This window comes from Schistocerca nitens, chromosome 7, assembly GCF_023898315.1.
Source record: "Schistocerca nitens isolate TAMUIC-IGC-003100 chromosome 7, iqSchNite1.1, whole genome shotgun sequence".
In the NCBI taxonomy this organism is placed as follows: domain Eukaryota; kingdom Metazoa; phylum Arthropoda; class Insecta; order Orthoptera; family Acrididae; genus Schistocerca; species Schistocerca nitens.
Genome location: NC_064620.1, coordinates 248,487,312 through 248,559,400, shown reverse-complemented (window position 1 = coordinate 248,559,400; position 72,089 = coordinate 248,487,312). Strand labels below are relative to the sequence as shown.

The window sequence follows — 72,089 nt, the reverse complement described above, 5'->3', positions numbered from 1 at the left end:
TTTTCGTTCGTAAGTGGAACCGGCATTGTATTCGCTACTTGTAGTAAATGTTTCTCGCCTCATTTCTCCGATTTATCCACTATCTTCTTCCATCATCAAGAGTCTTGACATGTTTCTGAGGTGATTTTACTGTAACAACAGTTTTTGGGTCCTAAGCGAATATTCAGTCTTCTGATATTATGATATTAAATAGCTCCATATTTACTACTGATAACAAATCAGATGCCATACAAGAATAGTGGTGACGCAGATTTTCCAGTTTCTGTTATTATTTGACGTCGGTACATCGCTACAGCTGAAGAAAGATGTCTTGCTCAAACAAATCTACTCTAATATTTTCGTTTCTTCGACCATTCTCTGAAATGTTGCCTAAGAGGTCCTACGTCATATCTCAACTGTTGTGAGTTTGCTAATTAAGTGTTTAGAAAGTCAATATTCTTTTCCGATAATCGTTGCCTTCGTGTTACGTTGCTTAACATTAAGCCTCTGAATGTATAATGCATTTCACACCTTTTGCAAAGACTGGCAAGGGTATAAGTCTGCACGCTTCGTAGCGGTTGTCGCTGATGATAACATCTGAGTTACCAGGCAGTGCCGTAATCCACTTCAAACCCTACCAAAAGCTGACGTCTCAGCCCATCTCTTGGGATCACCTTCAGGAGACATCTGGTGTCTCCGGGAGCTGAACACTGTCGAAACTCAGTGCTGCAACGATTTTTTTATACGGCTGTTTTCCTGCAGTCTCTTAGAGAAGTGGAGTTACTAGATAAAAATGTTGAGGATGTCAATCGTGGGGCCTTGTCAGTGTTTATACAGGGTGGTCAGAAACAGTGTGAAATGCATATAAGGGTGTTACAGGGTAGTTGTGCTGAGCAAAAACTGTTAAGGAAAAAACACGATATGTTGCACCGTTTACGAGTTATTTATCAATGAAATTAGTTAATCAGGCCGTTGCGCACAAGTTCATGCGGTCCGCGAGAGAGGTGTTGCCAAACGTGTTTCATTTGATTTTCTAATCCCGAGTAAGACACAAGTAATAGTGAATACTCTGTTCAGGAATTACTAAAGGAGAAGGTATACTTGGAAAAGGGTGGGTGATGCGGTAAGATCTCATTAGATTACATCATGGTCAGACAGGGATTCCGAAATAAGATACTAGATTGTAAGACGTCCCCAGGGCAGATATAAACTCAGATCAGTAGTGGCGATGAATGGTTTGTAGTTTAAGAGATTAGTCAGAAAGAATCAATATACAAAGAAGTGGGATATGGATGTACTAAGGAATGACGAGGTGCGCTGAAGTTCTCTAAGTCTATACTCAGCATATAGGAAAGTCAAAGCAACCTTCTGCGAAATTAAAAGCAAGGGTGGTAACATTAAGAGCGGAGAGGGAATTCCACTGTTGAATGCAGAGGAGAGAGCGGGTAGGTGTATAGAGTGTATTGAAGGCCTGAATCAGGGGGTAGATTTGTCTCATGTGATAGAAGAAGAAACAGAAGTCGATTTAGGAGAGATAGGGGATCCAGTATTAGAATCAGAATTTAAGAGAGCTTTGGAGGACTTAAGATCAAATAAGGCCCAAGGGATAGAAAACATTCCCTCAGAATTTCTAAAATAGTCTGGCGACGTACCATCTCACTTTCGGAAAAATATCATCCACACAATTCCGAAGACTGTAAGTGCTGACAAGTGCGAGAATTATCGCAGAATCAGCTTAACAGCTTATGCATTCAAGTTGCTTACAGGAATAATATATAGAGGAATGGAGAAGAAAATTGAGGAGGTGTTAGATGACGATCACTTTGGCTTTAGGAAAGGTACAGGCACCAGAGAAGCAATTTTGACGTTGCGCTTGATAATGGAAGCAAGACTAAAGAAAAATCAAGACACATTCATGGGATTTGTCGACCTGGAGAAAGCTTTCGACAATGTAAAATGGTGCAAAGTGTTAGAAATTCAGAGAAAAATAGAGGTAAGCTATAGGAAGAGACCGGTAGTATAGAATATGTACAAGAGCCAAGAGGGAATAATAAAAGTACGCAGCGCTCGGATTAAAAAGGGTGTAAGACAGGCATGTAGTCTTTCGTCCCTACTGTTCAGTCTGTACATCGAAGAAGCAATGATGGAATTAAAAGAAAGGTTCAGATGTGCAATTAAAATTCAAGGCCAAAAGCTATCAATGATACGATTCGCTAATGACATTCCCGAGTGAAAGTGAAGAAGAATTACGTGATCTGCTGAACGGAATGGACAGTCTAATGAGCACAGAATATGCACTGGGAGTAAATCGAAGAAAGACGAAAGCAATGAGAGGTAGCAGAAATGAGAACAGCTAGAAGCTTAACATCAGGACTGGTGGTCACGATGTGGATCAAGTTAAGGAAATCTGCTACCTAGGCAGCAAAATAATCAATGACGGACGGAGCAAGGAGGACATCAAAAGCAGCCTAGCACTGGCATAAGGGGCATTCCTGGCCGAGAGAAGTCTACTAGTACCAAAAATAGGCCTTACTTTGAGGAAGAAATTTCTGAGGATGTACTTTTGGAGTACAGCATTGTACTCGTATGGTAGTGCGACATGGACTATGGGAAAACTGGAACAGAAAAGAATCGAAGCTTTTGAGACGTGGTGCTACAGGCGAATGTTGAAAATTGGGTGGAATGGTAAGTAAGGAATGAGGAGGCTCTGCGCAGAATCTGAGAGCAAAGGAATATGTGGAAAACACTGACAAGGAGAAGGGATAGGATGATAGGACATCTGTTAAGAGACCAGGGAATAACTTCCATAGTACTAGAGACAGCTGTAGAGGGCAGAAACAATACATCCAGCAGATAACTGAGGACGTAGGTAGCAAGTGCTACTCTGAGATGAAGAGGTTGGCACAGGTACGAATACGTGGCGAGTCACATCAAACCAGTCAGAAGACTGATGACTCAAAAAAGAAAAAAAAAGGCGAATAAAAAAATTTACGATCGAATCCAGCCAATTCTTGAGATGTCTCGAGCGCTGTCATCTACGCTATGAAAACGACTGACATTGATTGTATCTGGCGGTCTGCTTGAATTTGGACGCTCTTGATTGGCTAACTTCAGTGCTAATTAATTAGAAAATGGTGCAATGTATCGAATTTTTTTCTTAACCACTATTTCTGAGCGTAACCTACCCTACAACACAATCATAAGCGTTTCAGACTGTTTCCGACCACGCTGTGCATTGATAGTGGATAGTTAAAGACAGGGCGAACATTACCGAAGTATTACTTTTGGCGTACCGCCTGGACAGACATGATCGACCCAAATCGTTGGGAGAGGTGTGCAATTGTGACTAAGGACATACAGAGTCATCCGGAACTCCACCGCCATAATGTCGAATATTTTCTGAGTAATTTCGGGTGAGGGAGCCGTGGTCTTCGGTTGCTCGCTACAGCGGAATTGCATTTCGCCTATTCCTTGCCTCCATTTTTTTAAAAATTCGTGTTGTACGAAAAAATTCTGCACAAGAGTACGAGTGTGGTTGGTATGGGCCTTGAGGCTTGTTTGTACTTCAAAAAAAAATAAGAGAGAGAAAAAAAAACCTTGTTCCATTGACTCATGGTACTTGCCGTACACACTAGTAAGAACCACTTGATCTTCGCCTTCAAGCTTGCAACGAGTCTTGCTCTGTTATGTCTTGGGTTTGTTCTTCCTGCAGCATTCATAACGAATACACAGCATTACGGATAGGTTGCCAATATCCAATTCGTATATGAGTTCAGTGAACAAAAAGGAAAGAGCGGCACGCACATCGACGCTATAGTAAACTATTTTTCAGAGACGGAAACTACATCACAATAATTTAGCATCGCCTGAGCATTATTGTCTTAAACTCTTCCTTTTGTATATCGTGGCGATTGCATATTATGGAATTTTTCAATGCTGTGAACTTTCTTTGCGTAGTAGAGGTAATTCGGATAACAAATCGAATACATCGTATTATAAGCCACTGGAGCTCAAAGGACACTTAAATCGAAGTGCTCAGAAAATATCCCTAAATACTTCTCGAAATTTTGTCGACGGAGTCGGGTTTTCGGTGTGTAGGTGAAACTAGGAGGGCAATAACAGAAGACAGTGAAGCGTACCAACGCCACAGATACTAAAAACAGTGCTAACATCTGTTGCAGCAGGTAACGAAGAAGACTGTGGCCAGGATACATATGAGCATTTACAACGTAAATGCTTGTCAAAACGCTAAACTTTAAAGAATGAAAGTTCGAAAAGCAGTTGAAATCTCTAAAAATGAAGGCAATTTGAGTAGTGCTGTCAGCTACAAGTTTGTGGCGTAGCGGCTATCCACCGTCAAGGAAGGAAACATCCAGCCACGGTGCTCAAAGGAGATAAACAACTACTACGAACAGATCAGTGGCAAAACAACAATAATATTTTGACAAAAATTTCCCCTTCTACCACAGTATCTGCTATCAGAATGAAGACCGCCACCAAGAATTACCCAGTAACTCCATTTCTTCCAAGAATGGGTGAAAAAACGGGCCTTTTTACAAGCGGAAACTGTAAAACACGTCTGCTTTTTGTCTCGACACGTTTCAGTGATACATTATCGTAACGCTATGCTCTCTTTTCTGAGAGGCACACGTAGACCCGTTGATATCAATGATGTATTTCTTCGTTTATTATACAGGGCTTCTGTGGAAGGTCCTTTCGTTTTCAGAGCTCTATATTTTCCAAAGTATGTTTGATGGATGAATAGAACCGTAAACTCAACAAGTTTGAATTTTGCACCCTGCAGGTATTCTATGTCTCCCCTCTGGTCACACGACATAAATCCAAGTGGTAGTCAAATATGTTCCATACGTTATGGAAAAACATCCCGTCAATGGTTATCGCAGCGCCATTGAGGTCGTCAATAGCTATTTCAATGTTCTTGGCAGTGGAGGTTTCGAAGGAAAAAATCACAAGCCTCTAGATGAGGAAACTTCGGGGGCCAAGGGAATGCAGACACATCAACTTCATCGCTCCACCCAATCCAGCCGTGCGGGAGTTCGACGTTTATGTAGCGGCGATCATCTATGCTCGAATAAGGAGGTGCATCATCTTATTGGAAGAAGATATTCCCATAATCACCTGACAGTACTGGAAAGAACCACAATTGGAAGATATGAAGGTAAGTATTACCCGTCACAGACTTCTCAGAGTACAAAACCGGCACATACAGCTTTGTCTGTGACAAAGTGCAGAAAACTTTAAACTTCGGTGAATCTCGAGCCTAAATTTCATTAGGATTTTCGGTGCCACAGTCTCACATTGTGGCGATTAACATTTTTATGTAATGTAAGCTTGACTCGTTGCTTAATGTCAACTTGGAAGGGGAATGTTCATCCTTAAGTGATTCCTATGTTGTGATGTAAAATCAAAGGCGTGGGCGTCATCTTCCCGTTTTAATTGTAGCACCAGCTGCAGGCTGTACGGTGCACATGGAGCATCGTCTGTACTACCTACACTGCCTTTATTATGCTACTATGTTCCCACACCCACTACCATATTCTACGAACTACATCTGCATCTCCACACTGGACTCGCATTCAGAAGGACGACGGTTCAATCCCGCGTCCGGCCATCCCGATTTAGGTTTTCCGTCATTTCCCTAAATTGCTCCAGGCAAATGCCGGGATGGTTCCTTTGAAAGGGCACGGCCGAATTCCTTCCCCATCCTTCCCTAATCCAATGAGACCGATGACCTCGCTCTTTGGTCTCTTCCCCCAAACAACCAACCAACCAACATCTTCATCTCCACCAGAGCTTACATTTCCCACAGCATTTAACAGCTGGTAATTAAATGTCATCAGCAAGGCCGCAGCTTATCCGTGTGGAGACGTGTCTGTGCTCCAAGTCCGTGGTGCAGTGAACAATGCGTAAAATGTGGCCAGCCGGTGCCGCTGCGGATCATTTGCCAGCACTGATGTTGTGTCTTGTGTAGCCCTTTGGCTCAGCCAGATGCGTGATATGTCTCAGGGGAGGTTCGCTGGTTTGTAGCCTGCCGTGATAGTTTTTTCTGTCCTGGGCTTGGTGGTCTTGTCTTGGTTGTGCTCGGCCGTGCAATCGTCGGTTGTTTTTCGCTTCATGTCGTAGAAAATCTCGTGGTGAGATCATTATGTGCTATTGCCTTAAGCAATGCATTGCAAATGCAGTGCGTCACGGGTATACCTGGAGGTAATTCTGTTGGTGACCGAGGGCGCTGTACAGAACAACATTATATAATTATTTATGTCATATGCAGACTAATAATTACAGCTGCTACAAGTTGTGTGTTTCTGGACGGGTTAGTACCAGCAAGTACATGTGCCAAGAGCAAGACATCAAAGGTTCCTTTCCCATGGGCAGATGGTCAGGTGTTGTAGTGCGAACGTAAAACGATACGACTATACTCATAGCCGTAGTCCACTTAGTGGTGAAGTATGACAGTGCAGGAAACATTAGGTCGTAAAGGTTGTGTTGTGTTTGTGGGAAGACCTTTGCTGTGAAAAAACCAGCTCACTGATGTGGGTAATGTTAAGGTACCACATACAAAACTATCTGAACTTATGGCCGTTACAACGAGTATAGTCGGTTGCATTCATGTAGGACGAAATTTTTTTTTTTCACTGTTGTGCTTACACACAGTGGACCTTCTACTTTTACTTTTACTTGGCGTTCCGATTAAAAACCGAACTTAAATCTTCGTGGACAGATTTGAGCCACTTGTCTACATAGGCTGGAATATAGTCTACATAGGCTGGAATATTCAAATATTCTATAGCCATCTATGTTCACACTAGAAACTGACCCCCAACCCTTCTCATTCAATAACTTCGATTTTTGACACTATTAATTTAGGTATCTTGTGAATTGATCTCTTCCTTTTCCGCTGCGGTTGAATTTTCAATAATGGTTAATGAGCTATCATAATTCTACCAATTCTGTAAAAGAAGTAGTTTCTTAACAGAGCAAGTTATTAACAAATTCACTGCCTATGTGCCCGTTTTTCCTAGCTATCTTTTGATTCTTCGCACAACCACGTGCTTATGTAAGCTTATAGAGTGTAACAGGCCACACTACACCATGGCTACACCATGTTTCATTGTTCCGTTCAAAAAATGGCTCTGAGCACTATGGGACTCAACTGCTGACGTCATAAGTCCCCTAGAACTTAGAACTACTTAAACCTAACTAACCTAAGGACAACACACACATCCATGCCCGAGGCAGGATTCGAACCTGCGACCGTAGCGGTCGTGCGGTTCCAGACTGTAGCGCCAGAACCGCTCGGCCACCAGCGGCCGTCATTCACAAATATCATCCACATTTCCCAACGTCACGAGTGTTGTTATACCTTAAATAATTAAACAGCAGTCTTAGGTAAATAGGTCTATTTGTGCTGCAGATGGATAGTAACTGCAACAATGTAGTCAGTAATATGCTACAGTTCTGCTCTCATAAAATGCTCGTAGGATAACTCTTACCTTTTCATAGCTTAGTGTTTTACATTTAAGCACGGTTCACAGCTGTTCCTGATTAGACAAACTGAATAACTAATCATTTTCGTCTCAGATGTGTGAGTGTGATTATCATTACACTTGAGACCGTTAACTTGAACGTCAGATAAATTATAGTCAGATGAGTCTTCATTGGGTCTTCCCGGAAGACCGGGTGTTATTAGTTACAAGTACCTCATATTTCTGACTTGAGTTGTTGAATAAATAATGGAAAGGACAATTAGCTTTCAACAGTACTGATTTTCGGCCATCCATAAGCACCCCATCCGCCTTACACACTAAAATACCGTGGACTGATAGCCGACCGAAAACTATCATGGCAACGCCACTTTCTAATCATCCAGCAAAAAGGACAAAATAGACTAAAAGTGATAAATTCAATACAAGCCGTACATGGGTATCACATGCACATACATAATACATCTACAAAATCATTATCTGACACATCCTTAAATATGCCAACGTGGCCTAGAGCTCCGTATCCCGAAAACTTATCCACACCCATAATGCATAATACAGCGCTTGACGTTAAATATCCACCTTCAGTCTCCTATACGTATCCTCCATCAGTTAGTAAGATTCTCTCCCTCTTCTCAGATTCCTCAAATATCCGTGTATATCTTAAACAGCCCACAAACTCCGATTTGACTATAGCGAGTCTATACAAACACGTGCTACCCTCCATCCACCTCCACACCCTCAATATGATATCCCAAGGCTCCTTCTTCCAGTCCCAGAAATTCCCTCAGAATAATGGCGAGAACCTACTCATTAAATGAAGGCTTCAGCTTCTCTCCTGCACTCCCTTCTTCATGCTCCCTCCATATATCTTTCTTCTCAGCATATCGTTTCCCGTCCCAGAAACAGAGCTGTTCATGTGGCTATTTACATCTCGTGTCTGAATTCTTGTACATAAATTTTCGACTTCTCACTGTCGTGATTAATGGGATCTGAAGAAGGAAATTACATGTTCGAAACTAGTAATTATTTGCGATAATTTTTAACTAAAATTGTTAAAGTATTTATTTTTAAAAATACACAATTTCAGCATCTCTCATGACAGTATGTCGTCTTCCACAATTTACCTGTATTTCCTGCATCATCCTATGGTTCCTTCCTTCCTACCTGTGCATTATTTACTGATGAAACGTCCCCTTTTATCAATTTTACTAGACTGTGCTTAACCTGACGCACAATATTTTTAGCGCAACGCAATCTGACGTTCAAGATTCCCTACAAAAGAATGGCCCTGACTAACATTAAACTATACCTTTCACAAATCACTTACCTCACAAAAATCTTCGCTGCTCAAGCTACTGCAATACAGCGAGCGCCACTACTGCCAGCTAAATAAAAGATACAAACTATGGAAGGCACTAACTACTGATAGGGATAGTTAGCAAATGAAAGATATTAATAGAGAACAAACAATGTATTTACCTTGATATCATCATATATATAGCAGTTCATGACAAATTACAAAACTCCGCCATCTCTCTCCCCACATCCACCACTGCTGGCGGCTCACCTCCAACTGCGCAACGCTACGCGCTGTTCACAGCCAGCTGCCTAACACTACAATGGTTGAGTATTACAACAATGCAAAGCAGCCACAGACTGCACACAGCACAGCCAGTGATTTTCATACAGAGGTGGCGTTACCAATAAAAAAACCTAAACAGCCTACTTACATAGCCCCCATGCTCCCCACAAAAAAATTTTACAAATTGGTTGGGGCAGTGGCCAAAACATATTTGTTAAAATTTTTCATAATCGTAATTACAATAACAAAGAAATCAAATGCACACACTTATTGATACAATGTTGGTCAAAAGCTAAAATTTTCTCACAGTCCATAAAGACAGTCCTGATCATTCATCACATTGCAAAGTCTGAGCAGTAAAAGAAAATGCACACGGAAGTAGTGGATTTCCATGCAATCTTGAAGAAGTAGCGTTGTCCTTCCAACGGAAAGACAGTACTGACTCTCGACATGCAGACAGGTCATGGGCCACAACAGAGCAAACCCACAGCGGAGTCAGTCGACGTTTTGAAGAATATTGGTAGTTAGGTCATCATAGAGCAGACCCACTGTAGTCCTGGTAGAGATTACGGTATTGGTGGGCCACCAGAGGTGCAGACTCACTGCAGTCCTTGTAGAAATAATGGTATTGATGGATCATCAAAGATGCAGACCCACTGTAGTCCTTGTAGAGATGGCCAGCAGCCATCCGTTGTGACTGTGCAGGTGCACAATCACCATTGAAGAGTCTTGCAAATAATAGAGCAAGTCCATAACCACCACTTGTGCACTCACAAAGTTTTTTTAATTGTCCTTAGAACCAGCTATGCTGTTATCCAGTCCCTTGCTGAATTATTAACACACGTGCAAACACTAACAGTCCCTACTTCTCACATATTGTCCATATGCTATGACCAACAGAAACGTGTGCAGTGAAATGTAACTTACAAGTTACTTAATTTGATGAACTGGTGTCAATTACAATTTTATAACATAAGAATACAATTACAAAGGTAAAAAATACATCATTAAAGAACATAACAATACAGATAACATTTGTAGTACAGGTTTTACAACAGAATAGAAATAAACATATACATCAGTGTTACAGGAATTATGAGATAAGTAAACACATAAAGATCAGAAGAACTTTTGAAACATCAACTTCACACATAAGCATTAAAACAGAACAGAATAAATAATGTCTAAACATCTTTACAAAGAAAATAACATATTATTAATGCCAATTATATTTGAGGATAACAGTATTCCTCATCATAGTGAATGTAGCTTAGTATTAGAAGAAGAAAAAATTCTATGAAACTACACAGAGACAGGAAGAAAACAAATACACAAGGTTACACAAACACATAGCGGAATAATACAAGGAAAGGACAGGGTTTGTTTTACTGCAGTATTTTGCAAACAAAACTTTCTTTACTTCTTGGAGATCTCCCTTCATTCATCATCATTGCCAAAAAGTCCTATCTAAACCTCCTTCCTGTATTCTATTCATATTTCTTTCAAAATAATTATTTCTCATTGTACAATACTCATTTTGGCCCAAATCTTTTTTATATACCTTGTCAATGCATTGCTTCCAATTCATCATAGTTAGTTTCTTATATAGTCTACCCCCTCTTAAGCTAACTTAAATCTACTGAGCTCAGATGCTAAACTAAGGAACGAGGCAATGCAGCAGCAGAAAACAATTAACACAAACAGCAATGATAAAAAATACAAAAGGCAAAGCAAGTAGCATAAATTACAACCAATATAAGGCAATGAGCAGCAAACAAGAAAAATAAATCTGGCTTAGCAGAGTAACACAAATTAAAATTCAGTAGCACTATGCCTGGCAAACAGCATAACTTATACCTAAACATGACAAAGTTGAAGCAGATAAAGTATTACACTAAAAATGGCCATGTCTAATACCTATGTCACATCTTAACACTAGAGTGATGCATCACGATAACTTACTCTACCAAAAAAATTACCAAGTAGTTGAAAAGAAAATTATGTATGCAGTTCCTGTTACTAGTCCCTTCTTATTGTTCTTTCCATTTCAAGAGCTCCTTTTTCGAAGAATGTGGATCATAAAGTAATTATTTAATAGATCTGTTGACAGAAAGTGTTCACATTAGCAAATGCATTTAATTTTATTTTATGAAACCAATGCTGCAAGAGAGCTGTAAACCAGATATCAAATGAAATAAGCAACTATGTACGAAGTAAAGCATAAAATAATCATTGAGTAGTCATGAGGCATTTCATAAGTTAGTAGAAATTCTCTCAATTCTCGTAGATAGACACTTGTCCTAATCAGGTGTGCAGAAGTAAGAATGTTTCCAAGTTATTATTAGCGTGTCGTATTTACGATGCTTTCTACAAAGGAATGTCAATAGCGAGGATAATCGCCTCCCCCTTTTTTTTTTCTACCACCTAATGGCTTTTTCTCAAGGTGGCTGGCACACCTGGCCGCTCACAACGAATTACGTCACGGTCACTTACCTTTCATACCGAAATATTTACGACAGCAGTTTTCGCTACAGTGACAGTCTCATATAAAAAAAATTCACAGGTTGAGAATTTGGTTACAAATGTGTAGAAACAAAATCCTATTGATATAACAGTGTCCAAGAAATTTTCGCCGTCATTGTGATACATTCACGCATTTACACACATTTCATAACTCTTAAAGTACGATTCTTGGTTTCCAGCATCCTTTTTCACAAGTCAAGAGTCCCTAACTTCTATCCATTATTCATATACATATAAACACGTAATCACATTCCTTATATAGCATCAGCTTATTGATCATAAACATACCTCAACAGCATAATACACATCGTCGTCGTAAAAATAACATCATAACACCTCAGTCAAATCTCAAAAACGTCGTAGCTTCCTCCAATAATTTCAAAACCTAAAAAAATTCTCTACTCATGTCAAAAGTGTCATCTACCTCAAACGTACTTTAAAATCATGCTCCCTTACCAAATATATCATTCAAAGCTCTCATAGTATCACAATGGTTCTGAAAAAATATGAACAGTTCACAAAGTACAAACAACATACAATTTCGTAAGTGTGAAGTTATCCAACTGTGTAATTGCGTAAACATCTGTCACTAATATAGTAAAAAAATGTTTGTTTCTCTCAGGTAAATAATCAGATAGCTGTGTAATTTGTGTGTTAGAGAAATATGGTACCGATGTGTAAAGTTGTATAAGCAAATACCACATTAGCTAGGGTTCCTTGTGCTTGCCAAACACATAGTACACAAAGTAAGCGTGTACCCTTCTGAGGATTAATGTAATTATACCCTCAGGTGTTACAGATTACAGCAATGGAATGAAATGTATCATGGAAAACTTTCTTTGTAATTCAAAAATCTTGAAAAATAAATGGCATAAGTACAAAATTAATCTCTCAAATGCGTGTCCTGTAGCGCTAAATGTGCGTCTTGCTGTAAGATAATTCTGTGGAAATGTCGTAGTTATCGTCCTCCGAAAGCTAAGTTCTGCAGAAGTCAATGTACTTACCTCATGATAAACAAAAGTGAAATGTTTTGCGTATAGATATCGTAGTTATTACGCTTATTGTTGTGATGAAGAAAGTACTGTACTGTAACGTATTGTTGTGCTACGGAAAAGGCTGCCTCATTGTTGCTATACCACAAAAGTTACTACTAAAATATGTTTTACTTTCCAGAAGAATTCAGAAAGCTGTACAGATATAAAACAGATACACCGCAAAAGCAACATTGTAAATTGTCACTCATTAGTAGCGTCATGATAAAATCGTGTAGCTGTCACATAAACTAACCTCTGTATCATCTGGCACTTTAATTTCAGAATGTATTTTCAAATAAACCAAAATATCGTATTAAAATCTCATTAACAGTACTGGTAAATGTTCTAAGTATGTGAGCCTTATAGTCGTAATCGTGCAACAAACAAGCAAGAATGCACACACACAATAACACTGTGTCGTCTGTTCACAACAACAATGCATTCGTAATTTCTGTTTAAATAAGTTCTCTTGGTTCTTGATTGGGTATTTAACTTCAAACATTGTTGCATGTTAACAGTTTCTTAAGTCTGACAAAGCATACTAGAAATGTGAAGTGAAAAATTTTATGGCAAAGACTAAGTTAAAAAACAGATTATCTTTCAATAAGCGGCTTTATATGTGAAGTGTGGTGTAATCCTTTACTCTTCATACTACTCAGAGTTCGAACTTGAATGCAATTGTCATGCGGTATATGTCGGTAAAGAATACTGGAATTTTTCTCAAGGTTAGCGTCTATGTTATTTTTCTTGGAGCCAGCCGGCGCACCTGGCTGCCTGCGGAGAGAGTCATTGTCTGTTCCTTTGTTGGCGCGCGTCGTTATTGGGGTTTGGAGACCTAACTTCTACAAATTCACCGTGACGAGAGGGCCCTGCCCTGTTTAAATCCCGCCAGTTCTGATGCAATTCAGGTCTGTCGTTACGATCATATCGTCTGTCGTCATGTCGGTGGTTCCTGTAGTTTCTTTCTTCTCGGTTAAGTGGTGGAGAATTTCTCCCTGAATTATCACTGCACGGTGGACCGTTGCGTCTAAAGTTATTCTGTCTCCCGTAATAATAACTGTTTTGGTTTCCATATTGTCTGTTCCTCTGATTGTCTCTGTGATAGTCATTACCGCGGAGAGGTGATCTTTCCCTGTAATTATTACTACTCTGCCAACGGTTGTCGTACAGATGGTGTCTGTTTCGGTCACGATTTGTGTTGTGAGAATAGCCTTGTCGCGTCCAGTTATTATTTCTTTCATCGCGGAATTGCGACGGATGTGATCTGTAATTGTTGTGCTCGTGCGTTCCGCGATTGTCAGTGTCAATTTCCAGTTCTTGTAAGAGTCCTTGAAATGCTTCAATGTCGTCTTTGCAACGTCCTGCCAAAATAATATGTCGTAAATGTTCAGGCAGTTTGATTAAGCAAATGCGGATGAGTTCTGAGGGGCTGTATGGGTTTGAATGATACTGATTCTTATGCAACATGTCTTCAAAATATTTCATAATACTGGAAAATTCAGATTGTTCGAAACGTTTCATCATTATGATGCTATGTTTTACTCGGTCTTGTGTGGCTTGAGACCAATATGCTGAGAGGAAGGCATGGTAAAATTCTCCTTCACTGTGGCAATCGTGAATGACCGATCGCATTCTCACAGCTGGTTCATTCTCTAAGTAGCCACACATAAATTCTAATCTGTGTTCTAATGACCAGTTGGGAGGAAAACAATGAGAGAATTGATGGAGCCACGCTTGTGGATGAATGTCGTTGCCAGAATTCTTAAACGTTTTGAATTTACGTGTAGTAATGAACAGCTTATAGTCAAAATCATCGTGTCGGCGAGTCGCATGTCGGTCATTGTTACGTCGTGTCGGCGGTTCTATCTCAAAATTCGGTGCACCTTGCCAATTTCTTTCATAATTTCCGAAGTGTCCTGTGTTATTATTTTGTGGTTGATCCGTATTTCTATGTCACTCTTCCCGTATTGGGGCGCGAGTGTCCTCTGAAATACGTAATTCTTGTATTACCTGTGTCAGCTGATCTTGTACTTCGCGGATTTCTCTTTGGTGTTGCGTATTAATTTGATTCAGATTTTGTTTCAGTTTCCTAATTTGTTCGCTCTCTTCTGTGTCATTAAAGACTACCGGTTTTGTGTCGTTCAGATTATCATCTACCTTCGTAGATAAGTTAGTGAACTGATCCGAAAGTTCGGCTACTTTCTCCGATAGTGAACACATTTCCTCAGTGTGTTTTTCTGAACCAAGTTTGAGGTTGTCCATTTGTGTTGAAATTGAATCTACTGTGTCCTTCAAGTTTTCCTGAGTTTTTGCAAGTTGCGTAACCGAATCGGTAGATGCAACTGAGTCAAATTTAGCTTGTAAGGTCTCATGATTTTCATGAACAGTAGTTTGCAGTTCTTTTATGGCTGCTTCGTGATTCTGTAGTGCATTTTCATGACGCGAAAAAATAGGTTGGAAATGCTCACAAATTTGTGTTTTTACGTCGTTACAGACTTTTTGACATTTCGATTCAATGTGATGTAACTCATTAGTTAAATCCTCATGTGTTTGTTCAAGTGTGGTGTCTAACTTTTTAAGATTTTGTTCCACTGTGTCTAACTTTTGAAGATTTTGTTCCATTATGTCTAACTTTTGAAGCTTTTGTCCCATTTGTTTCTGATTTTGTTCCATTTGTTGCATTAATTGCAATAATAATGTATTAGTGTCTGGAATCTGTTTCTCTACGCTTTTCGGCAGTGCATTTGCACCGGAAACATTCACATTTTGACAAGCAGAAAATGTGTTTTGACTTATTTGAGAAAACGGTGATGACCCAAAACCTGAATCTACAGTATTTGCGAAATTGTGTCCTGTCATTTCGGATTCCTGAGGCGAGCTGTTGCCGACCGACCGATCGATAATGCTTCCCTGCTCACTAATTGTTTCACTGTCTACGCCATTGTTTGCCGCCCGCTCCATTTCCCTATGCACAATTACCAAATTATTACTTTGAACATCAGTTAATTCATTACTCGGTGGCGCTAACACACTGCTTTCGTTTTCACTGTCATTTCTCAGTTTACTTTGGAGCCTAGTATTACGTTTTTCACACGCCATTATTGTCACAATATTTCACACGACAACACAGAAAAACACAATTTGAAGAGCAAAAATAGGGGAACACATTAACATAGCACTGAAAATAATATCTAGTTAATTGCAGCTGCTAAATACTTGGTGCAAATCTACATGCATGCCACAACTGTTTTACTGTACAACAATGAAAGACTGCAACTACAAAGGAGATTTTCTCTACAATTACGCGCTAGCAATAAACAAAAGCTACACTAATTACAAAAACTACAAGAAAAAATCAGAAGATTCCAGTGAGGTATCCTAGGCTAGGGGTCGACATATGAAACGTCCCCTTTTATCAATTTTACTAGACTGTGCTTAACCTGACGCACAATATTTTTAGCGCAACGCAATCTGACTTTCAAGATTTCCTACAAAAGAATGGCCCTGACTAACATTAAACTATACCTTTCACAAATCACTTACCTCACAAAAATCTTCGCTGCTCAAGCTACTGCAATACAGCGAGCGCCACTACTGCCAGCTAAATAAAAGATACAAACTATGGAAGGCACTAACTACTGATAGGGATAGTTAGCAAATGAAAGATATTAATAGAGAGCAAACAATGTATTTACCTTGATATCATCATATATATAGCAGTTCATGACAAATTACAAAACTCCGCCATCTCTCTCCCCACATCCACCACTGCTGGCGGCTCACCTCCAACTGCGCAACGCTACGTGCTGTTCACAGCCAGCTGCCTAACACTACAATGGTTGAGTATTACAACAATGCAAAGCAGCCACAGACTGCACACAGCACAGCCAGTGATTTTCATACAGAGGTGGCGTTACCAATAAAAAAACCTAAACAGCCTACTTACACTGACACCTCGACTCCTATGTATCAATATCACCGTCGCAATCAATGTTTTACAGGAAATCATGAAAATCAATAATTTTTTGTATATAAGATCCATTATTGTAGTATTTTAACTGGAAAAATAGTATATGACCATTTATTACTTCAAGATCGCTTAATATTTACAATGTTCCCTATACTGGTTTCACAAATGACTGCCATTTTTAGATGTGAGTAATCGTTTAACTATTTCGACTTGAGATACAACAATGATACACCTTGTACAGCTTGAAGTAGTCTAAAATTATATTCAAAGTTCATAACTGAAATTTATAAATAATACATTTTAGCTATGAGTCGTCCTTTTCAAATTTCATTGGCAGATCTAGATTTCAGTTAGAAACTAGCCATTCTCAATGCACTATCATTTTTGATCGATGCATGTAATGCCTGTTGGTCGGGCTTCATCCACAGTTCGTTGAATACTCAATGAATTGGGTAGTCAATGAACTGATGACGAAGCCCGACCAACAGGCATTACATGCATTGATCAAAAATGATAGTGCATTGGGAATGGCCAGTTTCGAGCTGAAATCTAGATCTGCCAATGAAATTTGAAAAGGACAACTCATAGCTAAAATCTATTATTTACAAACTTCAGTTATGTACTTTGAATATAATTTTAGAGTACTTCAAGGATGACTGATAGCTGTAATCTATAATTTACAAGACATGTAACAGTCGCTGAGTGCAATAGCCTTCTAAAATGGAAGCTAACCTGATAACTGAAATTCTTAAATAGCATGACAAAGCTGTTCTTTGCGAAACCAGTAATGTGAACACTTGGTTATTAAGCGACCTTGACGTAATAAAGGATTATTTTATAAACATTTAAAAGGTCACATACTTCTGTCTGGTAGTATGTCAGTTTTGTTAAAAAAAGAAGTACTATACATTCCACGTCATGTGATTGACTATCATCAAAAAATTGCTGTGGTCAGCCAACTAACTTGATGTCAGACGGCGGCGTGGGGGGTTGGAGGTGGGGGTGGGGTGAGGGGGTATTCGGAGAAATCAATAAGTAATATATATATATATATATATATATATATATATATATATATATATATATTCTCTGCACTGTTCAGCCAGTCGAGGATATTACAAGGATCCTGAAAATAATCGTAGCAGAAGGGTTGATACTTTCAGTGTTGGAGTAGTTTGAAGAGAAAAGCAATGCGGCTTAGCAACTCACAAGAATTTATTGTCGGTGTTATCGGGGTTTTGTTATCACTCGTGAAGGAGATAGTGAGAATTTAGGTGGACATTAGGATTTTGTTGTCACTTGTGTAGGAGATCGGGAGAATTTAGCTGAACAGAGTAACTCGAATAGGAAGTGTGACACTCGGACATGGTTAAAAATGTCACAGACCGTCTGGTACCCATCAGGCAGTCAATTCCTCAAGGAACGCGATTTTTATGTCGAGTCCCGCGTGGGAGGTACCTAGTACAGGCCGACAACAGTTGTGAAGGAATGATCCGTGATTTACGAAGACGTGCCGAGCGGTGTGGGGGTAGTTTATAGGTGCTGAGGCGAGCAACATCCTGCGACGGTGTCGGCGACAGCCGGCGGCCGTCTGGGGGTCTCCGGGGTGTCGTCGTCTGCCGGTCCTTGCAGCGGCGCCGCCGCCGCGCTGAATACCAACGAGCTGCATCAGCGTGTTGAGCCGAGCCGGCGCAGCGCAGGCCGCACGTGCAAAGGGCCGCGGAGCAGAGGGCACAGGGCAGGGCGCTGATATGAAGGGCGGCCGAGTAGCGCAAACTCCTTCCTCTGGGGCCGGCCTGCGGAGGGTGGAGATTCACAGCGCTTCAGGAGACCTCTGTCACAGGACAGCGCCGTGTACACACGTTATGCGTTACGTACATGCTCCAAATCAACATAAGATTGTAACGAGTAGTCCATCAACGCAGAAGATTACACGGAGATGGCAAAAGCCGTGGGATAGCGATATGCACACATACAGGGTGGCGCACGAATTGTTTCTTTCACAATTTACGACGCACATTAGATATCCCGATGGGATCTCTACAGCAGAGCTTGGAAAAACAAATGAGTTACGAAATGACGTGTAATTGACGATACTGCCGCTAGGAGGCTAGTAAGCAGCAATGGCTGACAATGGAAGACTGACGACACAGCAACGATTGGCAATTGTGTTACTTTTTCGTTAAACGAAAAGCCTTGTTGTGACTCAGAGGCGCTTTCGACTACAGTTTAACACACGATGGGTCCCTTGCAAGAAGACCATCCACAGGTTGTACGATAAATTTGTAAAGGAAGGAACAGTATTGGAAGCGAAGCGACCTCGGCCTAAGCCTGTTTGAACGCCGGAGAACATTTAAGCGGTACGAGCTGCTGTACAGAGAAGTCCCGGGAAATCGTGTAGAAAGGCAGCAGTGCAACTGAGAATATCCAGACGCTCCGTTCAAAGCATTCTTAAAAGTGACATCCATATGTATCCATACGAGATGACCTGTGCACAGAAGCTCACTGAAGAACACAAGCAGCAGAGATTACTGTTTGCTCAACAACGTTTGGTTTTCAGACGAGGCGTATTTTCATTTAGACGGTGTGGTTAACAAACAAAATGTACGCTTTTGGGCCATTGAAAACCCACAAGTGCTTCATGAACGACAACATTATGCTCCGAGTATTACAGCGTGGGCAGCAATTTCCAGTCACGGACTTATTGGACCCTTTCTCTTTGAGGAAACTGTGGATAGCGAGCGTTATTTGAGCATGCTTCGCAATAGCTTCATTCCACAGCTTCTTGCTACTGCCTTGCCCTTCAACATGCAGTGGTTCATCCAAGATGGAGCAAGGCCACATACTGCAAACACTGTGTTGGAGTATTTACACGAGTATTTCGACATGCGGATCATTTCACTCAGGTTTCCAAGTTGCTTCAATAACGGACAAAATTGGCCGCCCAATAGTCCAGACCTCAACCCATGTGACTTTTTTCTTTGGGGGTACCAGAGGAAAAAATTTTCCCGAAACGTCCACATGATTTAATGGAGCTCAGAAGACTTATTCTTCAAGCTTGCAGTGAAATTACGGAAGACATGTGCCGTAGGGTAATCACTAACTTCAGTGTTCGTTTTAAGGAAGTTAGGAAACGAAATGCTGGACATATTGAGCATGTGCTAAGTTAGACCAGATCTCCATAGACGGCTCTTCATTGTAGTATATGTTCCTTTCAGATTGTATTGAGAATAAAGTTTATATTCAAAAACAAAATGGTAACACATTTCGTGAGCCACCCTGTACATAGAGTGATAGATTGCGTACATAAGGTATAAAAGGACAGTGGACTGGCAAGCTGTCGTTCGTATGCAGGTCATTCATATGAAGAGACATCCAACTGTGATTATGTAAACACGATGAGAATAAACAGTCTTTGAACGCGGGATGTTAGTTGGAGCTAGACGCATAGAACATTTTACTTCGGAAATCGTTAAGGAGTTTGATATTCCGATATCCATGATGTCCACAGTGTGCGGCGAATACCAAATTTGAGGCATTACCCCTCACCACAGACAACACGGTGGCCGACGGCCTTCACTTTTCGACCTAGATCAGCGGCGTTTGCGTTGCGTTGTTAGCGCTAACAGACAGCCAACACTACGTGAAACAAGCGCAGAAATAGGTGTTTCAAGGAACGTATCCCCTAGGACAGGCCAGCAAAGGTTTGTTCCGTAATGAGTTATAGCAGCAAACGACCAACGCGAGTGGCTTTGCTAACAGCGCGACATCGCCTGCCGCTCCTCTCCTGGACTAGTGACCATATCGGTTGGACCCTGGGCACTGGAAGACCTTGGACTGGTCAGATGAGTTGCGACTGTAGTTGGGAAAAGCTGAGATCGAGGCTAGCGCAGACCCCACGAAGACATGGACCCAAGTTGTCAATAAAGCATTGTACAAACTAGTGAAGGCTGAATAATGGTGAGGCCTGTCTTTATGTGGAATTAATGGGTCATAGCGTCCAGCTGAACTGATCATTGACTCGAAATGATTATTTTCGATTGCTTTGATAGCATTTATAGCCATTAATAGACTTCATGTTCCCCAGCAACGATATAATTTTTATCGCTGACTATGTGCCATGTCACCAGGCCACAATTGTTCGCGGTTGGTCTGCGCAACAATTTGGAAATTTCTAGCGAATGATTTGATCACTCAGGTCACCCAACATTTATAGCACATAATTGAGGAGCTAGATGATGCACAAAATCCTGCACCGGCAACACTTTCGCAATTATTGGCGGCTGTAAACGTATCATGGCTCAGTATCTTTAGAGGCGACTTCCAACAACTTTTTGAGTCCATTCCACGTCTACTTTCTGCCCTATGCCTGACAAAAGGAGATCCGACATGATATTAGGAGCTATCCCATGACTTTTGTCGCGATTTAGAAGAGAACCATTCAATTTTTTATTGAGCAGGAGTAAAATTACAAACACCACAGTTTATCTGTCTAACAGGGAAGTCTCTCAGTGCACTACTCAACAGACACATTTACAGTAACTCATTCGCAACGGGAGGATTAATTACCTCTCTGGACAAAATCCACCCTCTTAAACGAGAGCAGTTGTCGCTTTTGAGTCCTGTCGGTGGTGTGGAATTAATACTAGGTGGTACAACTAAGACGGTTTACTGCGTCAGTCATTTACTTATTTTGCCACTAAGCGTTTCGATGGCTTACACTATCATCTTAAGGTGGAGAATTGATAAGTTACATAGCTGGTATTAGGGAAGAGCACAGACGATTTTCGGCAGCGGCAGACCAATGGCAATATAGGTTATGTTACGTTTTTCTAGGGGCAGGAGAGTTGTAAAATGTCTGCATACTTGTTGTATGTCGTCTCCACTTAACATTATGTTACACCACTTAACATTAAGTCTCACTATCACTTCAAAGATGTCAAGCGATAGTGCAAACAGTGTATTGTGAACATAAAACAGTCAATAGTATGCAGATATCTTACGACTCTACAAAGCTTCAAACGAAGCAACGTAACGTATATTGGTCTTCTGCTGTGGAAAAGCTACGTAATTAAACAGTTCTCTACCTGAAGATACTGGTGTGGACCATCTAAACGCACAGTGGAAAAGTAAATGCCTGACACAGAAAACTTTTTCTGTTTGTATTTATCTCCTGTCGTACCTTTCATGCTTCCGTCCATTATGGACAAATTGCGACGCTCCACCACTGGTGAAGTAATGGTAAAGTTGCAAATCACACCTTCAATTCGGTAGTACGCATGCGTAGTAACACGGGTTGATTTGGAGACATGAGGAAATGGGTTAAAAGGTTTATCGTGTTTCAACGTCCCCGTAACCATCCCATAAATGTAATGAACCGTGATCCGTCTTAACATGCAACCGAGAACTGTCGCAATGTTACTGATATGGCCAAATTCTAAGACTGGACTTGTTGCGGCAACCACTGTTCCGATAACTCCACTACTCTATCCGCGATGACAACGCTAATTTCATGTCGTCATTAGTTTATCTAGCTGGACATTCCTAGAGCCGGCCACAATGACTCAGATCAGACACCATTCCATTAAATATATTTCCCTGTAGGAGCAACTACATTTTGTTCTTCTTATTACACACAAAAGAGGCTTAACGGAATAAATGTAGGTATCATCTTATCTTTTGACACTGGACATTGGTGTCAGACAAAAATACTTCAAGAAAATTATAAATTTTATTCCCTGTCCCACATACAACCAAAGAAACGAACCACAATAAACATGTGATTACATGCATTGATCAATTTCACGAATCATGAAACAGTAACGGTAATGTTCATCTCTTGAACAAAAAGGTACTAATTTTAAGTTACTGAAAAAACGGCTATAGTTTTCGAAGGAAATACGAGTAAAATGTTTCGTTGAATGGTCTTCACATTCCGTGACGCCCAGACAGCATGGAGTACTATTGTTAAATTAATTAGTACAATTACACATACTTGTTTATAAGCACATGAAGTAGAAAAATTTCATTGTTCATAGCTGAAGACTTCATTTCATTATTAATAGCTGAAGACTTCACACCCTGTAACGTACGTCAATAATACAAGATGCAGTTAATTACAGTACAGGGTGATCGATGAAGACGTGCAAATATTTTAGTATGTTATTCTACAAGTAAAACTAAAGAAAACAGTTCATATAAACATAGGTCTGCAAATGTTTAGTTACGGAATTACCGCTATAAAAGATTTTGCCTGAAATTAAGCAACTTCGCTAATATGAAGCCATCGCAAAACTGTACGAGGTTAAAGTAAAGCACGATTTCCATTTATTTGGTTAAATTGATCTCGTTTTCCAGAATGTCCAGAGGCAAAGAAATAATTTCGTAAAATTTTTAATTTATTAACTACTTGGCCCCATTTTTTTTAATTCCAGACAGTTGCAGAAAGTTTTCAGTAGATGTTGTAGAGAATTTAATTTAGGAAAAATGATGGTAATAACGTCAACTGAACTGTATGAATGTGTCAGAAAATGTGCTTTTAATAATACCATAGCACACGTCAATTCATGTTAAACAGTAAAAAACAAAGCTCAGTGTTAAGGAAGTTGTATAGTCTACATACAATTTCACAATGCATTCACAATAAATGTTCAAAAATATCTCCACCGAGTCCAATATATTTTGCTGCACGTGTATGAGCAGTTCTTGTTGGTCGTTTCAGTTTCACAGGGTTATAATAATCTGCATCTACATCTACATCCATACTCCGCAAGCCACCTGACGGTGTGTGGCGGAGGGTACCCTGACTACCTCTATCGGTTCTCCCTTCTATTCCAGTCTCGTATCGTTCGTGGAAAGAAGGATTGTCGGTATGCTTCTGTGTGGGCTCTAATCTCTCTGATTTTATCCTCATGGTCTCTTCGCGAGATATACGTAGGAGGGAGCAATATACTGATTGACTCTTCGGTGAAGGTATGTTCTCGAAACTTTAACAAAAGCCCGTACCGAGCTACTGAGCGTCCCTCCCGCAGAGTCTTCCACTGGAGTTTATTTATCATCTCCGTAACGCTTTCGCGATTCCTAAATGATCCTGTAACGAAGCGCGCTCCTCTCCCTTGGATCTTCTCTATCTCTTCTATCAACCCTATCTCGTACGGATCCCACACTGCTGGGCAGTATTCAAGCAGTGGGCCAACAAGCGTACTGTAACCTACTTCCTTTGTTTTCGGCTTGCATTTCCTTAGGATTCTTCTAATGAATCTCAGTCTGGCATCTGCTTTACCGACGATCAACTTTATATGATCATTCCATTTTAAATCACTCCTAATGCGTACTCCCAGATAATTTATGGAATTAACTGCTTCCAGTTGCTGACCTGCTATTTTGTAGCTAAATGATAAGGGATCAATCTTTGATTCTCTGGATGTTCTGGAAAACTACTGCAGATACACATCTGGAGCATGTTTTATTAGATTCACCAGATCAATAACAACAAAATAAATGGAAATTGTGGTTAACTTTAACCTCGTACAGTTTTGCGATGGCTTCATATTAGCGAAGAGGCTAAATTTCAGGCAAAATCTTTTATTAGACGTAACTCCGTAATTAAACATTTGCGGACGTATGTTTTTATGAACTTGTTTCTTTAGTTTTACTTGTAGAATAACATATTAAAATATTTGGATACCTTCGTGAATCATCCTGTATATAAATTTAATTTGCAGTTGTTAGAATTTCATAATGAAATATGTTTCCGTCTTTCATGCCGTGCTGATTATTATGATAAATCATTGATCCTTAGAGCGGGGACCAGAGCCACTACCGTCAAAAAATTCGCACGACCAAAATAATTGGGAACAAAAATATTTTCATAGGTTTATACTTTAGTCATAGTTAACATGTACTATAGCTACACAAAAATTAAACATTATAACAGAAATCTCCTAAAAACTATTGTTATTACACTACACGTATCTGTGTAATTGTAGGAAATTACTTAAAATCCAGAAATAAGCACCATCAGTTGTTTTGGTACCCATAATGTTATTTAGCAGGGAATCTGCTCTGATAACTGAAGATAAACGCTGCATGCAGTGAACTTAACTGAACCTCAGTGCCACAGCCACATTTAGTACGGCGACTTTGTGGTCATCTGGAACCACATTTACCAGTAACTCTAATGTAGCGCGAGAACTTGGAGAAACCACGGTGTTCGTTCCAGGCGAGCGAAGTGAGACTCACCCACCGATTTCCCAACAGACGCACCAGTGACTATTCTCCTGGGAATCCTGGACGGAACACTGCCAAGCGCTTCGCCATTTTCTCTGTCACACATGGGGATTCCCTACGCCTTGTAGTTGCTGGTCTTCATTCGTGAGCTCTTTCCCTGCTTTCCAGCGATATTTCATTGTGATCTTCTTACTGTTTATTCCAAAGCTGAAACTGCTTACCACTGATATGCTGCTACTTTGGACCTGAAAGCTTGGTCCTAGATTGCCATGACTTCATGCATTAGCAAGTTCATTGCCATCGTCATTTCTTGCATATAAAATTTCAATTCGTGCATAGAAATATGTGACAGACAGAAAGAAACAGGAAGTTCTTTGGTGAATGACTTTTGTATAAATATCTTAAGTAATTATTAGAATAAATAGCCTTAGAAATTAGCACTTCTGAGTTCATCTAGCAACAGAGCGTGCAGTGTGAAATTACCTGATGTGAGGTGAGATAGCATTGTCCTCAATCAGCAAGCGTGAGTCTCTTTCCCCATGCGACGGCAACATATATGCATAGATTATTGACATATTTTGTACCATTTTTGTAAATGTTCGATACGCTTAATGCAATGTTTGTAGACTATGAAGAAACTACTTGTGGGTTATTGTCTAATCTGAGGATGGGAAATGGTTCAAATGGCTCTAAGAATTATGGGACTTACCATCTGAGGTCATCAGTGCCCTAGATTTAGAACTACTTAAACCTAACTAACCTATGGACATCACACACATCCATGCCCGAGGCAGGATTCGAACCTGCGACAGTAGAAGCAGTGCAGTTCCGGACTGAACCGCCTAGACTATATAAAATGATTGAGAATGTAGTAAAATTTACTAACAACATTTAGTTTTTAAAAGAAAAACAGACATGAATTATAGATATTGATTGAATACTGTAAACAACTAACAGTTGGGTTAAGAGAACAATGGAATAAGACCCTGGGTGGCAGAAGTGAGACAAGTACTCTGGCCTGAAAAATGTGGATAAACCAACCTGGATTGATCTGACGCTCAGCAGAGTTTGACTGATATGCAAAAGAAGTCTATGTAGGTGCAGCTGAGAGCAAGTGGCGATTGAGATCTGTACTCCCTGACAAGGCCGGAGCAGCAGTACATTACCCTGTTTGCTTCGTGCGGCGGTGTAACTTGCAGCTGGCGAGATGTGAGTGGCAGAGGCGAGGTGTAAGGTGTCACAAAAGAATGCAAAATCTCACGGTCTAGCGTCCAGGCAGACAGATCGCAATTTACTCTCTGCCAGATCCCTGAAATCGCTGTAGATTACAGTGTATGACACACCTGTTCGCTGGTCATACCAAGGATCAATTTGGATCAGTTATACGACAGAGCGCACAAGGATACCAAACGCCATGACCAGTAAACCAAAAACGAATAAGTGTGCCTCGGCAAACGAGTAGTCAGAGACGTATGTCGTCACACTGTTGGTACAGAAGGAACTTCACCACAGGCTCTCCAGTCTAACTACTTGCAAGTGAAGTCAGTCTCAGGACAGGTCCCAAGCAGCAAGGACACATGCGAGAGCTTTGACGAGAAGAATACACCCAGAGTGAAGTCCAGAATCCGGGTTCCTCGCACCTCTCCTGATAAAAGGATTCCGTTTTTCCGCAAAGTGCACAAGCGACACCGCCTTCACCCCATCTTGAGCCAATCAAAGTGCTTTAGAGGCGCTAAATCTTCCCTCCTACACGACAGCACAAACTCTTGTGGTACCAGAGCAAGAGTTAAGAAACCTGCGTCTCTGGAAAAAAAAGGAAACCGCCAGTTACTGGCTTTTTTAAGTTTTCGTGGAGGGAGAAGATGTTTTTCTCAGAAGTTACTTCGCTTCCCATGGCAACAAGCGAACAGATACAATCTTAAAGATCTTTATCTAAATCGCCTGTGCCTTGGAGAATGTTTGTCCTAGCTATGAGGTGTGATAAAGATTCTGTCTCTGTGCTCAGATGTTGCAGTTTCTTATAAAACTGAGGCGGCTGATGGAAGTGAGTCACAGGCCTATTCGCAGTATTGGCGAACATGAAAACTTGTGAATTTTCATTATGTGTGACTCTGCAAACAATGCCTGGTTTATGACTCCGCTGTGTAGATGCGTACCTTCAGTCCATCGCCCCCAGCCCAGCCTCTGGCTGGCACCAGTGCAGGTATAGTGGCATTGTCCTGCTGGAGATCTGTCTTGACTAGGGGCCGCTATGTCTGCCCTATACAGCTGTGGGCCTGTCTGGCAAGATTTACTGAGGGATGCACTCGCCACCAATTGCTTTCAACTTCCAACATTCTGTTTTTACGAACTAAGAATCATAAAAATACCTCATGCTTTTAGCACCCTACCAGGCTCCATCAACATCTGCTCAAGCCGTTAACTTTCCAGAGTCCCGCTCAAGATGCGTAAGGTTGTAAAAAACTCTTTAATAATTTTCTGTATACGAAAAATAGGTGAGAGATTAACTTGTCCTCTCTCAAAATATTCTCTCATTCCTTTATGACCATTGCCATTTAGACGCTAGTGCGTGGATTAATGTAACCGACTGTACTTGAATGCTGCTTTGGAGAAACGGGAAAGATCCTACACATTTTAGGTGAAATGAAGGATTTTAAGTCGTCGGTGTACAGTGAGATTTTATGTAGTAATGACTGATTATAGGGAAATCCATACTGGTGAAGCACGAAGGATTGTAACTGGCGTGTGCCTCACAAACTTCTGAAGCAAAGTGAGAAATCAGCTCTAGTGGAAACGCAGCACGATTGTGGTAAAAGAGGATCAAATAATTAAAAATAACAAATGTTATAGTTTACTAAAGCAACATTTATATACAATTTGATTATGGAAATCCGTCGCAATGTCGAAATGCACGACGATTGTTCAATACGTAATGCTACACTTTTTTTTGTCAGCCAGCTCCGGTTGAAAAAATGCATAATGCCGGACATCATGAAATACTTCCACGTCAGCCACTGTAGTTTCATAGAGTTTCGAAAGGTGGTGACGTAGCTTTCAAAATGTCATTTGTAACAGACCTGCGCTACAACCAAAGAGATGTCATTGAAAACACAGTAATCCCGAATAAACCCAACTTCATTTCAGAAGAAAAAAATTAAATTTTGTTGCACTGCTTATTGAACGTCCCTGGTAACGCAAATGGTGCAGAGTTAATGGTTATGTGCTTCGTCACCGAAAAAGTATTATCCAGGGCTTGCGGTCCAAAGCATAACTTGATCTAAGCTTGGCAACTTAAAAAGTACAACGCTGCACGTGTACATATTAGTATTATGCAATAAAAGCACGAAAAGCGACTATATAAAGTTTCTTTTAAAGATGTTACGAGTTGCCTTGAACATTATGAAAATTCAGAGGAGCAGATTAGGAGAAGCAGTCTCAGAGAAAAAGTTGACGGATTTTGCACCCCAAAATTATAGCATCGTAGAACGACACTCACTTGACAAAAGTTTTCCCCATAAGATAGTTCCACAGTAACGCTTAGTTTGCCCATCTCTTTCGTGATCTGTGAACCCCGTAACGTCTTAACGCTTTATGCTTTCTATCCAGAGCTCTGATTTGTACATATTGTTTCCCAGCCTGCTGGCCAAAAATTCAGATTACTTCTGCAACTACAGTAACGTGCATGGGGGCTGACTTGAGGCATCATTGTCTGAAAAGTGGCGTCATTTCCCACTCTTCAAATCTTTGTACATCCTAAGCTCAGTTTTTTGCATGTTTTTCTTTTCACGATTGTGTTTTCTAGTTATATTCTTCGGCTCCTCTTCCAGTATCAACATCCCTTTTAGGATAATGAATCCAGTTAATAACCATTTTGACAGGTGCCCTGTGCATTGAAAACCACTACCTCAATGTCGACCGTACTATTTATGGTTCTCTACGAGTGGTGTTACAGACTAATCCCAAAATAGGACCCAACAGATGGTGTCGGTGGGCAGTCTTTGGCATTGTTTTCGATCACCTGATGTCCCGTTGTCCATTCCACCAATAACTTTGGATAATATTTTTGTAGTATATTTTAGAAGATGTTCAGTAGCCAAAGTTGTGTCATTAGCGGACACATCACAGGACACTAGAAATCGTCCAAGGCCCATGTAGTATTTATCATTAAAGTAACCATTTTGTAAAACAAAGAAACAGCAGTATTGCTGTATTGACTATCTTTATTGTATACACGAGCGTTGTCAGCGTACTCTAACTTCCGTGACGTGATATAAAAGTAAATTTACTTAGGCATCTTAGCTCATTCTCACCCCCAGTGTTGTAATGGAAAAAAATTCGGTGTCAAAAAAATAACAGGGGGGACGCAAATTCCCCAACAACCGTTCCTTCCTGCTGGCCGACAGGAAAAACTAACTGGAAAACTAAGTTATTGACATGCTTCTTCGACAAATAAACCACGATTCGTAGCACATGGTTAACAGCATTATCAGCACATCTTCCTTCCAAAAAACCGTATTATTGCTCTGAATGATAACATTATACGACCAATTCACTGGATGAAGAATTTCTTCACCTCACGTTGTTTCCTTTAGTGAGTAGTTTCGGTTGTGAAGGCATTTTTAAAAGTACGTTGTGTTAGTAGAACTCATCACAGTGGCATACTAGGATCTGAGTCTAAGAAACTTTGAATTCTCACATAAAGTACCCACACAGAAAGGGAAGACAACAGCTGTGTCTAGGATACTAGTTATCCTATGTATCGCTTGCAACTGTACTGAAGCTAATACAAGATTTATAGCGAGTGATTCAGCTAATATGTTCGCCTCAGATTTTACTGAACCATTTGAGATTCAGTAATTCCGATTTTACCTGAATTACTTGTGAAAACGTCTTCATTAAATGACGTATTCTCTCTTTTCACCACTATATTAATTATAGCGACATCATATCCACTCGCTTTTTCAAATTAAACTATAGTAATTTCTGTTGCTAGTATCATAGTTGTATGAGAGTTTAATTCTGAGGTGCTTCATTCTTAAAAATACGATTAGCAGTTCACGAGTAACAAAAATATTTAGAAACGGTTCGTCTGTTTTTAACATAAAAACGATCGTTGTCTTAAGCGGTAGTTCGTGTAGTTGTACGGAAAAATTGCACCAGGCTGAGGGGACACTCCAGCTTGAGCTACTAACATAGTCAACTCACTGCTAACACAGTCAACTCACAAAAACGGAAAATTAGAAAGAAATTTTCAAATTAAACTAATCGCAATCACACTTCACTACATGCGGTTTATAATATTCCCCCCGCCCCCCCCCCCCTTCCTCTGGCATGATGCTAATACATAATTCGTGTGTTTCTAGTGAACATCAGTGTTTTTGCAATGTGTATTTCAATGTTCCAAGAAAAGACGTTAAACGAGTACTTACCTTGTCCATGGCATCAGTGTCTAGGGGCTGGCAAAAAATAAAATACTTATCTTCACACCATCCAGGGTTTTTCTATCCATAAGAATGTGGCCAAATACTGATTTTTAAATCTGACATCCTTTATTTTGAAGTTTTCTCATCTGCAGATTATTACGAAGCATCATAGATCACATTACAAGTACAGCGGTTTTAATACAAAACTAAAATATTTATATACGCAATTTTTCAGAGTAACTAAACACAGTGCCCATACAGAGTACACACTGCGTTCTCACAAGAAGAGTCTAAAGTGCACACTATAGTGGTGAACCGAAGAACGTGCTTTGGCACGAATCTCAAAGTACAAACAAAATTTTTATTTCTAGAAGCTTCTGGAAACTCCTGTGTATCAAACTGGCAAGTCATACAGTTTCTGCTTTTAGAAAAAGAAGTGATTTAAATGAAATTATGTTTTTCAGGACTGCAAAATTCTCAGATATATAACAGAAACAAAACGTATTTATGTAACTGTGAAAGGAAATTCAATAATTTTCAATATATGCCACGTCACAAGGTTTGCTAACATTTAGCTTTCACATCATGGTAAGTTATTTCTGAAGTTTATTACGACTCTCGAATAAAAAAGTAATTTTTTATTTAGTGAACAATAAAGTTTTGTTATAAATCACGTAAATTAATTTTGAAAAATAATCATATACAGATGGCATTTGTTATGAATAATATCAAGAAAAATTAAAAACAGGACTACGTTTTGCATACGGACATACTCTTTTGAATCTAGGATGTAGCTGTAGGGCTTTATAAAGTGAAATTTATAAGATAACTCATTTTCATAGCACAACATTATTACACAGAAAAAAGCAGAAACGTTATTACGATACGGACAAATCTGGAATGGTATAAATATTTGTTAAATGTATCAGTGAAGTACATAATTATGTGACAAATACGAATTTTATACTTTTTAGCCAAAAATCTGAATAAACAATACGGGAAAAAGGTGGTATCGCAAACTTCGGTTAACCTAGAAAATTGCAATAACTCGCGGATTGTTATAGGTTGGATCGAAATCCCAACTGGAATGCAAAAGACATAACATCTAAAGACGGTTCACCTGGTAACGGATCTGCTATTGTTTCTGCCAGCACCTTGAGAGAAAGGCGCACGTAAAAAATTGAATGGAATATAAAAACAAGGAACTGAGACTAAAAACTGTTAAATAATAACTTCGCATCATCAGTTTAATGTGAAGATTCAAACCAGCATTTAATTGTTACATCAGTAACAGTTATAAAAAGAATATTAAAAAGTGTAGGTTCTACCATCTACATCTACATATATATTTCGCTATCCACTGTATGGAGTGTGTAGTGGAGGGTACCTTGTACCACTATCAGTCATTTCCTTTGCTGATCCGCTGACAAACAGAGTGAGGGAAAAATTATTCTCTCTTCACCTTCGTACGAAATGTAATTCCTCCTATGTTCGTGATCCTTACGTAAAATGTACGTTGACGGCTGTAGACCCGTTGTGCATACAATTTCAGAAGCCGTTTCTCTAATTTCCCTCAATACTATTTTGAGAAAAGAGCGTCTTCCTCCTTCCAGGAATTACCACTCGCATTCAGAATGTGTCTCTGTAATGTTTGCGTTTTGCTTGAAAATACCGGTAACATATGTAGCAGCACACATTTGAATTCCTTCGACATCTTGCTGTAATCCGGTCGGTTGAATATAGCAAATGCTCGAGCAGTATTCGAGAATGGTTAGGACTAGTGTCCTACAGGAAGTTTTCTTTACAGTTGTACCATACTGCCCTAAAATTGCCCCAATAAACCGAGTCGACCATTGGTCTTTCCTACTACCGTCCTTACGTGCTCATTTCATTTAAAAGTGTTTGCCACGCCACGGCTAGATATTTAATCGACGTAACTGTGTCAAGCAGCGCTGTATTCACACAGTAAGGATTAGTTTTCCCTATTCATCTACAGTAACTTACATTTTTCTACATTTACAGTACGGTGCCATCCACCATACCTACTAGAAATTTTGTCTAAGTCATCCTTAAACACACCTTAAAATGCCATTGATGTTATGAAGAGTTCGAAATGCCCTTCGTCTACTGTAAACCACGTTTGCTGTCGCTGGTGCAAGGACTTCTGCGCAGAATAAAGAATTCGTTCAGGTTTAGCCCTCGGGAAACCGATGCTTTACGTTGTACAGACAGTGTAATTTGGGTTGCCTGCTCAGTAGGCGTTCTGCGGCGAGACGACGTACAGTTGAAGCGACAGTTCCGGTGAGGCCTACACAGGGTGACACCTTTGCAGCACCAATTTGCATCGCCTGTCACGTGGGTGGAAATACAGCGTTGCACGATATCGTTCTGCCTGCCGAGTATATATGGGGGCTGCACGGCCTGAAAAGCGTAGTCAACTGGAGAATCAGTTGCCGGCTAAACGTCCACAGCTGACGCAGCATTCTAGTTACGGTGAGAGCCAGCGGACAACTGGTTCCAACCTGTCTTCGTCGGCCGCCGCTCGTCCACTGCTCTATCGCATCGCAGTTGGGCATAGAAGATGTTTGAAGTATCTACCAACAGGACTAGGTCTTTGATCCAGAGTCATATTTCTCAAATAGCGTTCTGGAAGCAGAAACACTCCCAAACGAGAGATAAATATGGCCCGTAATTGAGTTCGTATTACACAGTGTGAACCTGGACTCCGAACAGATATTCAGTAGCTTGAATTAATAGTTGTCACCTTGCTAGAACAAGGGTAACCACCTTTAATCGCTTTAAGTGGTGTAACACATAAAGGCCTGGCAGAGCTCGTGTGCTAACCTGCACCTTACAACAGAACAGGATAGCCTACCTTCGGTACCAGTGCAGATGCTGCTACAATGTGATGTTTTAAATTCCATTGGATCGTCGCAACTCGTGCACTTGGTTCACCTTTGAGTTTACCCAAGGAAAAATAGTCGAGAGGCGTCAAATCAGACGAACGTGCATGCCACCTGATAATGTCGTCACGTTCTGTCCAGCGATCAGGGATGGATGAGTACCTTCGCAGCCACAATCGATTAGTGATCAGGGTGCTCACCGTGCTGTATCATCTGTATGTCTACGTTTTTCAAGTGGAGGAAATCTGCCTACGCGTGTCTCAACCGTTAAGTTTTCTTCCATGGTGTAAGGGTGAACAATCAATTGTTTACAACAATCCCACATTAAACCCTCAACTTCACTCCCTCGCACTTCACTGCGTCTGATTTTCAAGCTGCCCAAGTCATTGCGGATTCTCGGTGGCACAATAATACAGCTTTCTTATAGCTTTCCCTGATTTGTGAAGGTCATTTCATTGTTAAAGAGAATTCTTGGAAGAAAGGATCTATCGTCGTCACGTTAGGAAGTTGGCACCGCTATCTTTCTAGTTAATATAAATAAGGAATAAGACTACATATCGTTTAGTGAGAAGTTTCTCTCAATTACAGAGTTACGAAAATGGAATCAGAACTGTTTGCGGAAAACAGCTGGCTCACTCTGTATGTAGTGTGAGATAGCCTTTCGAATGAATCGTAGTGTCCTTTAAAAACTGCGTAGGCTTCCGTAGCCAGGAGTAAATTTGAATAAAATTCTGTTAAGTCTCAAGAGGGTCAAATCATCCTTTTTGTAGTTGTTTCAGTGTTTCGTAATGACCCGACCGAACGGCTATAACGATTTCATTCAAATTTTAGTATCCTTTGTTAAGAGCATTATAGGAAAACAATTTATATGGTGATGGGCTTATTGGATGTTCAATTGGTTGCGCGAATTTGCGTCAGTAACATTATTTGGTAAGAAATAGTGAACTAAAATGTAATGATAATTAAATAGACACCCTAGCTGCATACAGGCGTTGATATACTTCACTGGGGACATGTTGAAAATGTGTGCCCCGACCGGGACTCGAACCCGGGATCTGCTGCTTACATGGCAGACGCTCTATCCATCTGAGCCACCGAGGCACGGAGGATAGTGCGTCTGCAGGGACTTTTCCCTTGCACGCTCCCCGTGAGATCACATTCCCAACATGTCCACACACTACATTCGTAGTGCGCCTAATAGATGTTTGCCCATCATACTCATTACTCCTGGCAGATTAATCTACCAAGTCCCGTACGAGTTCGGGCATAGCGTGTGCGTTCACACGAGAAGGTCAATGGCCGGGAAGCCATATTTTAACTATATATGACGGTAGTATCTGTTCCCGAAAGAACACATGATGGGCAAACATCTATTAGGCGCACTACGAATGTAGTGTGTGGACATGTTGGGAATGTGGATCTCACGGGGAGCGTGCAAGGGAAAAGTCCCTGCAGACGCACTATCCTCCGTGCCTCGGTGGCTCAGATGGATAGAGCGTCTGCCATGTAAGCAGGAGATCCCGGGTTCGAGTCCCAGTCGGGGCACACATTTTCAACATGTCCCCAGTGAAGTTTATCAACGCCTGTATGCAGCTAGGGTGTCTATTCAATTATCATTACATTTCTAGCAAAGCTGCATGGTCATCCACGGTATATGTTCTTTCGGGAACAGATACTACCGTCATATATAGTTAAAATATGGCTTCCCGGCCATTGACCTTCTCGTGTGAACGCACACGCTATGCCCGAACTCGTACGGGACTTGGTAGATTAATCTGCCACGAGTAATGAGTATGATGGGCAAACATCTATTAGGCGCACTACGAATGTAGTGTGTGGACATGTTGGGAATGTGGATCTCACGGGGAGCGTGCAAGGGAAAAGTCCCTGCAGACGCACTATCCTCCGTGCCTCGGTGGCTCAGATAGATAGAGCGTCTGCCATGTAAGCAGGAGATCCCGGGTTCGAGTCCCGGTCGGGGCACACATTTTCAACATGTCCCCAGTGAAGTTTATCAAGGCCTGTATGCAGCTAGGGTGTCTATTTAATTATCATTACATTTCTGCAAAGCTGCATGGTCATCCACGGTATGTGTTCTTTCGGGAACAGATACTACCGTCATATATAGAACTAAAATGTAACAATTTGCCACTCGAATGATCAATTAAAGTAATACTCTGTAATGCATACATGCAATCAACAGAATTAAAGGATTAGCCGCGGTAGTTGCAGGAATGTAATTAAAGTACGCTTAACAGTACCAAAACTAGTCGATAGAAATCATCATCACAGTACTGCTGGGAATTACATGTATTACGTCAGTATTTCAGTTTATGCCGGGGACGTCTTGAAAAGTGTGTACATCACGTAATAGCCATGTCGGAAATTCTGATCTGTACCTAAAAGAGGAAAAAAAATGTACCTAGAAGCTGCTTCATGTACGATGCTTCTCCAGCATTAAGCGGGAAGCAATAACAAAGAATCTGGCTCGGCCCGTTCATCGGACTTCAGGAGGTGTTGTGTAGGATTTAACCGAACTATACGAGCAGAGCTAGTTTTAAATCTAATCTAAAATCCTTTCTATTGAATGGCTCCTTCTATTCCATAGACGAATTTCTGTTTAAAAGGTGGTAGCCTGTTGAATACGTAGAACAACCTACTTTTTAACTGCACCTCCATGCGGAAGGCTAAAAATGTGTCAGTTAATGTCAACAATAATGTGTATGATTCTTAAGCTTCCATATTGACGAGAATTTATAGTGGGAAAAGCACAGTTTGGAACTACTAAAATAAATTAGGTCAGCCACATTTGGACTTTGAATCATTCCAAATATTGGGGAGAAACAAACCAGTAAGTTGACAGATATTCATTAAATAGTGTCACATGTTATAATGTGCTGAGCTAACCCATCTTTAAGAAAAAAAGCCTTCAATGTTGAAAAAGTGCTGTAAGAATAATATGTGGTGCTCACCGACGATTATCTTGTAGATATCTATTTAAGTAGTTGGGCATTCTGAATAATGAGTCACTTATCTTTATTCCCTCATGAATTGTATTGTTGATAAGCCACTGCAGTTCGAAAGGAAAAATGACGTACCAGGAGAAAATGTGACATACATGCCCCACGTTAAGGTTGAGCACAAAAAGGGTGCGCAATGCTGCTACTAAAATTTTTGGTAACTTACCCAGTGATACAAAATGTCTGACAGAAAGCAAAGTAAAATTTGGAAACAAACTAAAAAAGAAACCTCCTGGCAGATCAAAATTGCGTGCCGGACCGTGACTCGAACTCGGGACTTTTTCCTTTGCTTGGTTAGTTTAATTGGTGGAGCACATGCCTGCGAAATGCTTAAGTCCCGACTACAATTCTCGGTCTGAAACACGATTTTAATTTTTTAGGAAGTTTGATATAAGCACACACTCCGCTGCTGAGTTGAAATTTCATTCTGGAATCTGAAAAAGTTTTTACTTGACTATTACTCCAATTCCGTACAAGACTTTCTGTTATTGTAATATGTAGAAGACGGTGGCTAGGAATTACTAACATCTCTGTATTTCTTTAAAATATAAGCAAATAAAGACATTTACGAATGTTCTGCATGTAGACATATGTACAAATTAATCTTCGATGTGAATGAAAAATTCTGCGGCTGGTGCCGGCGGAGGGTCGAGTCCTCCCTCGGGCTTTGGTGTGTGTGTTTGTCCTTAGCATAATTTAGGTTAAGTAGTGTGTAAGCTTAGGACTCGTAGGAAATCATTTCAATTTATTGCATAGTGAAAATGACCTATGGAACACGAAAGTAACGAATTAAGTAAATACATATGCTGTAAACTTACTCGTTTCTCATCATTTTCGATTAAAGAATCGTTCAAATAATCTGTGTAGTGCGTAGCTAACTAACTACGAACGACCTTTGAAAGAAGTCTCTGAGAAGCATTTCACCATTTAACGCTTCAGACTGGTGTGTGAGCAAGGCCTCAGCCTTATCTACGAATGGAGCATCCTTTTCCGGTACTGGTTCCTGCACTCAGTGGGGCACACTGCCTGCCTCATACATAAAAAAACCGTAAAATACGCTGTTATCATAAAAATGCGTAATAACGCAGCAGGTAACTTCCGTTGTTGGTCCCTACAGCAGAATGGACGTGGGGAGGTTTGCTGTTGGACTGTCGGTTGCGGTGTTTTTATTTCCTTTCTGTAGAAAACACGTTTTTATCTGCTTTGGCTACTCCATGTTTGCTATAACCTCTTATATTCTACGATGGCGTGTTGGAATGTAATACCTCCGAATTTTTTATTGTTTTCAACAGTGGTTGAGGTATTACGTCTCACGCATATTACTCGATCGACACTAGAGCTTCGCTGACGGAAGTTGCAACCCTATGCCGTTAGATGGCTCCGAGTTTTTACGTGTAACATGAAATGTTTGACCTAAATATGTCGGCGCATGGAAACCGCATGTCGTAATCGAGTTTCAGATTCGAAGAGTTCATCCACATATGGAGAACCCTCTCCTTTAGCACAACAACGCAAGACTCCACACGAGAAATGCTACATCTCGAAAAGTCCGACGCTTTAGGTTTAGTGTCACCGATCATCCCCCATACAGTTTCGCCTTGACCCCACCGAAATTCAACTGTTTCCAAAACTTAAACAACACTTTCAAGGACTTTACTTCGATAGTGATGAGGGATGCAAGCAGAAGTGAGGTTGTGACTCTATCAAACATTCCACAATGAAAGTGTTCATCTCCAAGTGACTAGGTAAACATAAAGAATAAAAATGTAGAATGTTAATAAAGTTCATTTTATTTAAAAAGCTTTAAGAGTTTTCACTCAAAAAATTCGGAGTAACTATATTTCAGCGCTCCTTCCTACATAGACTACATCTCTTGTGTACGGTAGTAAGTAGTTAATTTCTCTCACCAATGGTGACGTTACATTGATGCTGGCGGTAGCCTTTGATGGCTCGCATGATGATACAGATGGAAACCAGGAAATTCAGTCACAGAAGTTCCTGCTGTTGTAGGATGGCTTTAACATTTCAAAGAAGTGCTAATGAATTAGCAGCCAACAGTCAAGTAATAGGAAACCAGTGAAAAAATAAATACTTCCGTTCTAACCATTTAAAACTCTGTTCATAATGAATAGTAGGAATGCTGTGAGGACACAGCCCAACTCCTCAACCCTAGGTTCAGATCCAGAGAACCTGGTTTCATGCCCTGGTGAAGGTAGTTTTGCTATGAGGTCGTCAATGACTTTCAACTTCATTAAGAACCCTGGTGATGTTATCTGAGGTCAATGACACTGAAATTGTGATGTCATCAATATGCCAGATGGTGGTACATTTAAAAAGTACATATGGTAAATGTGGCAAACTGAAAAATCGTAGACTGCAAGGGATAATTTTATAGCAAAATAAAGATGATGGCCGGCCGCGGTGGTCTAGCGGTTCTGGCGCTGCAGTCCGGAACCGCGGGACTGCTACGGTCGCAGGTTCGAATCCTGCCTCGGGCATGGATGTGTGTGATGTTCTTAGGTTAGTTAGGTTTAAGTAGTTCTAAGTTCTAGGGGACTTATGACCTAAGATGTTGAGTCCCATAGTGCTCAGAGCCATTTTAAAGATGATGGATGGCAGTAAATATCCAAAACAAATTTGGCAACAAATCTCATCGGAGTTTATATTTTTACAAACTCCCTTGTTCAGAAACATCCACAGCAATTTCTCACAGGGCTATTTATGAAAAAGAAAAAAAAAAGACGATCTCAGGTGCAATCTCCTCACCCCCCCCCCCCTCAAACACACACACAAAAACACAGACACACGCACCTACAAATGTCATGCACTGTAACCCCATCAGTAAATTTCATTGTTTTCATGCTTTACTCATTTTCATATGTAATCCTTATTTCAAATGTGGTACTGCCTTGCTAGCAAATTTCATCTCCCTGTCTCTCTCCATACATTTACAAACACACTCAAAAATATTAAAAATGTAAAATTTGTTATAAAAAGGATTACATTTCAAAGAAAATTAGATGCACACTTGGTCGATTGTGTACATTTACGTACTCGGGCTACGACATGCGATATTCAGAGTTTAAAATGTATGGTGTCTTAAGGGTTCACTATCTGAGCAATTGTGACAGACATTTCTTAACCACAAACAAACTAAATTAAGCTATTAATCATACTAGAGCTCATGATAATAAAAACATATTTTCCTGGCGACTGAGAGTTTAATCTTGTCAATCAGAACAGAGAATGTGAATGCACATGCTACAAAGGTAGTAGTGACCTCAAGCTACAATTACAATTTACATTTACCGAGTAGAAGGAATTATCACTCAGAAATTCTTTTAATTTGTTTTCAAATGTTGGTTGGCTCTCTGTCAGACTTTTGATGCTATTTGGCAAATGATCAAAGATTTTTGTGGCCCCTTTCTGTTCCAAACTCAGATTTAACCCAGAATAGTAAAGATCATCCATTCTTCTAGTTTTGTAGCTACGCACTTTGCTGGTATTTTCCAAATGGGATGGGTTATTGGCTCTGAGCACTATGCGACTTAACTTCTGAGGCCATCAGTCGCCTAGAACTTAGAACGAATTAAACCTAACTAACCTAAGGACATGATACACATCCATGCCCGAGGCAGGATTCGAACCTGCGACCGTAGCGATCGCTCGGTTCCAGACTGTAGCGCCTAGAACCGCACGGCCACACCGACCGGCGATGGGTTATTAATATCAAATTTCATAAGTGAATACATGTATTGTTAAGGTACTGTGAATATCCCTATTTCCATAAATAAATGTCTGCAAGGTGAGCTTGGGTGGGCTCCAGCTGTTATTCTCATTACATGCTTTCGTACAATGAATAATTTTCTCTTAATGATAAATTAATTCAAAATGTGATGCCATACGAAAGCAGTGAACGAAAATACGCATATCAGGCTAATGTATTGATATATTTATCAACAATATTAGCAATAACCCTAATATCATAAGTAGCTGAGCGTAATTGTTTCAGCAGGTCATTGATGTGTTTCTTCCATAACAATTTTTTGTCAATGCCCACACCCAGAAATTCTGAATATTCTGCCTTAGGAACAGACTTCTGTTGATAGTCTATATTTGTCAATGGTGTTATGCCATTTCTTGTACTTAATTTTATATACTGTGTTTTCTCAAAATTTAGTGAGTGTCTATTTGCAGACAACCATAATAATTTTCTGAAAGACATTATTTACAATTTCCTCTGCAGATTGTTGCTTGTTTGGGTTTGATTACTATACTTGTATCATCAGCAAAAAGAACTAGCTTTGTGTTTTCATGGCCGGCTAAGGTGGCCGAGCAGTTCTAGGCGCTACAGTCTGGAACAGCGCGACCGCTATGGTCCCAGGTTCGAATCCTGCCTCGTGCATGGATGTGTGTGATGTCCTCAGCTTAATTAGGTTTAAGTAGTTCTAAGTTCAAGGGGACTGATGACCTGAGAAGTCCCATAGTGCTCAGAGCCATTTGAACCATTTGTGTTTTCATAAATATAGAGTGGCAATTCATTAATATATATTGAGAACAATAAGAGACCAAAGATCGAACCCTACGGGACACCATTCTTGAGACCTCCTCAGTTAGAGGGCTCTGCTGGTTTTTACAGACTATCTGTGCTGTTAATTTCGATCCTTTGCATTCTTCCAGTTAAATATGAATTAAACCATTTGTGAACTGTCGCACTCATACCACAATACTCAAACTTATCTAGTAGAATTTCATGATTCATACAATAAGAAGCCTTTGAGAGATCACAAAATATCCCAATGGGTGATGTTCAGTTATTCAGAGCATTTAATATTGGCTCACAGAAAGCTTAATTAGCATTTTCTGTTAAGAAGCGTTTGTGGAAACCAAATTGACATTTTGTTATTACTTCATTTTTACAAATATGTGATGCTAGTCTCAAATATATTCTTTTTTAAGAATTTCGGATAAAGCTGTCAGAAGTGAGAATGGGCAGTAGTTGTTAACATCAGACCTATCCCCTTTTTAATCCAATGGTTTAACAATAGCATATTTCAGTCCCTCTGCAAAAATTCCATGTTTCCATGAGCTACTGCATATGTGGCTGAGAATCCTTTACAGCTGGTGGAAGCAAGCTTTCAGTACCCTGTTGAATATGCCACCAATTCCATGTGAGCTTTCCTTTTAAGTGAATATATTCTTTTCCTAATATCGGTATGATAGGTTGATTGAATTTCAGTTTTATCAAATTGAATAAGTATTGCCTCTTACATACACTTTCTTGCATTTCTTAATGAATAGCCAGATCCCATTTTCTTCACAACACTTAAAAATGATTATTAAAAACGTTTTCTACTTCTGAGTTCTTGTTAACAAACTTTTCATTGAGGTTGATAGAAATACTGTCTTCCTGCACTCTCAGTTGCACTGTTTCCCTTGTAGCAATATTCCAAATAGTTTTAATTTTATTACCAGATGTGCTAATCTCAGAAATAATGCACACACTTCTGGATTTTTAATAAATTTTCTTAATACAGCGCAGTAGTTTTTGTAATGCTTCACTATTTCTGTATCATTGCTCCTCCTAGTTATAAGATACATTTGACGATACCTCTGTCGTGGCTCGCACTAACGGCTTCTGGGATAGTTTAATAAAGGAAGCTATTGAAATAAAAATTACCGCATACACCCTGAATAGAGACGGTGGCTTGGAGCTCAGCGCTGCGTGGGATCCGGCGATGGCGTGGCTGAAGAGGACACATCGAACGCCGACTCAAAACATGCCCATGTATGGCAATGTCACGGGCACCAGTGACGTCACAGCCGGCAGCTAGCGTATATAAGGGCGCACCAACAGCCCACTGGCAGTCATAACACTTGACAATGGCCAAGGAGTGCTTGGCCGAAAGCTCGTGTAGTTTTAAGCAATTGACGCGGTTGGGAACCCGAGAACATTTCATTCAATGTTATCGCCGCGAGACTCTGGAATCATACATCTCCCTTTTCTGTTTACAAGATATTTTTATCCCTTTAGTATGCCGTGGCATTTAGATGGTTTCTTACAATTATATTTCACTGTTCTCTTGGGGAAGCTGTTTCCAAATACACTCATAAAGGTATCATGAAATGGTTAAATTTTAAATTAGCATCAGATTCCCTATACACCTCATCCCAGTCTATTGCAAGCTTTCTGTAAAATTTTCAGTTGTTAAATCATTAATTCAATGCACTATTTTAGAGAATGTTTTGCATTACTGTATGGAGTTAGGTCATATAATGTAACTAGCTGTGCATCATGATCGGACAGACATTCTTAACAGGAAAACTTTTTATTGGATTAAATTTATCTTGCTCTTTAAAAACATTATCTATCAGTGTGCTGCTTTCCTGTACCAACCGAGTAGGAAAATGCATAACTGACGTCAAATCGAAAGAGCCAAGTAATGCTTCAAGGTCAAGCTTGCTATCGGACTCTTTCAGAATATCTACATTGAAATCCCAACAAACAATACTTTGCTTCCCTCTGTCTGACAGATAGCACCACAAAGATTGCAAGTTTTTCAAAAATAGCTGAAAATTTCCCAATGCGGACCTATACACAGCTTAAAGTATAAAAGTACCTTTATTTAGTTTAAGCTTGCTCTATGCAGAAATTTTTGGTTTTCAGATAAGTCTCTAAATTTTCTCAATAATGTTCAACTGAAGGAATGTCGCCTTTCCTTCAAGGATTCCCATTTGAGGTCCCAAAATATCTCCCTAATGCTTTCTTGTGATTCGAACATACCAGTAAGAGACCTAGTAACCCACCTCTGAATTGCTTCGACGTCTTCTGGTAATCCGACCTGGTACGAATCCCAAACACTTGAGCAGTACACAAGAAAAGATCGCACTAGCATCGTATATGCAGTCTCCTTTACATATGAACCCCACTTTCCCAAAATTCTCCCAATAAAACGAGGTCGACCATCCGCCTTCGCTGCCAGGATTCTCACATGCTCGTCCCATTTCATATCGCTTTACAGCATTACGCCCAGGTGAGTAAATGATATGACTGTGTGAAACAGGACACTATTAATGCATCCAAACATTATGGGTTTGTTTTTCTTGCTCATCCGCGTTAACTTACATTATTCGACATTTAGAGGTATCTGCCAAACATCACACCAACCTGAGATTTTGTCTAAGCCATCTTGTATCCTGACACAACCCTTCGACTACGGGATCTTACCGTACATCACAGCATGATCAGCAAACTACTGCAGATTGCTGTGCCTCCGAACCTGTCTACCAAATCATTTACTTACATAGAGAATAATAACGGTTCTGTCACGCTTCCGTGGGCACACTTGACGGTACCCTTGTCTTTGATGAACACTCGCCGTTGAGGATAAGATACTGCGTTCTACTACTTAAGAAATCATGAAGCCACTCACGCATCTGGGAGCCTATTCAATATACTCGTACTTTCGTTAACACCTTGCAATGGGACGCCACGTCAAGTGCTTTCCGGAAATCTAGAAATAAGGAGGAATGCTGTGTTTTCACCAATTTTCAAGGTCGGCCAGCTACCCACACACAGCTACTTTACTACATCGGCATCAAAAGGCACTGAAAACAAGATTTTTGGCATGGAATCAAATAATAAACCGATGTCCTTTTACAAAATCCTTATTAATTGTTGCATATACAATTACATGCCGGAAACAAGTTTTGTTTATGTTTGTTTTGCTGTATCTTTAATAACATCCAGCTTAATTTTTCACTTACATTTGGATCTTCTAACTTTTTGCGGCTAGTAATTTAATAAAAACAAAGAAAGTATATCCCTACATTCTAACTCGTATCTGGCTTTTACCCACAAACTACACTGCCGGAAAAAATTTCAACACCAAGAAGGGTAAACGAAAGATGATATCTATTCAAATTTCGCACCAGTCAGATTAGCGCTAGTTGCGCCACAATGTGGACGAAAATCAGATTTCCTTTAAACACACGCTTTAACGGTCGCGAGCGGAAGTTACCTTTAAGATTGATCGTGTAGGAAGTTGGTGTTGGTCACGAAATCCTTTAACGCAACAAATACGCCATTATCAACATCCCAATCAGTTTGATCGGCCTCGTGTAATGGGGCTATTAGAAGCCGAATGTTTCGTCTGCGTTTTTAAAAGAGGCTTTGCAGAAATGTAGCCACTGTCAATTATTGATGGCAGCGGTGGTCGCAAGAATTTATGATCGCGTAAAGACCGGGCTACGAACGCCCACGTGAAGGTTCCGAGAAAGAAGACCATCATGTTCTGCGTGTGGCTCTAGTGCATCGTACTGCATCTGTAGCATCAATATGAGCAGCAGGTGGCGTGACAGTGACACAACGAAGGGCTGGAAATTGGTTACTTCAAGGACAGCTCCTAGCCACGCGCTCTGTAGCGTGCATTCCACAGAACACGAAACATCGTCAATTGCGACTACAGAGGTGTAAAGCGAGAGCTCATTGGAGGGCAGGTTGGAGGTGTGTTGTGTTTTCTGATGGAAGTTGTTTCTGTCATAGGACCAGTTATGGGCATGTGTTGTGTGTTGCTTAGAATAAGGGCAGTTGGGGGCCTGCAATAAACTTGTCTGCGAGCTAGGCAACTGTCCTACCTGGTCTCGGGCGTGATTTCGAATGACAATAGAGGCACTCTCGTGTTTATCCCACGCACCCTGTCTGCAGATTGGTATGTCAGTATGGTTATGCCAGCTATTGTGCTGCAGTTCAAGAACAACATTCCAACCGGCTGCGGTGGCCGTGCGGTTCTAGGCGCTGCTCTCCGGAACCGCGGGACTACTACGGTCGCAGGTTCGAATCCTCGGGCATGGATGTGTGTGATGTCCGTAGGTTAGTTAGGTTTAAGTAGTTCTCTAAGTTCTAGGGGACTGATGACCTAAGATGTTAAGTTCCATAGTGCTCAGAGCCATTTTGAACAACATTCCAGGGGTGTTTTACAACAGGATAGCGCTCTCCCACATGTCGCTGTTGAAACCCAGCATGCTCTACGGAGTGCCCACATGTTGCCTTGGCCTGCTGTCACCAGATCTGTCTCTAATCGAGCATCGAGCACGTATGGGACATCATGGGACGAAAATTCCAGCGTCATCCAAAACTAGCGTTAACTGTCCCTGCAATGACCGACCAAGTGCAACAGGCGTGGAACTCCATCCCACCAACTGACATCCGGCACATTGAATGCACATTTGTATACTTGTATTCAGTATTCTGGCGGTTACACCGTCTATTAATCTACCAGAATTTTGCATTTGAAATGGCTTATCTCGTGCTTACATTCACATTTGATCTAGCAATAACAATCACTTAAATATGTAATCTAACCAAATGTATTCCCGAAGATTAATTACTCTACTTTTTTTGGTGTTGCGGTTTTTTCCATAAGCGTGTCTCTTTTACAGCTTCAAAAATTAACTCATTTTCTTCTTGCAGTTTGTACTACATAGGGAATCCTCAGACTTTTATTTAACCCCTTATATCCTATTTTAAAGCATTCCAAGTTTTCTTGAGTATATGTTGCCAATTCTTTTCATCCATATGCTTGTTGAATTTCAGTATGGGCTTCATGTTTCCAATTTTAGTAAATGAATGCTTATTAAATATAATCATTCCGCTGGTTTTAGACTCTGTAATGGCTTTTCTGTAGCTAGCGCACAATTTCCAGTCCTCCACATTTAGATGGAATGTAGCCATCCTTTCAAACAGATCCAAACGGGAATGGGGGTCTATAAACAGAGTTTTCATGTGACCTCTAACATAGTAAATGTCTTTGTTATTCTTATGCATTCCTAGGTCCATCTCGACATACTTTGTCACACCGAGAGATGGTAACGGCCGGAACTAGTACTGTGAATTGTACATTATGTGATGGGGACAGATCTTTAGAAATCAAGATCTTGGATCCATTTTTGTCTGCAAGTACATCAAAATATGACCATTTTCTGTTGGTATACTATGACCATTTTCCATTGGTATTTACAGTGAAAGTGGATACGTTGTACTTACCAGTCATATCTAGATATTTCCTTACACCGTGTTTAAAGTAATAATCAAGCTTTACTTCCACATTTTCAAATTGCCTCTTCTTTCTGCAACTGCAGTTTTTGTTCTTTCTTCATGGATGTTGATTTGCCATATATCCAGTTTTCACTTTTTTTTTGTTTACACGTGATCTTTCCTCAAAGGAATATTTTATTAAATAGCGTATGGTTATCCTTAACATTGGTGGAATAACATTATTTCTGAGAATCGGCTCTAATTCAGAAAAACACGTAAGTTTAGTGGTATTACGTAGAGCACTGTTCTGTATTGAGAAAGCATGTTTCTCCACTTTTAGTATAGCACTTACCAGATGTTTAATATTTGTTCCATGTTTGTTGGCGTCTATGTTAATAATCTCCACGTAATTTACAGGTAAATAATTAAAAATATTGGCGGACCGAACATAGACGTCTTGCTCGGCCACAAAGTTCTGGAAGATTTCGTTGTAGGGCCGTCAGCTTTTGGATATTCTTAATGCCCCAGTTGACATATGGCTAAACACAACATAGCAGCCGTTCTGTAAGTTGTTCATTAGTGTACACCAGATAGAAGCGACTGACAAAGAGCGCAGTATTGGAAATACTGTACGTTGTTGTTTAAAACAGTGATACAAGCTTCCGCACGTTCAAACACATGATACTTTACATAGTCGTAGTCCACAGTCTTATTGTTCTTCACAATAACATCGTTGTTTCCTTGGCAGTTACCTTGCACAAAGAAGTTGTAATATGATGTTAAGTAATCATACGGCCCAATTTTGCGTAAAATCTCAGCTGTTTCTTGCGTTACAGTCAAAACGTAACAGTCATCTACACGAAGCTGATGTAATATTCCAGGCATCTCCTCCATTAGTAGCCATTTTTATGTCAGCCAGTACGACTTTATATGGTACAACCAAAGGATTGTTACTTTTACTCGAAATGGTTTCCAACGATTTCTTGCCATTTTCTCGAATTTTCCTCCGTCTGCAGTATTGTTGTTGTCGTGTAGGAGGAACAGTAGTTTTGCCATAGCGCTTTTTCCTTGCAGAAATGAACTTGGAGAATTTTCCAAGTAAATAATTATCAAATACACCGTACATATCCTTCTTTAACGTTACAAACTATTCATTTTTAATTGTTCTTGGCAGTCCACTTGATCGCAGATAATAACCAACATAATGTTGTCAAAAAACTGTTCTGTAATAGGTGTAAGAACATTTAAATATTTTTGCTAAGCAGCCTACTACTCTCAGTGTAATATATATTACCAACAGCACTAAGGACTTTGTCTAGTTTCTCCAATAATATCCAAAACCAAAGCCTTTGTTTGTTGATATTGTCTTCTACCTCAATAGCTGAGGAATGTTTAGCACTTTGGAGTACGGCATCTCGACACCTTCTGCCACCACAGAATAATGACAAATTGTGTTTTTTTTTTCTTTATTGTTATTCAACATTTTACATAAGGTTGGCTGGCAGCGGCATAGTACGCTGCTCTTCAGCCACAAGTTTGACAAAGAAAATACAATGGAGATACAGAAGATACAGAACAAAGTGGGCGGCAAAAAACAGTAGACACAGAAACAACACGAAGCCGTTCACACTCGACGAAAAAACACTAAAAACTGTCGGCACTGCGCTCAAACACTGACGACTAGACGATACAGGTGAACGAAGGAGCGTGATGACGAAAAACACTAAACCACAAACATGGTGGCACACACACGAGAAACTGATGACGATGATCTCCGGCGCTTGAATGTCCACCTAACGTGGACCTGCCAAGAGTCCCGAAGAAGGGGGTGGGGGAGAGAGAGGGGAGATCAAAAATGGTTCAAATGGCTCTGAGCACTATGGGACTTAACATCTATGGTCATCAGTCCCCTAGAACTTAGAACTACTTAAACCTAACCAACCTAAGGACATCACACAACACCCAGCCATCACGAGGTAGAGAAAATCCCTGACCCCGCCGGGAATCGAACCCGGGAACCCGGGCGTGGGAAGCCAGAACGCTACTGCACGACCACGAGATGCGGGCAGAGAGGGGAGATCAAAGATGCCAATGGCAGAGGAGATGGTAGGAGGAATGAAGGTATGGGGGTAGAGGAAACCCGGAGGAGGAGTGGGGAGAAAGGGAGGAGGGCGGGAAGGGGGAGAGAAGGGAGAGAGGGTGCCCATAGGAACAAACACAGGAAGAGGGAGGGAGTATCAAAGTTGGTTGGAGGGGTATATGGAGGGGAGGAGGGCATCATCAGGGATGGGGAGCTGACAGAAGCCACCTTGGGAGAGGGTATGGACAGTGGAAGAGAGCAGGTGGGGCGTGGAAATACAGATGCGGCAGTGGACGGGGGCGGGAGAGGATGGGAGAGACAAGTGGGTGAGGAGAATCGAGTTTACGGGAGGTGTAGAGGATCCGTAACCGTTTGCGGAAAAGGAGGAGGTGGGGGAACGGAATAAGTTCGTACAGAATCCGCGTGGGGGAGGGGAGACAGATGCGATAGGCGAGGCGAAGAGCATGGCGTTCTAGGATCTGAAGGGATTTGTAAAAGGTAGGGGGAGCGGAGATCCAGGCAGCGTGGGCGTAGCAGAGGATAGGGCAGATGAGGGATTTATAGGTATGGAGGATGGTGGAGGGGTCCAGACCCCATACCCCATGCACAGCCAGAGAGGAGCTTGAGGAGGCGGAGTCAGGAGCGTGCCTTGGCTTGGATTGTCTGGAGGTGGGGGGTCCAGGAGAGGCGACGGTGAAGGGTGACGCCAAGGTACTTACGGGTGGGGGTGAGGGCGATAGGACGGCCATAGGCGGTGAAATAGAAATCGAGGAGGTGGATAAATTGTGGTTATCAAGGCGTCCTATATACTCTAGAGAGATCCAAGATGGTGGCACTTCAGATCACCTGATCATGACGTCCCTCCCAACAGCCGAAAAGGGGGGATGGCCGACCCTGAAAAGTGCCCAAACTGGGTAGTCAAAAGTATAAGACTCCCCACTTTGTACCTACATGAATAACCCCCTGTTGCTTCTTCAGCGTGGCACTATATATTTTTTGGATTTGTCCATCTGTTTCTCTTCGTTTCGTAATACCCAATGTCGCTTTCACAACGAAAAAATAAAACAAGAAACTTCATGTGACACTGGGTAGGTTGTTACACTGTAATCAGTTCTGACAGAGTCTACCAAGCTACCTATGTGTCACCATTTTATATCCTGTTACAGGTAAGCATTAAACGAAATTGTAACACATTACTCCCATATTGCTACAGCAAAATTGTGACAAATCGTCTAATGTTACAACAAAACTGTAACAAATTGCCTATGTCGCAACAAACGACAATAAAGTGCCCTCCATATCACAAAAAAACTGTGCAATTTACAACAGAACTGTGATGAACTGCTCACGTTGCAGCACAAACTGAAACAAATTGACCCAAGTTACTGCAAACCAACATCAAGTTTCCTTCCATTTTACAGGAGAACTACAACTAATTACCAATTGTACAACAAAACTGTAATAAACTTATCTGTTTTACGGGAAAACTGTAACAAATGTCTGCCTGCTGTGCACACCTCCAAACTGGTTTGCAACTGGTATACGGTTCTATATAAGTCCACAATCGAGGAGTGCGATATCGGCGTACACCACAGCAGTCAAAGAGACGGGCGTATAGATTTCTGAAAAAAAAAAAAAAAACAGAAAACACTGGATCTTAAATTTGTAAGATCACCTTAATTTACCGTTAGATGAAATTATTTTTGGGTTATGTGACAATGTATTAATGAGTGAGATAAAGAGTTTAAGCTATAGGTGCAGAAATAATTAAATGTAAAAAATGTGTAATATCCGATAAACGAGTGAGATTAGTGTATTGCAAATGCAGCCAACACTGAAATAGGTTCGTTATTTCACCTTCATATAACTCTGTCTGTTTCCGTTTTGAGCTAAGATCTAAACTACAAAATTACATGTATTTATTTTTTTTTAACAGCAAAGATCAAAATCGAAATATGTCAAACGAGAAGAAAAGTTACGTGTCATACATAAGCACCACAAAGTTTTAATTATTGTTACGAAAGTAGTGAGAGGAGCTTCATGTGTTGTGTAACGTGTCCTGGCAAAACACATATTATATGTGGTAAAACAAAAAGAATAATTGAACTGGATGATCATAATTTTATTTCTGCATGGACAATGATTCTGTGAAATTTATGTAATAAAGAGAAACCATTACGTGTCATGTTTTATACTTGTATAGAATTATGTATCTATTTTTGAAAGATAATATCTGTGTCGGCGAGTACTGGAACCGCCACAGACGATACTTATTAAATATCAAACAAAGATGTAAATGTATTAAACCGAGTATAAATAGTAGTGGCCGAGCATTAATTTCTCTGTCGTCTTTTTGGAGTTACGTAAGTAGGAAGAGTCTGTGACGCAATATGGTATGCTTGTGTAGCATTCTTTTGTCAAGATTGAGAGAAGGACATCGTTAGGCATTGATTTGTAAAGCTATTTAAATATTATTCGTGTGCAGCGCTGCGCAACAAACGAACGAGCCGCTGTCGCGACGCATTCAAACTGCATTAAATGAAACCAATCGTACCGCAAAGAATCGGACAGGAAATAGTGAACTAAAATTATTTCTTTCGGCGTTCGGTATTGCAGGACAGAGCAGCAGATTTTATGATGTGTTTTAGAGGAGCACGCGGGCTGCGGATGATGTTATATTATTAACAGTGCAAAAAGATAATTTACTTTCATGACATAAAAGAAATATTGCTGTGCGTAGTTCTGGTCTGGCAAACATCATAGTGAAAACATATTTTCTCTGATAATAGTCTCATGTTCTAGTGTTAGTCGTGGTACTTACTGGTGTTTTAATGTTAACAAAATCCATTGCAAAATTTTGATGTTGAACAAAGATTGCGTAGTGTAACATCAGTATTGATAACGAAATAATTTTGAGTAACCTTTTCAATAACTGTAAAGTAAGAAATATATGTTGAACTTTATAGCGAGTTACAGAAATGAAACAATGTTCCTTTTAGAGAAAGCCAGATCTAGAATAATAATAAGATAATATATTTTGTTTTGTTGAAAATTAATTATGCAAAGAAAGTCACAGCACAGCATCCCTAAAAGGTATTTCAGGGCTCTTTTCGTAGCAACGTATTTTATCTCATCCCTTTATCAATATTTTAGTTGCCACGCGAGCAATAACAAGGAGAGCGAAAGTTGGCAAATATCGTGGCAAAGGGTCAATACTGTGAGGCAAATATACGTAAATGCTATCTTGATGAATTTGGGAATCAAGCAATTAAATAGGTACACATACTTTGAGCAATTTTCAACCGCAGATAAGATTTATATACGTCACTGCGAGTCAGTTCCTTCAGCTAATACAGGCCTTCAAGTCATAGTACTTGTTTAAACAAAGTCACGAGAGGAAACTATTACTAGCAGCTATGATGTGCATAAAATTATATTTTGCTTATAAAAGAAGATTTAAAAGATTGTATCAGAAATTAAATTGAAAGGAAAGATTTCTTCGCAGAAAAATATTTCACTCTGATAATAGCAAATTTGCTGCAGTTCACAGTACCAAATTTATTTTCAAGGGCATTCGAACTCTGATGTACTACGGAACCATTTCATAATGTCACCACAACAAAATTTATTGACATAAAGGCTTATAAATATGATAATGTGCAGAACAATGCCTCAAAAAACCAGTAACTCACTTTTATTATCGCGAAACATAAAAGATGGGGACATCTGAATTGTGAAACTCATCACAACTCAATTAAAAGCCCTTGCATTTCCTTAGCAACAATGCTGCTCCTCATATATATGTTGGGAGTGAACTGATTATTAAGTTGTGGCCCAGGAGGGAGCCTGGGCATGGAGAATGCAGCGTGCTGGTGGTTTCACTGGTCATAATTCGAGTCGTCGGTTATTGACAAGTACACATCCAGCATAGCACACTTCATGGTAAGAGCAATTTCACAATTGCCAATAATAATGCAGTGTAACAGCCATCTGCTTTTCGTTACATTTGTCAACAGGGAAAACAAGTTCTTATTCTTACGGATCACTAAAACGCTCATAAGTTAATTCTCGACTTCTTTTCAAACAACAATTGTACAGACAACTCTAAAAAATACATAATAAACATATACCAATTGTCTTTTGGTATACTGACCTCAACCATCATCATAAACCTTCACATAGCCTTGCAGTAATTAGCGTACTAAACATGAAACACTTGAATAGTGGAACTTTACATAAATAACTGCCACATTCACTGAGGTATGTGCACATATTCAGGTGACGGTAGTATCACGTATACAAAGTATAAAAACGCAGTGCGTTGGCGGAGCCATCATTTGTGCTCAGGTGATTCGTGTAATTATGGCAGCACGACGGCAATGAACAGAAAGCGGAATAGTAGATGGAGCTAGACGTATGGGACATTCCAGTGTGTAAATCGTTAGGGAATTCAATATTCCGAGATTACCGTGTCGACAGTGCGCTGAGAATGCCACATTTCATGCATGACCTCTCACTACGTACAACACAGTGGCCGACGGCCTTTATTTAACGACCGAGAGCAGCGACGTTCACGTACAGTTGTGTTCACAAACGACCAACACTGTGTCAAATAACAGCAGAAATCCATGTAGGACGAACGTATCTGTTAAGACAGTACGGCTAAATTTGGCCTTAATGGGCTATGGCAACAGACCATTGAAGCGAGTGCCTTTCTAACAAAACTACATTGCCTGCAGTGTCTCTGCTGGGCTCGTGACTACCTCGACTGGTCCCTAGACAACTGTAAAGCCATGGTATGGTCAGATCAGTCCCAGTATCAGTTGGTAAGAGCTGATGGTAGAGTTCGAGTGTGGTGGAGACCCCACGAAGCCATGGACACAAGATGTCAACAAGGCACTGTGAAAGTTGGTTGTAGCTTCGTAGCGATGTGGGCTATGTTTACATGTAATGGACTGAACCCTCGGATCCAACTGAACCAGTCACTGAGTGGAAATGGTTACGTTTAACTACCTGGAGGCCATTTGCAGCTATTTATGTTCCCAACAATAATTTTTATGGGTAAGACTGCGGCATGTCACCGGAGCACAATTATTCGCATTTGGTTTGCAGAACATTCTGGACAGTTCAAGCGAATGATTTAGCTAGGCAGATCGTCTGACATGAGTCCCATAGCACATTTATGGGCCATAATCGAGAGGTCCATGCGTGCACAGTGTCCTGCACCTGCAATACTTCTGCAATTATGGTGGGCTTTAGTGACAGCATGGCTCAATATTTCTGCAGACGATTCAAAAGATTTGGTCCGACACGATAGTAGGGTGTATAGCATAGCTTTCGTCACCTCTGTGTATATTAGACTATTTGTTATACAGTCTCGATGCTAACAGAGCAATAAGTATCTGATGGCAATCAGACATACGGTGCATGTCTTCATAAATTAACGTTTAAATCAAACATCATACTTCTTTGCATTACTTCAAACATATAGCTATAGCATATGAATCCAATCTGAAATTTATAGGCAGAGTCGTTCCCGGAACGGCTCAGTTGCTCTCGAGAAAAATTCATTTTTTACATCAGCTGCACTCGTGTTGTAAGTGGAAGACAGCACGATGTGTGCGCCTAGCGACGTCTCTTAAACGAGAGAGCTGACAGATGGGTAGCTCAGGCTGCACATCGTCACACTGTGAGGTGCAACTGACGGCTGCCAAACCACCACAGTTAGAGAGCCTATCATATACAACAGTGAATTTTGTGTAATATTCAAAAAGTCCAAGCTATATATGTTTTGCATAAATCGGGACTATTCCCAAAAGTTTTCCTTACTATTTTTGGATGTTTTAGTGACGATCCATAATTTACCATCTTCAACAATCGAACTTTGGATGCAGGTTAATGATGTGATGTTCGCGGAAGTAACGCTTGAAGTTTCCATAAACCATTTCATTGCGAGGCAAATGATTCTCACCAGTTCTTAGTGCATGTGACTCGGCTTGGCATAATATTATGACTCAAATGCCGATTACTGCGGTCAGGCATCGGCAAGACTAAACTCAGTGACTGAGCATCTCGTTTTTACCAAGTCTTCTCTTACTGCACATTGGCAAATGTGAATTGAATGACTAAGCATTTTGCTCATTGGAACAAGTCTCAGCTTATCATGACTTGAAGTACCCATGTATTTTTGGCTTGGAGATCGTGGGAGTATTGATTCCCTGCCGAAGCAAAAGGAAAAGTAATAAGGCAAGACAGGTAGAGCAGACGTCAGTAATTCGATGCTGCTGACTTCTGAGCGTATATCACCGAGAGGCTCAGAACACCGGAATATTGTGACATCTTAATTTTAAAATCCGTTGGTGACAGTGGAGTTTGCTACAGACATTTCAGTAGTGTAAGTGATTCATAAACTGTTGGCCTTCTACGAAACGTGTTAAAGTCATTGATGATAGTCTAGAATCAGCGAATGTGGTTTCAGCTGTTAAAACCTGCCTATGTGCTGTCGTAATAACGAATAACATAATGTACAGATTTTTAAACTAGGGAGTCAACCTGCATTACCGGTAATCATCAATGGTTAACAGAAGACTGTTCCACACCCTTTTTCTCTCCACATTACACATCATGATTGTCTCAAATGCATATATTTTATTTCATTGTCTGATAAATTCCGTACCATATTCACCATTACGTTCGTCTTTGAATGAAGCAACCTTCTTTATATTAAAAAGTGGAATGTTATATCTGTCATTTACAGGTAAACGTGAAGTATCAAATCATATGCTCCTAACACAGTTTTACAGGATTTACTGGAAATGACCATGTGTAAGATGGATCTCTTAAATGCCCTAAATAGTCATTCCTATTGCTATTTGCTTTTAAAACACTAAATTCAGTATGTTTAATTCAATACCTACTAAATATCCATTAAAATAATGCCCCTTTCCAAATCATATGTTGCAATCAATGCAGTTCCTGGGTATCTACATTCTCTGGACGACGCTGGTTTTAGGTATTTCATATTTCGTACAATTTGTGTAGTTTTACCAAACATGCCATTATTCATAAGTTTTTAACAAATTCTTCTTTTCTGATAAAGGGGCTAAGAGTTTCATACAACATGATAAGGTGGGCGCTATTGTGTATAGGTCATTCTTATGTGGGCAACAGTTGATTTTGAAATTTTTTTCACTTTAATGCTTCCAGATTATATGAACATATTAGCTTGCGGGCCCTACCACCTGAAAGGTGATGACTGATTTTATTTCGTATTTATGAAAACGTGAAATAAGACCTGTGCCACAAGAGAAAGTTAAATGTGATATTTGTGTATCTTTTGCGGATGATGCTGTGGTATATCGAGAGGTTGTAACAATGGAAAATTGTACTGAAATGGAGGAGGATCTGCAGCGAATTGACGCACGGTGCAGGGAATGGCAATTGAATCTCAATGGCCGGCCGAAGTGGCCGAGCGGTTCTAGACGCTACAGTCTGGAACCGCGCGACCGCTACGGTCGCAGGTTCTAATCCTGCCTCGGGCATGGATATGTGTGATGTCCTTAGGTTAGTTAGGTTTAAGTAGTTCTAAGTTCTAGGGGACTGATGACCTGAGAAGTTAAGTACCATAGTGCTCAGAGCCATTTGATTATGAATCTCAATGTAGACAAGTGTAATGTGCTGCGAATACATAGAAAGATAGATCCCTTATCATTTAGCGACAAAATAGCAGGTCAGCAACTGGAAGCAGTTAATTCCATAAATTATCTGGGAGTACGCATTAGGAGTGATTTAAAATGGAATGATCATATAAAGTTGATCGTTGGTAAAGCAGATGCCACACTGAGATTCATTGGAAGAATCCTAAGGAAATGCAATCCGAAAACAAAGGAAGTAGGTTACAGTACGCTTGTTGGCCCACTGCTTGAATACTGCTCAGCAGTGTGGGATCCGTACCAGATAGGGTTAATAGAAGAGATAGAGAAGATCCAACGGAGAGCAGCGCACTTCGTTACAGGATCATTTAGTAATCGCGAAAGCGTTACGGAGGTGATCGATAAACTCCTGTGGAAGACTCTGCAGGAGAGACGCTCAGTAGTTTGGTACGGGCTTTTGTTAAAGTTTCGAGAACATACCTTCACCGAAAAGTCAAGCAGTATATTGCTCCCTCCTACATATATCTCGCGAAGAGACAATGAAGATAAAATCAGAGAGATTAGAGCCCACACAGAAGCATACCAACAATCGTTCTTTCCACGAACAACACGAGACTGGAATAGAAGGGAGAACCGATAGAGGTACTCAAGGTACCCTCCACCACACACCGTCAGGTGGCTTCCGGAGTATGGATGTAGATGTAGATGTACTGCACGCCAGTAATCAGTAAGTGAAATGAAATTAAGAATAAATATAATTAAAACAGTTCTCCTGAAGCTGATGGGTTGGAAACTCATTGAAACGTTGCAACAAGATAGGTGATTACCCGAGAAATTTTATCTCGGGAAACCGTCGAGGAATGCCTTGAAACTGGTTTAAAAGAAGTCTGAGTCGGGAAAATTTACAACGGGTGGGAGAGCCGCTTCGTGACCTTAAGACACACCAAACCGCGTCCCTATGTGCCATATTGCGACTGGTTAGGATGTGTGTGCGATTTAGAAGTCACCGGTTGAACACTCAAAATGTTTCTCTTAATTAACTCTTTAAATATTTCCTATGTTCTTGGCAAGTTCCTAATACGTACCATTATATATGATTTACAGTGCCATTTTAAATAAAGAGTAGGTACTATAATAGTGGACGACATTGTGGCTGAAATATTTTTTTGTGACAACAGCACGTTCCAGCTTTTTATTCACACATACCGAAATTCCGTCAACATTCAACTTATACCTCTGCTGCAGTGTTTTCTTGCATACTAATGTCATTAGTGGTGGAAGCTACGAATTCGTCCGTTACAGATGAGCTAACCACAAAGTCGTTCGTTTGGTAGGTGGAAAAACATCTTTGTAGATGCCTTGGATATTTTCTGCTTCTATCAATAACTTTGAAAGTCAAGGTAAGTTTATATACATACGTATGTCATATGTGCAGATCATTCTGTATAAGAGTTAAATTTTCTTCAGCCGATGGAAAACAGATACAGTTTTTTTCTGTGGATTACAGGGGTAATTTATTGAAGGCGCACACATCTGCAGAAACAAGTATAACAATTTAAATTTTAGAAAACATTTCTCTTTAAACAATTTACAGACATTTGTGAATTATTTGGTAAAAAAGATGGAGTTTCCTTTCGTGTTGTAACTTTGTTTCTAAATATAAGATAACGTTACTCAGAATATTGATTTGAATGTGTAATGGCTTCGTTTCTTCTGATACCACAGAACTTTCAAGTAGTGTCTAAAAGTTTGAGCTAATTATCTTGGTTGGAGAATATTTGGTTAAGTGCTGTGATCTGTGTTTTTCTCATACGGTTCCACTGAATAGATGCATGCTTAAAAGGTTTGTTTAATTTGCTTATTTAACGCTATTTGCGTTTTTAGTCTGATTTTGTTTGAGTGAGGCTCGGCCCATTATAATTCGGATTTTATAAAAATTAGAAAAACAAATCTAATCAAATTGGCAAACTTTGTGACTAACGTTCTTTCTTAGTACGGATAAGGCAATATTCATAAAGCAGGGAAAGCTTGTAGCAGAGCTATAGTCAAAAACTATTATATATTCCAGAGGCTGTTGAGAGGCATAATTTTAGGAAAAACTCTGTTTATAGCTGGTAAAATTGTTTGTTAAAGCACAACCGGTTATGCGGTTTAAAGCTGCATCATCAGGTACAGAAACGTTAGAAGATCATAGGTGTACCCATCGCTCCTTGTCAAAATCTGCTGTTCAGAGAATATCGTCAGTACTATGTCGAACGAAAGTTAAAGAAGATGGTCGCCTTTCTTAAAAACTTGCCTCCATCTGTGTTACAGAAGGGCAGCTCGGTGCAGGTCAAGGTAAAAGCGGCCCGCATGAACGACAAAGAGACACTCAAAGTTATAATCGTGTCACAAAGAAGAAATACGAGATCAGGCTGTCACAGCGTCGTAGTAACTTGGTGGAGTAACTTTGCGACGACTAATATTCCACTTTCCGAATGCCATATTGCACTTGAAAACTTTATTTCTATCAAAATTAAAGGACAAATTTAGGGAAATTCAGTGCATGAGGAAATAAAAAATCACAGTATACATTTATATAAGGATGTGCTACAAAATGTGCTAAAAGTGCCACAGAAATGTCCACTATTACGATAGTGGAATGTCACAACCTGCAGAAACTGCTACAAATCAATAGAATGCCTGTACTGGCAGGTGAGCTAAATCAAAATACTAATGCACTCAAGAGGTGGTCAGCTTTGTGAAGTGCTACGTCAGTCAGTTAAGAGAAACAGATTCCACTTCTGGAGAGTAAAGGATTATCAAGTTCAGCATTGACTGACTGGTCGGACAATGTTATCGCACAGTCATATTTGTTTCAAACAATCACAGCCTCCAGCAATGTACATTCAGTGAAATTCTGGACACATCTCCAGGAAAACTTTCAAATTCTTTGAAACACATTTTGCATGTAAGTGTTAGGTATTTTAGATGTAAGCCTTAAATCTTTTCTTGTGCCTTTATTTCTGGGAATAAAGTGTTAATGTTCTGTTAAGCTCGCCACTCTTTTCGTAAACCGGTTTTAACAACTCCATGAATTCCAAATCGACAGCTTCAGAAAAAAGTTGCTTTGCTCGTCATAACCTGAACCCTACGTGATAACTGATATAACGACACAGACACTTTCGACCGCTACATAAAATAGGTTGAAATTATACCTTTCTGTATGGTTCTTTTTATTTATATTTAGCATCTTTCTTCGTGTGGTTCGAAGCTTTCTACATCGACTGACGTTTAGAAATTAGCACGTACCTGAATTTAAAAACAGCTGCTATTCGCAGCGACATAATAGGTTTTAATAGGGACAGCTTCCTTGAACTAGACTTGCTTAGCTTCGTATGAGAAAAACGCCCATCTCAATTTCAATATCTTTTTAGAATAAGCCTTTTGAAGCAATTAGGGTATTTCAATAGAGCCGCGAGGTCAAAATACCTTGATTCTGGGATTTAGTATTACTTAAGAGATGATGTTATAATTACTATTAATTAAATGAACCATCGGTAGAAATACATCTATAGCTTTAGAACTGCTTGGCCTAGACAAAATCAAGATGCAGTTTCGTAATTTTCTGATCGAACGGAATCGTTTTGTTTACATCATAAAATCAGAGGTTGATTTTTGTTTTGACATTTTTCTAGTGGTTTTTCTTCTTGTATTCCTTTAGTCCTTCCACCCTCTTTCAACCTGGTGCGTTCAGTATATTATAAACAGATCTGCATGTGAAAAGAACCTGAAATTTGCAAGGGATTCGCAATGTAATTGGAGCACTGAATTGCTTGTATAATTAGACATCAGAATAGCGTCGCAATTGAGAAATAGAGCTTTTTGAAGCCATGCGAGGAATGCCAGTAGAATAAAATCAGCATCCATTGCTGAAGGGGACGCATGGAAACTAGTTACACAGGTGCGGAACGTCGTGGCATAATGACGACGCTTGTAGAAAGCAAACGTTCTGATAGCTACAGGTATGGGTGTGTTTTCAAGATGACGTTGTATGAAATTTGCCTAGGGATAGCGATGCATCTCAGTGGTATTTTAGTTTCCTTTTTTAAGTCGAATAACCAAATTCTACGTATAGCTTTCGTTCGTTATTTATAAACTTAAAAAACAATCAACGTTTGAAGACATGCACTAACAACCGCAGACAAGAAACGGCCTCAAGATAAGAATATCCATGGCGGTTATAGATTTGGGATTCTACATTATTAGTGGAGCTTGCAATAATGCCATTTCAAGTATACAGCAGTGAGACCTCGACTTGGTGTGTCGATTTTACATTTCTGTGTAATATAATTGTTGCTTTAACACGCAGGACTGTAATGCTAGGTGCTTCTGAAAACTTCGGTGAATGGTCTCAGAAAATATAGGAAATTATAGTTACAAACAAATTACCTTTACTGGTCTGTAACGTGATCACCACTAGCTACAACACACTTCTGACATCGGATGTAAAGCTGTCAAAACAGACAGAAAACACTTCTTGTGGAATTTCTCGAGACACCGTGGTCACTCGTTGTTGGGTAGCCGCATCATTACAAGAGATGAGATTCGGTGTTACCTACTCGATCCGGAGACTAATCTACAGACAACGTCATGGTATCCATGTACTTCAACACCTCCCTCGGGTAGAAATTCATGATGGACCAAGCCATTGCTACCGAAAAGACTATCAACGTCTTCTTAATCTTGCGTTTTGTCACCCGACTTTGTTTGAGAACCGGCGAAGACGGTGAACACGCCATTGACAGTAGCTTGTGTAACAAAGCAGGTGGATGCTGTCCTCGTGTTAACTTCTTATTTCCCCCCCAAATTTTTATTTTTAACTTCTTTTTTTTTTTTGTAGATCACGTTTCCTTTATTTTCTGAGGCTATTCACCAAATTTTCAGACTGACCAGGTAGACCGTATAAGGAAGCTTAGGTATTCACAAGATACTCTCGGAATAGTGTAGATCGAAATATGGCGAGGCATAAATTAGATTAGTTTCAAAAACGATATTCGCGTCGACTGCCAAAATACACCGCGGTGACAAAAGTCATGGGATACCTCCCAATATCAGTATAGTAAGTCGAGTGTCATGGATTCAGCAATGGAAGTCCCCTCCGGAAATACTGAGCCATACCCGCTCTATAGCGGTCAATAATAGTGAAACTGCTGCCCATTCACGAATTGGCCTGTCGATTACGTCCCATAATTGATCGATGGGATTCATGTCGGGTGATCTGGTTCAAAAATGTTCAAATGTGTGTGAAATATTATGGGACTTAACTGCTAAGGTCATCAGTCCCTAAGCTTACACACTACTTAACCTAAATTATCCTAAGGACAAACACACACACACACACCCATGCCCGAGGGAGGACTCGAACCTCCGCCGGGACCAGCCGCACAGTCCATGACCGCAGCGCCTTAGACCTCTCGGCTAATCACTCGCGGCTGGTGATCTGGTGGGCCAAATCATTGACTCGAAATGTCAACAATGTTCTTCACACCAAAAGCGTACGATTATGCCCCAGTGACATGGTGCATTGTTATCTATAAAAATTCCATAGTTATTTACGAACATGACAACCTATCTACATATAGCCTCAAGGTAGCCAAACATAGCCATTTCCAGTCTATGATTGGTTCAGTTGGAGCAAAGGACCTAGTCCACACCATTATGCAGCCATTACCAGCTTGTTAAGTGCCTTATTGACGACCTGGGCCCATGGCTTCGTTGGGTCTTCGCCACACTCTAACCCTACCATGGCTCTTACCATCTGAAATCAGAACTCATCCGTCCAGGTCACGGTTTTCCAGTCGCCCAGGAGAGGCGCTGCAGGTGATTTCGTGCTGTTAGCAATGCACTCGCGTCGGTCGCCGTAGCCCATTAGCGCCAAATGTCGCCGCTCTGTCCTACCGTATACGTTCTTCGTCCGTCCCACGTTGATTTCTGCGGTTAGTTTAAGCAGTGGTGCTTGTCTGTTAGCACTGCCAACTCATAGAAGACACCGCTACCCTCGGTCGTTAAATGAAGGCTGTCGACCACTGCGCGTCCGTGGTGAGAGGTAATGCCTGAAATGTGGTTTTCTCGGTACACTCTTGACACTTTGAATCTCGGAATATTGAATTCCCCAAATGATTTCCGAAATGGCATGTCGCATGCGTCTAGCTCCAACTACTATTCCTCGTTCAGAGTGTATTAATTCCTGTGGTGGGACCGTAGTCACGTCGGCAACAATGTCACATGACTCACCTGAGTACAAGTGACAGCTATTTCAACGCACTGCTCTTTTATACCTCGTGAACGCCATTCTATGGCCATCTGTATATGTGAATATTGCTATCCCATTCTTACAGATTAAACAACTGGACTGATAGTGACTTTTTTGCCGTCGGAAACAAAAACAAATTCGTTTGCTCCTAAGCCGCTGCCTTAATTAGTCCGCCGCCGTTTTCCCGCTACCGAGCTGCCCCACGTGCTGGCACCGTTTCGAGCCCCCGTCTCCTCTTCAGCACCAGCTAGCAGCCCCCGAACGCCGCACTTGTTTTCGAGTGCGTGCTCGGATGTTCGATTTCCATTAGCTTAATCAAACACAAGCGAGGCGGAAAGCAGCGGTGGGCGGGGCCGCGCGCTCTGTGGTCTCTTTGCAGCCGCGGGCCGGCGCGCTTGTTGTAGCTTTCCCGCATCGGCCGCAACTGCCTCCTAATGGACAGGCAGCCCGCAGCAACATGTGGCGCCGACCGGCCGAACCGCGGCCACTGTGCTGTCAACGAACAGCGCGTCACCTCTCTCATCTGAACTTCCACACTTTAGCGATATCAAACAATCATGTCGTCATTAACACGAAGTTTTTTGTAAACATACCACTTAAAGTCAAATCTCCAGCTTTTGAAATTAAAGACGATCTCGATCAAGATATGGATGGAACTAGGTTACATACGCCTTTCGTTCATCAATGAACAGGCACTGCTTAAGAACGTAGAATTTCTCAAAGTACGCATAATCCTGTTTACAAAAATGGAGATAAACTAATGTTTCTTAAAAAGGTCCTAAGAGAAATGGTCCTTACAGATGTCGAATAAGTCAAAAGTTGAAACATATTTTCCTTTAAGAGGTAATGCCAAACTTTTCGCAAACACATAAATGTACATACTTGGATGCCTGCCCAGCTAGCCGCGCGGTCTAACGCGGTGCTTCCCGAGTGCGAAGGCGTGCCGGTCCCTGGCAAGAACTCGAACGGCGGATTAGTGGCCAGCCTGTGGATGGTTTTTAAGGCGGTTTTCCATCTGTCTCGACGACTGCGGGCTGGTTCCCACTATTCCGCCTCAGTTACACTATGTCGGTGATTGCTGCGTAAACACTGTCTCCATGTACGCGTACACCATAATTTACCACGGAAACATTGGGGTTACACTCGTCTGGTATGAGACTTTCCCCTCGTCGAGGGGGGGGGGGGGGAGGAGGGCACTGGGGCGAACAGAGCGGTGGTGGTAAGGTGGGTGGACTGCAGTGGCCAGTTGTGTGCTATGGCGGGACGAAGCCTCTCCATCGTTTCTAGGTCCCCAGTCCAATACACCATACATACACAATATACTTGGATGTGCATGGCTAATTCTTATATCCCATAATCACACATCATCGAACAGAAAACCGTTTGCGTTACGTATTTAAACTGATCACACTATTCTACCTGTTGTATTCTATTTTAATAACGTAAACAGTAATAATAGTAATGAGATCAACAGAGAACGTCTCTAGGTGTTCCCAGTAATAATCCATGAGGATCTCCGCAAGGCTTCACAATGGTCAGTGTCCAAGCGTGTGAGATAAGCGTGAACCCATCACCAGCACCACTGCGGTGAGAGCACAGACAACAAAAGGTGATGTGTTTGGTTGATTGATTCAGGGGAGAGGACCAAACAGCGAGGTCACCAGTCTCATCGGATTAGGGAAGTATCGGAAATGAAGTCGGCTGTGCCCTTTCAATACCATTCCGGCCTTTGCTTGAAGTGATTTGGGTACATCACGGAAAACTTAAATCAGGATGGTCAGTCGCGGGTTTGAACTTACGTCCTCCCGAATGCGAGTCCTGTAATGTGTTTCCATTCTTTTGAACGCCCTCCACAAATATACTATGTGATCAAAAGTGTCCGGACAACTGGCTTACAATGATTTAAAAGTTCGTGGCGCCCTCCATCGGTAATTTTGGAATTAAGTATGGTGTTGTCCCACCCTTAGCCTTGATGACAGCTTACACTCTCGCAGGCATACGTTATATCAGGTGCTGGAAGGTTTCTTGGGGAAAGGCAACCAATGCTTCACGGAGTGCTGCACTGAGGAGAGGGCTGGCACGAAATCGGAGTTCCAAAACATACCAAAGTTGTTCTGTAGGATTCAGGTCAGGAGTCTGTGCAGGACAGTCCATTCCCGGGGTGTTATTGTCGTATAACCACTCTGCCACAGGCCGTGCATTATGAACAGGTGCTCGATGGTGTTGAAAGATTCAGTCGCACGTCCCCGAATTGCTCTTCAACAGTGGGAAGCAAGAAGGTGTTTAAGACATCAGTGTAGGCCTGTGCCGTGATAGTGCCACGCAAAACAACAAATGGTGCTAGCCCCTCCATGAAAAATAAGGCTACACCATAACACCACCGTCTCCGAATTTTAGTGTTGGCACTACGCACGCTGGCATATGGCGTACACTGGACATTCGCCATACCCACACCCTGCCATGGGATCGCCACATTTTGTACCTTGATTCGTCACTCCACACAACGTTTTTCCACTGTAAAATCGTCCAGTGTTTACGCTCATTACACCAAGCGATGCGCCGTTTGGAATCTACCGACGCGATGAGTGGCTTATGAGTAGCCGCTAAACCACGAAATCCAAGTTTTCTCACCTCCCGCCTAACTGTCATGTTACTTGCAGTGGATCCTGATGCAGTTTGGAATTACTTTGTAATGGTCTGGTTAGATGTCTGCCTATTACACATTACGGCCCTCTTCAACTGTCGGAGGTCTTTGTCAGTCAACAGATGAGGTCGGCCTGTACGCTTTTGTGGTGTTCGTGTCCCATCACGTTTACACTTCACTGTCACGTCGGAAACAGTGGACCTAGGGATGTTTAGGAGTGTAGAAATGTCGCGTACAGACGTATGACGAAAGTGACGTCCAATAACCTGACTACATCCGAAGTCCGTGAGTTCCGCGGATCGCCCCATTCTGCTCTCTCACGATGTCTAATGAATACTGAGGTCGCTGACATGGAGTACCTGGTAGTAGGTGGCAGAACAATGCACCTAATATGAAAAACTTATATTTTGGGGGGTTTCCGGATACCCTTTTGATCACACAGCGTACTTCAGTTGAAGAGAAATATACATCTCTGAAAAATGCGATCACATAAGTTGGAGAAACAAATGGAGTTACAGGGAAGATAACTGCAGAGGAACGTAGTGTAACGTGTGCGAGAGCCGAGATAAAACGGCTGAAGAAAAACGTAATTCCGTCGACATAAACACTGTAAAATGATTTCGACTGTTAAAAGGAGAGGAGAAAACGTTTAGATGAATACCGTGAGTTGAATTCGAGAAGGGGGAACATTGTCTGATGATAGAAGAAGAAATGGGGTTCGATATGGAAGACGTAGGGAAGGCAGTATTAATGTTAAACAGAGATTCTGAATACTTCAGAACCAGTAAAGCGGAAGGCATAGCTAATATTTCGAATTTCAGCATTTTCATTTAAGATTTCCCATGACTGTTACTGATATCTAATAAAACGTGCGGTTTACTGTTACCGTCAACTGTTTATTAATTTCCACGATGCCGTTTCGTTAGGGTTAAACGTCCATCATCATGTTGATTTATGAGGATTAAAGTGGCATGCGTTCGGTGCGTTACCAATTTGATGTAACCTAAGGCACTACTGTGTAGATAAAAACAAAATACCGTTTCAGAACACGGGTCATAGCATTTGAATGTCACTGACTAAAGGCTGAGCGAAAATGTTATGTAAAAGTAAAATAAAATACCGCCAGTGATCAGACGCTCTTTTCTCTGTTGTGATATACTATGTGATCAAAAGTATCCGGACACCCAACCAAAACACATGTTTTTCATATTAGGTGCATTGTGCTGCCACCTACTGCCAGGTGCTCCATATCAGCGATCTTAGTAGTCGTTAGATATCGTGAGAGAGCAGAATGGGGTGCTCAGTGGAACTGGAACTTCGAACGTGGTCAGGTGATTGGGTGTCTGTTGTGTCATACATCTGTACGAGATATTTCCACACTCGTAAATATCCCTAGCTCCAATGTGAAGTGGAAACGTGAAGGGACACGTACACCATAAAAGCGCACAGGCCGACCTCGTCTATTGACTGACAGAGACCGCCAACTGTTGAAGAGTGTCGTAATGTGTAATAGGCTGACATCTATCTCGACCATCACACAGGAATTCCAAACTGAATCAGGATCCACTGCAAGTAACATGACAGTTAGGCGGGAGAAGAGAAAACTTGGATTTCATGGTCGAACAGCTGCTCATAAACCACACATCACGCCAAACGACGCCTCGCTTGATGTAATGAGTGAAAACATTCTACGATTGAACAGTGAAAATACGTAATGTGGAGAGACGAATCACGGTACGCAATGTGGCGATCCGATGGCAGGATTTGGGTATGGCGAGTGCTCGGTGAACGTTATCTACCATCGTGTGTAATGCCAACACTAAAATTCGGAGCCGGTGGTGTTTGTTGTGGTCATGTTTTTCATGGAGAAGGCTTGCGCCCCTTGTTGACCTGTGTGGTCCGCAGCTCGTGGTCGTGCGGTAGCGTTCTCGCTTCCCGCGCCCGGGTTCCCGGGTTCGATTCCCGGCGGGGTCAGGGATTTTCTCTGTCTCGTGATGACTAGGTGTTGTGTGATGTCCTTAGTTTGGTTAGGTTTAAGTAGTTCTAACTTCTAGGGGACTGATGACCATAGGTGTTAAGTCCCATAGTGCTCAGAGCCATTTCGACCATTACCTCTGTGGCACTATCACAGCATAGGTCTACATTGATGTTTTAAGCATCTTCTTGCTTCCCGCTGTTGAAGAGCAATTCTGGAATGACGACTGCATTTTTCAGCACCATCGAGAAACTGTTCATAATGCACAGCCTGTGGCGGAGTGGTTATACGACAATAACACCCCTGGAATGGACTGTCCTGTGCAGACTCCTGACCTGAATCCTACACAACATCTTTGGTATGTTTTGGAACTCCGACTTGGTGCCAGGCCTCACCGGCCGACGTCGATACCTCTCCTCAGTGCAGCACTCTGTGAAGCATTGGCTGCCATTACCCAAGAAACCTTCCAGCACCTGATTGAACGTATGCCTGCGAGAGTGGAAGCTGTCATCAAGGCTAAGGGTGGGACAACACCATACTTAATTCCAGCATTACCGATGGAGGGCGCCACGAACTTGTAAGTCGTTTTGCCGGCCGGAGTGGCCGTGCGGTTCTAGACGCTACAGTCTGGAAACGAGCGACCGCTACGGTCGCAGGTTCGAATCCTGCCTCGGGCACGGATGTGTGTGATGTCCTTAGGTTAGTTAGGTTTAATTAGTTCTAAGTTATAGGCGACTGATGACCTCAGAAGTTAAGTCGCAAAGAACATGTAGTAAAAACGGAAACACTGTTTTAAATTGCGACGTACATACCGGAGTTGGATAAAAATATGGAAACCGCTAGAAATGTATGACTGACCGTAAATGCTACCCAAGCCTTCAGCTTTCTTCGTTTTATTTGGCCACTAGCAGCAACCATGCAATGAACTCAATGCGTTTCAATTGTCAGTTGTGGTCAAAACAGTATTTTTAGGAATTCCAAAACTATTCATCGGTGATGCAAATACCTGTGTCAGGATAAAGTAGCACGAAGCCATAAAAACTGGACTATGGAGCAATTGAAGATAGTAATTCAGTGGTATGGGCCTTGTTTCACACTGTTTCAACGTCTGTCCAAGTTTAGACCTCTAGCGCGAAACATCACGGGGTTTCGGTGATGATTTCGACACACATATCGTGGTCTACCACGGTCCTCTGGTTACACTGCAAGGCTACATTGGTGTTTTTGTTGTGTTATTCAGTCCAGAGACTGATTTGATGTAGCTCTCCTTGCTACTGTATCCTGTGATACCTTCTTCATCTCCCAGTACTTACTGCAACCTACATCCTTCTGAATCTGCTTAGTGTATTCATTTCTTGGTCTCCCTCTACGATTTTTACCCTCCACACTGCCCTCAAATACTAAATTGGTGATCCCTTGATTCCTCAGAATATGTCCTACCAACCGTTCCCTTCTTCTATCCAAGTTGTGCCACAAACTCCTCCCCATTTCTATTCAATACCTCCCCATTAGTTACGTGATCTACCCATATAATCTTCAGCATTCTTCTGTAGCACCACATTTCGAAAGCTTCTATTCTCTTCTTGTCTAAACTATTTATCGTCCATGTTTCACTTCCATACATGGCTACACTCCATACAAATACTTTCAGTAACGACTTCCTGACATTTAAATCTATACTCAATGTTAACAAATTTCTCTTCCTCAGAAACGCTTTCCTTGTCATTGTCAGTCTATATTTTATGTCCTCTCTACTTCGGCCATCATCAGTTATTTTACTCCCCAAATAGCAAAACTCCTTTACTACTTTAAGCGTCTAATTCCCTCAGCATCACCCGATTTGATTCGACTACATTCCATTATCCTCGTTTTGCTTTTGTTGATGTTCATCTTATATCCTCCTTTCAAGACACTGTCCATTGCGTTAAGTTGCTCCTCCAGATCCTTTGCTGTCTCTGACAGAATTACAATGTCATCGGTGAACCTCAAAGTTTTTATTTCTTCTCCATGGATTTTAATTCCTACTCCGAATGTTTGTTTTGTTTCCTTTACTGCTTGCTCAATAAATAGATTGAATAACATCGAGGATGAGCTACAACCCTGTCTCACTCCCTTCCCAACCACTGCTTCCCTTTCATGCCCCTCGACTCTTATAACTGCCATCTGGTTTCTGTACAAATTGTAAATAGCCTTTCGGTCCGTATATTTTACCCCTGCCACCTTCAGAATTTTCTCTAAGTCTACAAATGCTAGAAACGTACGTTTGTCTTTCCTTAATCTATTTTCTAAGATAAGTCGTAGAGGCAATATTACCTCACGTGTTCCAACACATCTACTTAATCCAAACTGATCTTCCCCGAGATCGGCTTCTACCAGTTTTTCCATTCGTCTGTAAAGAACTCGTGTTAGTATTTTGCAGCCGTGACTTATTAAACTGATGGTTCGGTAATTTTCACATCTGTCAACACCTGCATTATTTGGGATTGGAATTATTATATTCTTCTTGAAGTGTGAGGGTATTTCGTCTGTCTCATACATCTTGCTCCCCAGATGGTAGAGTTTTGTCAGGGCTGGCTCTCCCAAGGCTATCAGTAGTTCTAATTACTGACATATATTACGTGGCCACTTTGACTGATCAGGAAAGTGTTTGTTCAGCAATGGTGATGCTGTGTTCCAAGACGAAATACGACATGGCCCCCGTTCCCACAGCTCGCATCGTACAGCGCTAGTTTTGTAAGCACAAGAATGGACTATCACATCTATCCTGTCCACCATAGTAACCAAATTTCAATATTATTTATCCTTTGTGGCTTAGTTTGGAGAGGAGCATGCGTGATCGTTATCCATCTCCATCATTGTTAATGAACGTGCCTCTATTTTGCCGGAAGAATGGTATAAGATTCCCTTTGAAACTATATAGGGCCTGTATTTATCCATTTCTAGACGACATGAAACTGTTTTGAATGCCAACGGTTTTCCTGCGCCATATTGGAAATGATGTGTTGTGTTTTTGTCGTTTCTATAGTTCTGTCCGTCCTCGGTGTAGCGAAACAAATACGCTGTTTTGGAACAAGTATTAAAACGCTGTGGAGATCTTTCGTTGCGTTGATGAATAGAAGTGTAAGTGTAAATCGTCACAGTTTTTCTCTGAGATAGCTTAATGCTTGCACACCTTTACGTAACCAGGGTGACATGTTAGAAACCTTAAGGGCAATAACCATGTTGCCAACAATAGCAAAATTTATACATAAGTATCTCTGCTCTTATGTTACAGTGTGTGTGTGTGTGTGTGTGTGTGTGTGTGTGTGTGTGTGTGTGTGTGTGCGCACGTGTGCGTGCGCGCATGCGCGTGTGTGAGTCTGGGATTCAGAGATAGACGGTGAAAGAGACAGAATGAGAGAATGGTTTCACTTAGTTGTGGGTTGTTAAGATTACGTCTCCTACATGTTATAATGAAGTAAAGTATGAAGTAACAGATTGTATGGTATTAAAAATGACAGGGTTGTAAACAGTCAGTGTGTGGTTGGATCTGTTAGGCTTAATGAGTCGCTCTAATAGATCGTTCATTTAGAGAGACTATCTACTCTATGTCTCCTTAGTAACTACTGACAACGAGACGGATGGAGTCTTGGTTAGGCATCAGTGGTTAGCTGCCTTTCAAAGATTCTGCTAAACAGCAACGGTATCCAAACCAACATCAAATTAACTATGTACTTCTACTTCTTTCGGTAGTACTTAAGTTCCTCATCTGTTAGAAATTTTGCAGACTTTGTTTTTCACTACAACGTTTACTAGCTATATCTACTGAAGGATAAAATTTAGTACCGCATAACTTTACACTTATCCTAGTACGTTTGTCCTTCTGGGATTTCCCCGCATTCCTTGTCTGTTCTGCGGAGAATCTCTTTCCTATCTCATCAGCCCATTTTGAGCCTCTTTCTGTGCCATCGCAAATCAAACGTTTAGCCTCTCGGTATTCCTTAAGTCAGACTTGAAGTACTCCAGATGAACAGTCACAAATTTGCTTCTCAAATCAAGGCCTTTGTTTAATAATACTAGACTTCTTTTGGGGAGGATTATTGTCTTTCCCTGTGCTAGTGTGCATATTTAGTCCTCACAGCTTCACCTGTGTTGTGTGGTTGCTTCCAAGATAGGAGAAATCCTTCACTTCAAAATCAAATCGTTCAAACGGCTCTGAGCACTGTGGGAGTTAACATCTGAAGTCATCAGTCCCTTAGAACTTAGAACTACTTAAACCTAACTAACCTAAGGACATCATACACATCCAAGCCTGAGGCAGGATTCGAACCTGCGACCGTAGCGGTCGCGCGGCTCTAGACTGAAGTGCCTAGAACCGCTCGGCCAATCCGGCAAGCCTACTTCACTTCATCCACAAAAAACCGTTAAACTCTTCTCCGCTGCTTCTTGGTGCTTTCATCTTCGGCTTACAATCAATCCATGTTACATGTTCAGTAGGCTAGGCCATTCAACGGGTCCTATCATTCTTCCTCACTGTCGGAAAGAATAAGGGAAAAAGGTATGTCACGATTTAATGTGACATTGACCACGAACACAATGGAGTACAAACTCTGAACACAAGGCGATACGTTGCAGTCTGTTGCTTCAGTGACACGTCTCACATTTTGTCATAACGTATCACAACGTACTTTAATGCATTCGGTTTGAGTTCCGTTGACACTACGTGACGTATATCACGTATATGGAAAGCAATGTTCAGTGATTGCCCGGATTAGGACTTGAATTAACATCTCATTTCTCTGTATACGTATAAGTTATTTGCTTAAACTTGATCCAGCTAAGTATCTTGAAAACGACACACGTACAAAAAAAAAAAAAAAAAATGAAATATGTAGTAAGTGAAGAGTTTATATTAGTAGAGGGGATAATTGGCTGTGCTACAACTGGCCACATCCTAACCACACCACCTACGTGGGCGTGGTCAGTTCCGTATTTTCACATGCGAAAACTCTATTTTTATTCCACATTCGGATTCTACGCCAAAAAATACGTACGGTTTACTGAAACCAATGTTTCCCATTGGTGATAGGTCGCGCTGTGATCGCAAAGCCTCAAATGCGCCTACTTTTGCAATTAAGAGCCGACTCATCTAAGCCTGCATTTCGTTAACGATGGAAATTTAACCTTTGTGTTCTAACGGTTGATACTGATGTTCAAGCGTTACTTGAGTGTTGCAAATGTGACTACACAATACAAG

At 40.9% G+C, this 72,089-nt stretch overlaps 3 non-coding genes across 3 annotated transcripts; 2 read left to right on the top strand and 1 right to left on the bottom strand.

The window, feature by feature from the left end:
• Positions 1-34,178: 34,178 nt before the first annotated feature.
• Positions 34,179-34,252, bottom strand: Trnat-ugu (transfer RNA threonine (anticodon UGU)). Its single transcript has one exon. It is a non-coding gene; the product is annotated as a tRNA-Thr (tRNA).
• A 370-nt stretch (positions 34,253-34,622) lies between these two features.
• Positions 34,623-34,696, top strand: Trnat-ugu (transfer RNA threonine (anticodon UGU)). The gene has a single exon. It is a non-coding gene; the product is annotated as a tRNA-Thr (tRNA).
• Positions 34,697-35,060: 364 nt separating this feature from the next.
• On the top strand, positions 35,061-35,134 carry Trnat-ugu (transfer RNA threonine (anticodon UGU)). Its single transcript has one exon. It is a non-coding gene; the product is annotated as a tRNA-Thr (tRNA).
• The last annotated feature ends 36,955 nt before the right edge of the window (positions 35,135-72,089 follow it).